Consider the following 72089-nt stretch of genomic DNA (forward strand, 5'->3'; position numbering starts at 1 on the left):
GATTGTTTCTGGTGGTTAAATATCTAATAGATCGGTGAACTTTTTTTAAAAAAATTGAAAATTCATATACTAATTTTTAATTTTAAAAGATTAGCGATCAAATATAGACAAACTTGAAAATTAAGGAATTAAATTTTTAATTCAATGCTAAAAAACAATAATTTTCACTTCTTTTAGTTTTTGCAATATACATATATATATATATTATTATATATAATAATATAGTGAAAAATTCAAACTTTTGACTTTTGAGTTCATTTTTTCCGTAATTTTATTTGAGATATGAGTCTTGTTATAAAATTTAGATAAAAAAAAAATACAAATACATATCTAACATGATCACCCATTTCAATTATCTTAACAAAAGAACCAATTCATCCTCTTTAATTTTTGACCTTGAAAATTGGCTTAAGTATTTAGTATCTTAACTACACAATGATGTAAGAGTTTACCTTACCCTTGAAAAAAAGAGCCATTAAATGAAAAGAAGTATGTACTTTAAAAAATATATATGAAAGATTCTCTCCACTTATATTAGAAGAAGTCTCTCTTTTTCATGATGGTTATGTAATATTGGGTTTCTTTTTGTTGGTTTGATTTTGAAACAAAAGGGGAGAAGTATTTAAAAGTGTTTTGTTTTGTACTAATGATGAGTTTGTTTTAGGGATGAGATGGGATGGGATAGCTTTTCTTTTTCCCTTTTCTTTTATTAATTTTGATACCCCCAATTTATTTATTTTTTGAGAAAACATCCTTTTCTTTTCTTTTCCCCCTTTTATTTTATTAATTTTGATACCCCACTTTATTTATTTATTTATTGAGAAAAACTTGGCATTTCTTTGGATGCATTAATCATAATGCATCCCAAATATAGTCCAATAAAATGGTGTCGAGTGATATTTTTATTTTTTTTAAAAAAAATAATATTTATTTATTTATTATTATTATTATTTTGTAAAAATGTAAGGAGTTTCTAATCATGGCTCTAATTTATTTATTTATTTCTAAAATGGAACAAGCACTAGCATTGTCTAGGCTTGGAAATGTCATATAAAAATATAGAAGGCTTCCTCATTTGGGGTGGAATAAAGAGAGCTAAAACTAAAAGTTATTTGTAGTGGGGAAGAATCATCAATCATCAAAGTGGGTTTTTGACTACTTCAATCAAAAATTCCCTACTAACACTCTCCATCAATGTTTAGTCAAAGTGGGTTTTTTTTTTTTTTTTTCTCTTTCCTTTTTATTTGGCCTTAGAAAACTATAGAGAGTAGAATTGAAAGCCCACAACCTTATAGAATTAGACTTTAAATTTTTTACAACTTTTCTTTTTTACTCATCATGATTTTGAAGTCTCTTAGTTTCTTTTTAAAAGGGATTGCTAACTAACTAGTTGACCCCATTGATCTTCCCCACTTTTTTTAAAAAAAAAAAAAAATAGATAAACACACTCATAATTCATAAAGCAATGCTCTCCCAAGTGGAAGTGGGTACTCAATATTATGATATATTGGACCACACAAGTAGAAGTTGATGACCAAGTATCATGGATAAATTTTGTGTATAAAGTGATAAAACCTTGCAAAATAAACCAAACATATGGTCTTTTTTTTAGTTTATTTTATTTTATTATTGAATAAAACATGAAGGTTAATAATGAAGGTCTTTTAGGGGGTGTTTGGTATGTGATAAAAGTAGAGAGTTGAGTTGAGTTGGTAATTATTGTCCGTCTTTATTGTGCAGAGTTGAGTTGAGTTGGGTTGGAAAATATATTGATTTTTACGGTTAGTTTTGAGGGATAAAAAATGGGAGTTTTAAGGGGTTTTAATAACCCATAGATTTCTTTATGGGCTTAACAAACATGGGTAATAAATACTCACCCAACTCAACTCAACTCATACCCATCTATCAAACACCCCCTTAGTGACAATTTAGTTTTAATATTTGCTTTCTGAAAATTAAGCATATGTTCACTTAATTTCTTACAATATTATACATCTTTTATACGTAAAAAAAGTTGAATTCTTAATTAAATTTGGGGAAAAACTATATATATATATATTAGTTTTCAAAACTTAGCCTGATTTTTGTAGTTTTGAAAATATTGGCAAACAAATATATAACTAAGTAAAAATTTAGAGGTGGAAAAATTGTTTTGTTTATAGGCTTAATTTTTTTTTTAAAAAAAAAAAACTAAAATCATATTATTGGCAAACGAGACCGAAATATTTAGCAAATCATTTTTCTTCTTGTTTGTGGGGTTTTTTTTAAAAAGAAAAAACTTTGCTTTTATCTATAATGAGAAGCTGAATCATGATACATGTAAACTATTTTTTGCAAAATTAAAAAAAACTAGCTTTATTAACCAAACTAAACTAAACCATTTTAGTTTGACTAGTTTAATTTTTGTTTATAGTTGGTTTCACCCATCAATTTTCTAGGTTCAAATTGAGTCATTATTAAAAGTTACATTTTAATATTCAAAAAACTAAAACAGTATAATTTTTTTTTTTTTTTTAAAGTCCTTTAAAGTAAAGCGTTGAATGATGAATGATGTTTCTATCATGGTAAGTACTCCATTGAACAACATGCATTGTGTTTGAATAATTAGGTTTGGTTCTATAGTTTGAAAACCAAAATCAATCAATAATTTCAAAGGTTTCATGAAAAAGAAAGGAAAAAAAAATCAAATCAAACTATTAAAAAAAACAGAAAAAAAAAAAAAAGAAAGCCCACAACCTTATGCCAACTATATTAAGATTTACATTTCCAAATCTAAATGAAGCATAATTGCTTCAAACCTTATGTCTGTTCATCTATCTTTGGTCATATCATAATAATAATAATAATAATAATAATGCATTTTGGTGGTCCATTCCATACCCTCTCTCTGCCTAATTAATTTTGTCCCTTCTTTTACTAATATTACACACATCATAATTTAATTTAATTAATTTCTACAACTTTTATTTTATTTTTAAATTTTTCATAATTTTTGTTCTTTTTCCCTTTTCTTTCATTTGTTACAACACAACACAATGCTTTTCTTTCCACATTAATTGATTTGTTCTCTTTGGCAACTCAAAATAAACATGGCCTCATGCTTTCTTTTCTAATCAAAACCCACCCACAATTAATTATGTAATCACAAATATGAATTCTTAAATCACAAATAAATAAAGAAAAAACCAAATAAAATCCATCCATCCATCAATCAATCCATCAATCAAATTAAATTAATTTGGGGTTGTTGTTACTTTTAAAATAATAGTTAGCCATTATAGTTTTAAAAAATTATATGTAATTTGAAAATGGATTAGTGTTTTAAATTTTTCAATTTTAATACATCTAGATTAACAAGTTACAATGGTAGATAAATGAATTCTAAATTTTTGTGATTTTGCTATAGTGAATAAGAAAAACATGCTATCATTTTCTTTATATAATTTATAGGTTAAAAATATTTTTGTCCTAAATTTTCAAAAAATAATAATTTAAGCATTATTTGGTAACTATTTTGTTTTTTAAAATTAAGTCTATTTCATCCACATTTCTTACAATAATTTGTATCTTTCTTAAGTACAATGGTTGAATTCTTAGCAAAATTTCAAAAATAAAAATTTGAAAGTTACTTTTTTTAGTTATCAAAATTTAACTTAGTTTTTTAAACTATTGGTGAAAAGTAGATAACAAAGGGAAAAAAAAAACCTTGAAGATGGAAGTAGTATCTATAAGCTTAATTTTAAAAAACAAAAACAAAAAACAAAATGGTTACCAAATGGGATCTTAGTTTTTGAACTTTAATGGGTAACAAATTAGTTTTTGTACTTTCAAATTTCTAATAATTTAGACCTAGTTTGGTAACCATTTCGTTTTTTATTTTTTGTTTTTTATTATTATTTTTTTTTGTTATCTATTCTTTATCATCAGTTTAAAAACCAAGCCAAATTTTAGAAAAAAAAAGTAACTTTTAAAAATTCGTTTTTGTTTTTGGAATTTGGCTAAGAATTCAATCATTATACTTAACAAAGATGCAGGTCATTATAAGAAAAATGGAAAAAATAGGCTAATAATTTTTAAATTTAATTAAGAATTCAACCATTGTACTTTAATCTCACAAAATAGATCTTAAATTCTTATAGGGTTAGAAATTAGAATTTTTTTTATCTAAAAGAATAGAATCTTTTTCGAAAAATATTAGACAACAAATTTAATGAATGAACGCGTTTTAAAAAGGATTTTAGTTCATTCATTAACAATCCATTTTACCGAACATAATAAATATTTAAAATTGTACTAATATCATTTTTTTACTGTCTAAAAATAAACCTCAAATCCAACTTTAATAAATCGAGTCATCATAATTTCAAAATCAAGTATACAATTAAAGCAGACATGAATGGAATTCAACTAACATAAATTTATATCATCTTAAAGAAAATTTTAGGGTTAGAAATTTGATTTCCACTTGATTTATATATATATTTGAAGAGGTTGTTAAATGGAATAATTTTCCCAATGATGAGTAGAAGAAACCCAACCCCTTGTCTTAGATTTCAAAGTTTGATTTTTAATTGGTGAAAAATATGCATCAAACATTATACTCTTTGCATTTTATTTTATTGTCCAATAATATTTGGTCACAGATAGAATTTTGTCCCATTATTTAATCATAATTTGTTATATTGACAAACTCTTTAATTCTAAAAATAATATTTTTTTATGTTTTCAGTTTAGCTAGATTTTGAGTTTGAAATTTAAATGCGTTATAAATTTATACCAATTTATTAATATTTTCTTTGAAATGCGACACCATTTAAAATTAAAACATGTATACATTTATAATGTCAACCCATGTTTGTAAATGAATTAAAAATAATAATAATGGTCGAGATTTAACCAAATATTTCAAAATTGAGATTGGTGTTGGGAGAAAAGACTTAATAAGTATCAAAATAGTCTATATGTAACACTTTAATAGTGTCAATGATTTTAATACTCTTGACATTTTAAACATATTGAAGAAAGTATATCTTAATGTTTCCATTTCATCACATTTAGACGCCTTACTCTTAGCACCGGTTCTTTAATATTTTTAAAAAGGTCATGTGTATTAGAATTTGACATTTTAAAATCGTCAAATAATGTAATTTTTCTTGTAGTAAAGATAATAATAGTATAAATAAATCTTTTCCTCCACAGGAAAAGTAGATCAAATCAGTAAATAAACCTAAAATAAAGAAGATAAAGGAAAGACAATACAAAACTAAGAAATATATTTTTCCAAACTTGAGAATACATATAGTCTGTTTGGGGAAAAAATGATATATATGAACTGAATATACTAGCAAACGTATTACACCTCAACTAGAAACAATGCACTTAAGGTATAATATTTAGACTCAAACATATGCCAGATGATGTAATAAGGCTTAGATATGAAAATAATCAAATACTTGAAAGAACCTCAAAACCTATGGAGATTCCAACGTAATTGAGGCACACTTTTGTTAAGTATTGTCCTAAACACAATTATTTGTTTTGCAAGCAGATTAAAGCAATCGTCTCAGCAGGATACAACGACTACCTCCAGTACAACTGCAACCTCAAACTATTCGGATCTGGTAGAACTCTTAGATACTTGCTCTAAACTCAATTTAAGAACAAAGCAAAGAAAGAAAGAAATGAGAGAACTCTTCAATTTGAAATGAGATGCTACGAATGAAGAATCAAGTTGCTATTTATAGGGTAGCAATTTAGTAACTCTCATAAATACAAAATAAAATCAAATAAATACAAAAAATTGAAAATTTAACAAAATTTAACTCAATTGAGTTGTTATTTAACAAAAATCAAACACAACTCATTCAAATTGAAGAAACTACAATTTAACTTTCATACATGTTGAATTTGTATATGAGAGATCATTATAATTTGAAGTTTCAATCCAATTCGAAAATTTCTAAATAATGAATTTAATCTATCCAATTAATTCCATTTTTATGTTTTAAATATTCACCCAACATCATTTTCTTTCATCTTTCACAATATATATCAAACATAGTCTTCTGCAACTATAAGATTCTACTATATGCAAAGAATGGTAATATTGACACTTATCTCATGCTACAAATGACACTTCACAAAGGTAAAATAATGGCTACCTTGACCTATAAGCTCTACGATCATAGTAACGTAGAATTACAAGATGAATAAACCATCAAAACCCAACTAGGAATGGTTTCTGACACAATTTATTCTCACCCTTCATCTCCCAAATTGTGGCATAAGGTCTAGAAAGCTCAATCTAGAAAACCATACGAAACTAATGACCCCTTTAAAAAGTTGCGATGGTGTCGCAACACCATGAACATTTACCTTGATTATTGAGTAAGATGTTGAATAACGCACGTACTGACGTTGAAACATTATGCCCAACATCTCATCTCTACAAATATGGTAGAATCTTTTCTTCTATTTTCGCGGTAGTATGCGACACCCTCTAGTAGCATCCCAATTAGGGTTGGCAACGAGGATGGAGGCATTCTCCATCCCATCCCCGTCTCTGCGAGGAAAATTAATCCCTATCCTCATCCCTATTCCCGCAAATTAAAGTCAGGGATAGGGGAGGATTCCCAATGATCTATCCCAAAATATTGGAAAACACCACTTGAATAAAAAAATCATTACAAAAATTGTATTACTCCTTATTAATCTCACATATTAAAAACAATTTTTTTTTATTAGAAGAAAGTTAATATGTCAAATTTAAAAAATCAAAAAGTAAAAAATTATAAAAATTGTTTTATATTTACATCACAGTAAGTAAGAAATTAAAAAAAATGAAAAATGAAAAATAATTTAAATAAACAGCAATTTTTTTTTTCAAATTTCTTAGAACTTTATATAAATAAAATATATTTAATATATTAGTATGTTATATATTTGTACCTTTATATTTTTTATATTTTTTAAAAGTATATGAAAAAAAACTAAATGGGGCGGAATCGGGGTTGGGGTCGAAGACGAGACGGGATACTCTCCCCATCCCTACCTCGATTTGACCCCTATCCCCAGTCAAACCAGGGATTCCCTACCTCGATTTGAGTGGGGACCCACCCCAGCGAGTTTTTGTGCCAACCTTAATTCCAATACTCATCCTTTCAAGACAATTGAGCCTATAGTTTTTTTTTTTCCCACAAACCCAATATTAAGCATGCTAATGTTATTGATAGATCTGACCAAGAAAATGGGGAAAATTCATCCCACAAAACTACACCCTATGGTCTAATTAAGCATGGGAAGAAAGAAGTTTAGGCGGAGGTGAACCTTCACCATTTGATAATGGGGTAGGCTCTGACCTTTTTAGGCCTAGGGAAGAGGATAATTTAGGTCAAAAGCCTGAACCAACCTCCTTGTCTCCGACATGGGCAAAGGCTGAGCCTTCCCATTTGATGAAAGTGACATGCTAAATGCATGTCTTTGCCCCTGACTTGAGAATTAACTTAATATGACTTGAAAACTCTGATATAGACGTCCTAGATTCAGATTTTTCCTATAAATACATCATTATGACTTCATAAGAAGTAAATTCATTCCCATCTCTAAAAACTCATGCTACAATCAAAAGCCTCTTACTGACTCACATCAACGACGTTGTGACAAATACCACATGGATGCCTAAATTCTCCTTGTTTTGCAAGTCACATCTTTCCTAATTACAAATTCATCGTTGTTGTCACGTGAAAGTCATATGTGCTTTCTCTTGGCTGGATTTCTATTTCAATACTACTAAACACGTATTCAAAAAGTTTGGAAACACGAAATATAACTCTAATTTTCATAGAATTCAATTCGTTGTTCTCAAATTTAAAAGTTTTCATTCTCCAACTAAACTAATCTTTAAAATTCGAGAATATTTTAATTATTTTTCAATAATATTTTGGGATTTTTTTTTAGTCATAGATATAAACTATCAATCCATATCAATAATTTTTTAAAGTAAATCTAAGTAAACGAGTAATATACACAAGTCAATCTTGTATGAAAAAGTGGAGAAAGAAAAAAAAATCTTAGGTATAAAATGAGAGAAAAAAAAATTGATTTAAACTATTGGTTAAAACATATCACCTTTTTCTACTAGAATGGTGAATTTTTGTGTCTGCAAAAGATCCTTCGAAAAAGTGGCTCATTTATGATCAATTTGGAGGTCTAGCATTTATGTCTTTTGTGTACCTTTTCGTCGAAGCACTTTTTTTAATGGATTATATTCCAAAACAGGTGACCTCTATAGTTAGAGAAGATCGTTCTTTGTGTTAATTTATTCTTATTTCTAAATATATATATGTCAAAGGTTAGTCCTATTTTTTTTTTAATTAACTAAAAATAAAGTAAAAGAGAGAGAAAAGCAAAAAAAAAAAAAAAAAAAAAAAAAAAAGTAGATTTTTATAATGATATATGGATAACTATCGAATTCTTATCTAAATGAGCAAGTGGCTGAAAATTTGAGTTAAATGCTTAAAATCAATTTAGTGTGGGGTCTCAATTGAGAAAGAGAAGCTTTAGGCTGTTTGTTTTGTCTTAATGACTCGCCACGTGTTACACTCTGATTGCTTCATCTACTTGCCTTTTTTTTTTTATTACCCTTTTTACCATTTTACCCCATGGAGTCAATTTCAATTTTACCTTTCTTCTTTGATTGGGAAGGAGGAAGACCTACAAATTTTTGTTCAAATTTTTCCAACTTTATCTTCAAATTTTATGTTCTTTTCTTTGTTCTTTTTATTTTTTTTTTATTTTTTTTTCTTTTTGTATTTCCAAGTTAGATCTTTAATCATATTGAAAATCTTGGGTTGATTTTTTTTTTCCTTTTAGATTTTTACTCGATAATCATCTATGTGTTTCACTTTAAGTTTTGTTTTTATTTTATTACGTGAAAAAGTTAAACTCCATTTATCATTGGTTTATTTTGCTTTCTACTTTTTTTTTTTTTTAATAGTTTTAGTTTATAATAGTTAGGTTTCAAAAAATAATGCACGTGTACCTTTTGAAAATGTCTACTTTTAATCTATATTTGATACTAGGTTAAAAAATATTTTTTGCCTCTTAATTTTTTATGGAAATAATAATTTAGTACTTCAAATATAGTAGATTTAGTTTATATACTTTTAAATTTGTAAAAATTTACTCTTTAAACTTTAGTACGTAACAATTTATGCACTTTATAATTTGTAACGATGTAGTCTATATTGTAAAAAATTATTGTAGGATTTAATAAAAAAAATTTTATACAAGTAGATCAATATATTGATCTGAGATTATATCCTTTCTGTAAAGTACAAATAATAAGTTATTGTGTAATAAAAATTAACACTTAAATTTGATAAAATTTTTATGATAGGAACTAAATTGTTACAAATTTTAAAGTATAGGGACTAAATTGATACTCATTAAGGTTCAAATTGATACTCATTAGGGACTAAATTTTAGCAATATGTGAAACCTCTAACACTACAAGAAATCGCATTTCTCCCGATGCCCCAAATCACCAGGAAAGGGTGGAAACTGCATCGGGAGATCCTCCTGACGACAGATTGATTGTCAAGAGTTTGGTCGGAAAAAATCCATCGGAAAAGGATCTCCCGACGCATAAAATAGGGCATCGAGAGTTGTTCTAGAACTCCCAACGCATTGAATAGGGTGTCGGGAGTTCCTAGATCTCCCGACGTCGTATACCATGCGTCGGGAGTTCTAGGACAACTCCCGACGCCCTATTTTATGCGTCGAACTCCCGATGCGCTATTCTATGTGTGGGGAGTTCCTTCATTGGTTGAATATTAACTTTTAAATTTTTTTAATTCATAATTTGTATTTTTTTTAAAATTTGATATGAATAACATGTAAAGCATCATTAACCAACTCAAATAGATTCACATAATAAATAAAACAAAGAAAACGAAGTCCATACTATAACAAATAAATGAAAAGTTACAAGATCTTACAATAAAATAAAGTCGATACTAAATAAAAGAAATTTATTTTCAGAAATACATGAAAGAAATAAAATGAAAACAACGTCAATAAATACAGAAAAGAAAACAACGTCTGAAACACAGTATCTTGAACAACATCCTACAATAAAACAAAAACATTCGAATGTCATAATCTTTAAACATCCACAACACGTTCAAACTTCATAAACAAAAACATTCACAAATGTCATAATCGTCCAACCAAACTTCATAAATAAACAATCTAAACTAAACTCATAAACAAGAACATAAAACTTAAACTTTCTCCCCAAAACAATCTAAACCAAACTTGACCCACCCCCCACAACACATTCGAACTTCATAAACATTCATAAACACACAAAAACTCCAAATTCAACGACAAAACGAACAAAACGAGTATAATCAAACTCTACCCACGCCAACAACATATTCAAACTTCATAAATAAGAATGAACACACATAAAACTCTCATAAACATCATAGTAAATTTGAAATGTATTTTTAATTAATTTTAGTCAATCAAGTCACTAAATCCCTAACCTTAAGAATTAAAAGAAAAAAAAAGACTCAATCCACCAAATTGTACAAATTGTAACATCCATAATCTACAATTCACAATAACATCCATAATATTAATTACATGTAACATCCATATTCCACAATTCACAATAACATCTACAATCCCCAATAATATCTACAATCAGAAATTGTAACGTAATGAAATGGGTCAATATCAATTAGTGCAACAAGAAAGAAAAAAAAAACCATATGCTAGAAACATTATATTTAATTTAAAGAACAACAAATGAGATAGATGTTAAATGACAATAAATCAAAGCAATAGTAATCGGATTTCAAAGACTAATCGAATTTCAAATTCATGAGAAATTTTAAAATGACTTGAATTCACAAAATAAGAGAAAGAAAATGAAAGGGATGTGAGCGAACCTGTTGAAAGCTTGCGAAGGACACCGGAGCGGCGGACGACAAGAAATGGAACGACGACGACAAAGAAATGAACGACAAAAGAAATGGAGAAGAGATGCAAAGAGAAGGGATTTTTAGTTTGGGTTAAATGAAAGGGTTAATAGGGAAGAAGGGGCCTACGATGATGCGAAGGGGGAAGGGGAAGGAGGCGGGGGCGAAGAGGGAAGAGGAAGGAAGGAGGCGACGGAGAAGGGGGGAGGCGCTAAAGTTTTAAAATTTAAGTAATGGAGAAGAATGGGAATGGGGAAGAGGGATCTGGTTTTTACCAGATGGGATCTCCCGACGCCGTTCGACGGACGTTTGGAGATCCAACGATTAAAAGAGGCGTTGGGAGATGTTAGTAACTCAAAACTGCAAATTAGTTTTTGAGTAGGTCTAGTCAATTCCTAGTTTCTAGGAAGTAGTTGAAGTTATTTTTAGTTGTAGTCGAGTTTAAGTTCCTAATCTTGTGGAGTTAGTGGGATTAGTTGCTAACATTGTGGAATCTATTTTTAGACTTAAGATATGTATTTATATGGAGTTTTCTAGAATGAAATGAACACACTTCCCATTTTTCTCATTTCCCTCTCATTAGTTAGAATAATAGTGGTATCATAGCCCTCAATTCTTAAGGGATCCATGAGTGAGAATCAGTGAAATATCTCCGAGAGAAACTGAGTGATACACCTATGAGAGTTGTTAGAGATGGAATTAGGATCAAATAGTCTTTCTTCATTGGCTCCACCTATGTTTGATGGTGAAAACTACCAGACATAGGCTATAAGAATGTAAGCCTACATGAAGGGTTGTGATTATTGGGAAACAATTGAGCAAGACTATGGGATTGCTCCACTTCCTGATAACTCAACAATACATCAAATCAAGACTCACAAGGAGAGGGTCACCAGGAAGGAAAAAGCTTGAGCTTGCCTATATGCAGCCGTGTCTCCTGCCATATTCAACAGAATTATGGCCTTGAAGTCAACAAAGGAGATCTGGGAGTTCCTCAAAAGTGAGTAAGAAGGTGATAAGAGGATAAAGGCATGAAAGTGTTGAACTTGGTGCAAGAATTTGAGAGAATGCAAATGAAGGATTCTGAGTCCATTAAAGAGTACTCAGATAAGTTGATTGGGATTGCTAACAAGGAAAGAGCATTAGGAACCAATTTATCTGACAATAGATTGGTTCACAAGATTCTAGTTTTAGTACCTGAGAGATATGAAGCAACCATTGCTTCCTTAGAAAATACTAAAGACCTCTCAACACTCAATGTGATAGAAGTGGTTAGTGCTTTACAAGCACAAGAACAGAGGAGGTTGATGAGACAAGAAGGAAGCATTGAAGGGGCATTGAAAGCTAGAGTGCAGCAAGGAGAAGGTGGAAGAGAGAAGAAAGGGAAAGGGAAAAAGGGAAGTGGCAACAGTAGCTCAGAGTTTGCTACAAAGGATGCTGGTAGTACATGCAAGCACTGTGGGAAGCAAAATCATCCACATTTTAGATGCTGGAGAAGGCCAAATGAAGTGTAGAAGATGTCACTTATTGGGACACATTGAACGATTTTGTAAGGAAGCAAAAACTCAACAGCAAGGAGGAGCACATGTTGTAGTACAGCAAGAAGAAGATCAACTCTTTGTGGCTACTTGTTTCTCATCAGTCACTCAATGTAATGGCTAGTTGGTTGATAGTGGGTGTACCAATCACATGACAAGTGACAAAGAGGTGTTCAAGGACCTTGACAAGTCATTCAAGTCAAAGGTGAAGATAGGAAACTGTGAGTATCTAGAAGTAAAGGGGAAGTGCACAGTGTCAATAGAGAGTTGTGCTGGAACCAAGTTGATTACTGAAGTGTTGTTTATCCCTGAAATTGATCAAAACTTGTTAAGCGTTGGTCAATTAGTAGAGAAAAGATTCAAAGTGTTGTTTGAAGAAGGAAAGTGCTTCATTTCTGATTCCAATGGGAATGAGTTGTTCAAAATAAAGATACAACACAAGAGCTTCTTGTTGGATCCACTCGAGAAAGAGCAGAAAACTTTCAAGTGTCAAGTGAATGACACTGAGTTATGGCACAAGAGGTTGGGGCATTTTCATCAAAAAAAGGTTGCAGTATCTGTAGAAGAATGAGATGGCAGTAGAAGTACCAGTTCTGGAGGAGTTGAAAACAAACTGCAGAGCTTGTTTAACAGGGAAGCAAACAAGGCTGCCTTTCAAAAAGTCACAATGGAAAGTAACTGAGAAGTTGCAGCTCATCCACACTGACTTGTGTGGACCTCAACCAACTCTCTCACTAAATGGTAGTAGGTATTTCATTATCTTTATTGATGACTATACCAGAATGTGTTGAATATATTTCATGAAGCATAAGTCTAAAGTAGCTGAAGTGTTTCTGAAGTTTAAGAGATGGGTTGAAAATCAAAGTGGCTGTAAGATTCAGGTGGTGAGGACTGATAATGAGGTTGAATATACATCGCAAAGGTTCAATTCCTTCTGTGAAGAAGTTGGGATAGAGCATCAGCTCACTGCTCCATATTCTCCACAACAAAATGGAGTCAGTGAGAGGAAGAACACGAGTATTATCGAAATGACAAGATTCTTATTGCATGAGAATAACTTGCCAAAGGAATTTGGGCTGAAGCAACAAACACAACAATCTTGCTATTAAATAAACTACCTACGAGGGTATTGGAGAAGAAGACACCTTATAAAGCTTGGTTTGGTACTAAACCAAAATTGACAAATTTGAAGGTGTTTGGTTGCTTGCGTTTTTCTTATGTTCCACAGGTGAAGAGAGACAAGTTGAGTGAGAAGGCCGAACCAGGAATCTTTGTAGGCTATAGCATGGTGTCCAAAGCCTACAAGATCTATCAACCTCACATAGAGAAGATGGTGATTAGCAGATATGTTCAGTTTTTGGAGGATGAGAAGTGGGACTGGACAAAAGAAGCAGAGGTGAAGCAACAAGAAGTCTCTCTGAATCCCTAGACTATTGAGGGAGGTGTATGAAAGAAGTAGTATAGCTGCATTAGAGCCTGCAGGATATGAAAAAGCTAAAAGAGATACGAAATAGATGAAAGCAATGAAGGAAGAGTTGAGTATGATAGAGAAAAACAATACATAGGAGTTAGTGGAGAAGCCTGTAGACAGGAAAGTGATTGGAGTTAAATGGGTTTTCAAAACCAAATTGAACCCATATGGCTCTATGAACAAGCCTAAGGCCAGGTTAGTGGTAAGAGGGTATGCACAAGTCTGGGGAATTGATTTTTTTGAGACATTTGCACTAGTTGCAAGAATGGACACAATCAGGTTCCTACTAGCTGTGTCAGCCCAACATGGATGGAAGGTGTATCAGCTAGATGTGAAGTCAACATTCCTAAAAGGAGTGTTAGAAGAAGAGATCTATGTTGAGCAACCAGACGAATTCATCATACCAAAACAAAAGTAGAAGGTCTATTTGTTGAAGAAGACTCTCTATGGGTTGAAGCAAGCTCCTAGGGCATGGTACAACAAGATGGATGATCACTTGCTGAACTTGGGTTTTGTGAAGATTCTAAGTGAATCCACACTCTATGTGAAGAAATCAAGTACTGCTATTGTGATTGTATCTCTCTATGTAGATGATTTGTTAGTGACGGGAAGTGATGATGTTCAGATAGAGATATTCAAGAAAGAAATGATGAAGGTGTTTGAGATGACTGATCTAGGTCCGATGCATTACTTCCTAGGTATGGAAATTCAACAAAGGCAGAATGAAATGCTCCTCTGTCAGAAGAAGTATGTAAGAGAGATATTGAAGATGTTCAATATGGAGGAGTGTAAGAGTGTGAACACTCCAATGATTCAGAAGAAGAAGTTACAAAAGAATAATGGAGAGGAACCTACCGATGAGAATGTGTATAGAAGTTTAGTTGGATGCTTCATGTATCTCACATCTATTAGGCCTGACATTATGTACATTGTAAGTGTCTTATCTAGATTTCTTCACTGTCCAAGCAAGAATAATATGGTTGCTGGAAAAAGGGTTATGAAATATCTAAAAGGCACACTATCTTTTGGGATCAAATTTAGTAAAGTTGAAAATTTTAAGTTGCAAGGCTACTCAGATAGTGATTGGGCTGGGTTATTAGATGATATGAAGAGCACCTCTGGCTATTGTTTCACTTTTGGCTCAGGATGTTTCTCATGGTGTTCAAAAAATCAAGATATAGTGGCTCAGTCAACTGCAGAAGCTGAGTTCATTGCAACGATGACAGCAGTCAACCAAGCTGTTTGGTTGAAGAAATTGATGCATGACTTGTATCTGAAGTAGGAAAAGTGTGTGGAGGTGTTTGCAGATAATCAAGCCACTCTAGCCATTTAATTGAATCCAGTTTTTCATGGAATGACCAAACATTTTAAGGTCAAGTATTATGTTCTGAGAGAGATGCAGAAGAAAGGAGAAGTGCAACTAGTACATTGCAGCTCAAAAGAGCAAATAACTGATATCTTCACTAAGTCTTTTTTAGTGAGTCGTTTCCAAGCTCTTAGGAGCAAGTTAGGTATTTGCAGTATTTGAGTTAGGAGGAGAATGTTAGTAACTCAAAACTGCAAATTAGTTTTTGAGTTGATCTAGTCAATTCCTATTTTCTAGGAAATAGTTGAAGTTATTTTTAGTTGTAGTCAAGTCTAAGTTCCTATTCTTGTGGAGTTAGTGGAATTAGTTGCTAACATTGTGGAATCTATTTTTAGACTTAAGATATGTATTTATATAGAGTTTTCTAGAATGAAATGGACACACTTCCCATTTTTCTTATTTCCCTCTCATTAGTTAGAACAACAGGAGATTCCCTATCTCTCAACACGCTTCTTTAATTGTCGGGAGTTCCTTAGGAACTCTTGACACACTTCTTTACGCCCGACGGGCTTCTTTAATCATCAGGAGTTCCTTGCACTTATTTATGCGTCGGGAGTTCTTTAGCTTGTCTACTAATATATTTTCATAAACCCTACTTTCAAGAATGTTATTAAAAATCTTTAGCTAAATTAACAAATCAGTCATTTAATAGATAATTATTTTATTCAAATTACTAAGAAATCAAAAATAATATATATATATATATATAATATTGGTAAATAAACTTATTCTTAAAAAGAAGAGCATTGTTAATTAACCATTTCGTTTACAATGTTATATTGAAAAATACCAATTTATCCCTCTAAACTTTTAAAAGATATATTAATTAAAATCTTTATAAACTAATAATTATATCAATTCAAATTCATGACTTTGATAGTATATCAATTTACACCATTTTTTAGATTTTATTTGAAAAGTATCGTGTCAAAATTCTAATTATTTCAATTATACTTCTAAATTATATCAAATAATTTGGATTTTTTTTTTACTAGGATTGTATTTGAAAATTATCAATGCATCCAATCTTAACATGGGCAAACTTCTTTAAATGTTGGATTAGCAAAATAGACAATTAAAATTGATACATGAATGATTTAAAAAATATATATATTAATTGAGTCTAAATCCATTCGTTAATGAATGTTTAAGGGTTTAGTTGATAAAATGTTACATCTTATATTATATCTATTCAAATGAAACATAATGGAATTTATAAATTGATATACTCACGAAAATTCAAAATTTAAATTGATACAATTATTTGTTTAGTGTTTTAATTGATATACCACCCAGTTCAATATTTTTCCTACTATATATTACCTAAGAGGGGATATTTATTTTCTTTTATGTTGTTTTTTTTTTTTTCTCTCTTTTCAATGAAGGATGTGATGTTTTTATGGACTGAATTTGTTTTTTTTTGTTTTTTTTTTTTTAAGACAGCAAAATCTTTTTTGAATGGAGAGGAAACTTTGATATAATAATTGGTAATTATTTTTATAGCTAATATGCCATCAATTTCCTAGAGGTTAGGATTTGATGTTAGATACTCCTCAATCCTCATATTGCTAAACAGTAGCCCATCCACTGCCTTTAACTCAAAAATGTCATTTTACATTTCTATGTTTGAGCTCTCAAATTATATATATATATATATATATAAATTATTTTAGTATTTTTGTTAATTTTTTTATTAATTATTTTGTAGAATTTTCATGTGTCTAATTGTTCTACCCATTATGTCTATAGAAATAATATGACTATTTGAAGCCATATAAGTGAAACAAATGGTGGCTACTTTCAAAATAAATCTAAATTTTTGTAAGATGATTGCAGAAAAGTTCATGACAATGACTAAAATACTATTTTATTTAAAATTTAGAAATTATAATACAATGTTTGAAATTTCAAATTAATGATTAAAGAAACTAACAATAAAAAAATATTGGACCAAAACATGATTTAAAATAAAGAACATATTTGAACCAAAAACTGCTTGCTAAAAAGTAAAGTTTTTTTTAAAAAAAAAAAAAAATTTAAATTATCTGAATTATAGCTACTTTTCTTTTGTTCTTTTTAGGTGAATTATAGCTAAAAATAAAATTGGGTAATTATTTTAAATGGTAAAACTACTAAAAATATTTTCAAATATAGCAACAGAAGTCTATCACTCTATAGATAATAACATTTTGCTATATTTATAAATAAATGGACTCATTTTTCTTAAAACAACTCATTAAAATTTCTTAGAGAAATAAAACCCAATTCAATTATTAGACAACTTAGGAAAAATTCTAAAACTCATTGTAGAGTTAACAATTATTACTTTGCAAATAATTTAATTGATGATCATGAAATTACTTTTATTTTCATTGTTAGTTGATTAATTAAAATAAAATATATTAAATAACACTGTTTTTTATGTATGCTTTTTTAATCTAAATTTTAATGTATGTTTGGAACAATTTATTTTCTTACATTTAATTAAATAATTAAACAAAATCTCAACAACAAATATTGCAAAACATGCCCATATTATACGAAAATATATAACTTTTAATTGATTGAAATAGCTTCTTTTTTTTTTTTTTTTTTTTTATCTTTTTAACAACCCTTAAAATAATAGTATAATTAAAAGTGCACATGAACAGTTTTAAAAAAATCTTGATTTTTCTTTTCTTAGTAAAAGAAATGTTAGTTGGTGCCTATATTTTCAAAAACACATTGATCAAATTAAATCGATGCCAAATATTATCTAAAATGCTCTGTTGTCGTTTTTTTGTTTTATGTTTTATTTATTTCTTTTCTTTTTCCTTTTCTTTTTTCATACACAATGATTTGAAAAATAAAAAAACTATGAAAATTTCAAAGGGTAAAAGATATGAACATCTCTCACTAAAAAGGAGAAGAGAAAAAAAAAGGGTTAACATTCCAAGTGTTAGGAAGAGTTTTATGTATATAACATTGTTATAACTTATTCCTTGTTTCATTGAATTAAAATATTTAGAAATTAATATAAAAATAAAATAAACTTGACAATAGTTGATACATACTCTAAAGGTCAGAAGATCAAATTTGTATACTCTATTTGTTATACTAAAATAAATAGCAATAAAAATTATAGAAATGAAATATATATATATATATATATATATATTGACAATGTAAATAAATTAAGTATCTACATTTAAGAGGTGAAAAAAAACAATTGTAGGATATTTTTTTTCTCATCTATTTATTGTATCATAAGTTTTGTTGAATTGACATTTTAATGACGTTACATAATAAATTTTGAAACAGTTAGATGATAAATGTTATAGTTATGACAACCTAATTAGAATAATTTGGTACACCTACTGATTTCTATTACCATTTAATTATACATGAAAAGAAACTTGCACTCCATTTTCAATTCCTTCACATGTAACCAAATCAAGAGGAAACTACTATCAAACTTTACTTCTTTATAGACAAAGTTGGTATATTTTCTATCTTTTTTTTTTTAAAAAAATTATTATTATTACTTTTAAAAAATTGGGTGTTTATAAATAGGAATCCCTTACCTTATCTTCATTAAACACTATTGTAGTGGAAGGAATGAAAAGAACCATGAGTGGTCCCCTAAAAACGAAAAAATCTTTAAAAAGAAAAAAACTAATTGGAAATTAATAATTGGTAAGCAACTTGTCAAAAGACTAGCATCTCAAACCTCTCACCTCTTTGGCTATTCTCCCTTTCCATATTCTTACTTCTTTTCCTCTCCCAATATCCCAAAGTATTCATTAAATTTTATTTGACCCAATGAAGCTTTTTTTTTTCCTTCATATAATTTGTTTTATTATTAGAGAAATCTAAAAATATTCAATGAATTAATTCATGACTTTTAAGATAGGTTAAGTTACAAGTTTAATCACCGAAATTTAAAGTTTATATTCATTTGATTTTTAAATTTCACAAGTGTTTAATATATCTCAAAATTTTTAATTTCGTATCTCAAACGTCTCGACTTTGAATGTTGTATTTAATAGGTCTCGGAAATGCCAACATTTTTATAAAATTAATCGATCTATTATATATAAATTTAAATTGTATGTCTATAGAATTTCAAACTTTTAGTTTCATATTTCGTAGACCTACGAATTTTATAAATTAACTAAAAAATTCTGAAAATAAATTTATAATTTTGAAAATTTAAAGATGGACGTAAATTGCAAAGTTCAAACATAATTCAACCTTTAATCTTTAAGATATTTAGATACTATGCCACTAAAAAAAAAAGTATAAGAATAGAATTGAAATCTCACCCAAAAATACAAAGGATTTTTTAAAAACATTGATTAGTTTAATAATAAAAGCAAATCTAGACTACTTGAATTTAGAAGAAACTAGATCTTTCACTAATCATGAAAGATGGATCAAATCTCAAAAAAAGAATTAATAAAGTGTCAGAAGAATAGAATTTTATCCTAACAAAAAAAAAATGTGTGTATGTATGACACAATAATAAGTTTGAAAAGAGATAATAGTGTAATAGTTATAATAAGATAAAGAATTAAAGATGTCCCAATGATGTAAGTTATAAATATATATATGTAAATGAAGAAAATATTCCTTTGTATCATTTTCATGTATTGAGAAGCTATGGACCATCCAGTTGTATCCATCTAAGGCCATTAAGAAGAAAGTGAAACATTCTTCTTCCCCATAGGGACTTCTTTCCTAAGGGCTAACCACAGTGATGATGATGAAAGTGATCTTCCCCACTCAAATCTAGCCATCCATTTTGCTTACTTTTTAGTTCAATCATGGACCCCACTTCATTATTTCAGGCCCTCATTTTGAGTATACATTCTCATTCAATGCAACACACTATGTTAAATTACCTATTCATTTTCTAAACTTTTAAAAGTTTGTATTTGAATTTTGAGCATCTACTGGATATAAATTTAAAAGTTAAAAAAATGTTCAAACAACTATTAAATAGAAAACTGAAAGTTTAAAGATGGATTAGACATTCTTAGAAAAAAAAATTTAGACATTTTCTAAAATTCATAGACTAAATGACACAAACTTTAGAATTCAAAAACTAGACTTAAATATGCATTATTTTACCCTTGTGTGTTCAATCCATCTACTTATATAATTTTTATTAAATGTGAACTTTCAATTTTGTTGTCTAAATTCTATTATCATCCTCATCCTCCCATAAAAGCTTATAAAATATGTCATTTATATAAAGTAACCAAGTCTGATTTAAAGTAAGAGTTAATATATCCAGTAGAATTAATTATTTTTTTTTTGGATAATATGTAGAGTGAGAGAATCAAATCTTTGATAATATAAATTATATGTCAGAGTTATAGAACCTATGCTTATTTTAACTACTAAGTGGGATTAATGTTAGTACCTAATGACAATAACAACCTTTTTTTTTCTTTAGAAGTGATAGTAACACTTGGGACTAAACCAAACTAAGCAACTTTAAAAGGTATATAAACTAAACTAAGCAGTGGTACTATAAATGTAATTTAACCTACAAAATATTCTCATTTTCACTTTAATCATGCATCCTCATCAATTTCAAATTTTTTGTGTTATTTTTTGTTGGGTGCCTTATACTTAAATTGTATCCCTCCAAGTAGTGGGGTTTAGCTTTGGAAGGAATCCTCAAATAATGTATTCTCCTTTCTTTTGTATTATTTATCAGAGAGGTACTCAACTTTACCTTTTATAACCAAACAACCCTTTACCATTTTGCAGATCCTAAATCCTCAGCTACCTCAATCTTAATAGGCAGAATTTGGGCATTTTAAGTGGTTTTCTTGGTTTCTTTCACTAAAATGGTATGTTATTTAAACCTGATGCCTTCAAAAATGATTCCCTATTAATCAGAGATACATAGATAATGTATTTTTGGTTGAATCTTATTCTGGTGTCTTTAGAATTGGTTTCATTTCATCTCAATATCAACTCCTTTCCTAGTTTTCTTTGACTGTAACTATTAAAATACAATTTAAAAAAAAAATTGTCTATTGATTCTATTAGTATGGATTGGGGGTTGATTTTGGAGGGGTAAGTGGTTATGTAGAAATTTTAACTGTTTTTAGTGTTTGGTAAGATAATTTAAAATAAAAACACTTTTTCAATTTTATTAGTTTCTAAAATATATGTACAGTAGCTTGTAAGATCAATTTCATGTGTTAAGGTGCGTCCGGGGTTATTTTTGGGAGGGGTATTAGTGGTAAACAGATTGAAATTTACTGTTTTAGAAACACATCCATTTCACACCTATTTTTAAATCATTTTGCTTCCGACTTTTAGATTCTCCTCAAACCAGTTACATTTTTTAATTAGTTTTAAATTTTCAATTTTATCCTTTAATTAAGATTTATTTTATGTAATATATATTTCTTTCTCGTCTAATCAAATATATCCCTCCATTTAAAATATATATATATATATATTATATATATATATACCGTATTAATTTTTTTAGAAAAATATAAAACCATTTCCCTTAATATTTAAAAACAAATCTAAAGCAAACAAAATATCTCATGCCAAACAATTATTTAAAATTTTAAATTATTAAAAAAAATACATTATCAAATAGATTTATTTCATTTGTTATATCTAAACTAAATAATTTAGGCACAGTTTGTTTATTTTTTGTTTTTGTTTTTGTTTTTGAAAATTAAACCTACAGACACTACTTCCACTTCTAAATTTCTTTCCTTGTTATCTATTTCTCATCAATAGTTTAAAAAAACAAAGCCAAATTTTGAGAACTAAAAAAAAAAACCTTTCAAAAGTTGTTTTTGTTTTTAAAATTTGATTGGGAATTTTAACTATTGTACTTAAAAAAAGATGCATATGATTGTAGAAATATGGATATAAAAACAAAAACAAAAAACTAAACGATTACCGAGAAGCCTTAATATCTATTTATCAAACATTATAATATACTTTTTTTAGCTTTCAAGTTAATTTATCAAACACCAGTTTACTTTCTTTAACAACTAACTTTTTCTAAAGCACAATTGCCAACAATTATTTTCAAAATTACAATAATTCCAAACTATCTTAATCTAACTAAATAAAAAATCTCCATTTTATCTCTATTATAAATATTTTTTTTTCACATCTAAGATTGAAATTTACCAAACTTATTTTTTAAAACACAACTATTATTAATTATTTAAAAGTCACAACAATTTCAAATTGAACCTTAGCCTATTAGATAATAGTTATGTTTCTAGCTTTTTTGTTTCCAAGTTTCAATGTATATTATGTTTGAGAAATAGAAATGTTCAATAATTATTCTTGTTTTTATTTTTATTTCTTATTTTTCATATAAATTCCATAATTATGTAAAAAAATTATAAACTTCAAAATAATATCCATTTCGTTTTTTGATTTGCATTTTTAAAATTAATGTTTGTCTTCTCTCAATTTTCTAATTATGATTTTTACATTTTTTAAAAAAGTATTCGAATTCTTTTTATCAAATAATATAACATATAAATTTAAGAGAGAAGTAGTTATAAGCTTAATTTTCAAAATCCAAAAAACAAAAAATCAAGTCGATATCAAACGGATCTCAAGTATTTGTTTTTGTTTTCATTTTTATCCAAAACATAATTTTTTTTTTTCATTTTTTACATTAACGTGCAAAATAAATATACCATAACTTTTAGATATCTAATTTTGAAAACTTACTGTATGCAAATAATAATAATACAAATAGTTATCAAACATGAATCGGACCAAAAACAAGGAAAGAAAACATTAACAAAGAGGCCAAAAAATAAAAACCCTCAGTAACACATTTTTTGTCCCAACTAACCTTGTGACAACTCACAAAACTAGGCAGAAAAGGAGTCTCCCAAACTCGATGACCATAAAAATAGTCTTGCGAGTAAGAATGTCCATAACTAACCATAAATCTTAATAAAAATTGAAAAGATTACTAGTTGAGAGTCAATTAACCGAGTCAAATACAAGGTAAAAAAAAAAAAAAAAGGTGAAAAGGAAAATTTTAAATTTCGCATAGAAAAACTCTAGAAATTATTTTAGAGAAGAAAATAAAGTATAAAGGACAGGCAGGGTTACGAAGTAATGTTGGAGAGGAAGTGCGGCATAAGGAGAAAAGAAAGGGGAGGGTGCCCAAATCAATACCCTTAAATAATGCAACCTTGCCTACTTTATTTATAATTCACTTTCCAATGAAAATCTCAAAAGACCAACATACTCTCCACACGTCCCATTCTTCAAAAACCCACGAGCACTCGACTCAGCCACTCCTTTTATTAATTCATTCTTTAAATTATTTTATATACACTTAAATATATATATATATCTTTACTAATACCAATACAGTTAAGATATCAAGGTCCACAGTCCTAAGACTAAGAATTCAAGAAAAATAAATTTAAGATTAAATATTATATGAATAATTCTGGTACAGCTACAGTTTAATTTGTTGAACTGAAAAAAAAAAAAAAAAAAAAAAAAAAAAAAAAAAAAAAAAAAAAAAAAAAAAAAAGAAGAAACTGGAATTATAGTTTAGTAAATCGACTTGTAGGGGGTAAAGATAGAAGAAATAATTGGGACCCATCTAATCGTACCCATGAAATTTCATTTGTAGATTTGCAGTTGATAGGTCGCAGTTAAGACCTACCAAAGTTATGGGCTTATTTGTGAATGGGATCTCTCTCTCTCTCTCAAATTGAGGATAAAATTTGGACCATATAATTCAAAATAAAAAAGAAAAGGAAAAGAAAAAGAAAAAGAAAAAGGTTTGAATTTTAATATTTTCCTTTTACACAAAAATGGATTTGGAAAAAATGGGTTTTCTTTCTCTAAAAAAGACAACTATTAACAAAATAGATCATATAGTGAAAATTCACTAAGCTTAGTTATCAACACGTAGACTTTATTTTTTAGTTATCAATTCTTAAATTCAAATTGAATGACATCATATGAATTAAAAAGTTGAAGGTTAATGCAACTTTATAGTGTGGGATAAAATTTTATATATATACACATATAACATTAGTTGAGGGAAGGGGGGTGGCCTGGAGGACTTGGGGAGATGAGCATATCCATTTTGTCCCTCGAAGAATAAAGGGCAATACAAATAATTAAAAAAACGAGGAAAAGGGGAAAAAAATATTGAGACCTAAAAAGAATGATTCTGCATAGTAGAAAGTTGCAAAAATGCATTACATACAAGGAACCTCATCATTCCAAATTCACTCTTTTAAAAAATGAATGAAAGAAAATAAGAGAAATTAAGAAAATCTAGGATTATTATTAAAAAAAAACAACAATAATAATAATAAGAGTAAGCTTCCCTTCTCTCCCTCTCATACCCACAAATTTCAATGGAATGGAAGATTGAAGATTAAAGAAGCAAAATTCAGTTGCTCGAGGGAATTGAAAAGAAAAATAGGGAAACAAGAAGCCAAACAGCACTCTGATCAAAACTTGTTGAATCCTCTTGATTAAATCATTTTCCCAACCCAATAAAAACTCAAATCTCACTTCTTAAAGATACGAAAATTCCCAATACTTAAATGCCACAACTATTCTCACTCATTCTCTCTCTCTCTCTCTCTGAACTTTATGTATGGAAAAATAATAAATGAGAGCTACTTTAAAGGGCAGAGGATAAAAGGAAGAAATTGGAAGGGAGTTCATAGGGAATTTGTGGTCCAATGTGCCAAAACTTTAGTTTAGGTGATTTTTTTCCCTCTATTCACTTTTCGGGGTTTTTTTATAATTATTTCCCTCTTCCTCTGCATAAATTCTCTTACTGTTTCAAATTAATTAATATCTGAGAATTTTAGAATATCTTTTTGGGTTCTCTTTCTTTCTGCCCATTTAACAATGAAAATGGCATATTACCAATCATCCTTTCCCCCCTATAGGAAACACCCATCATTGCTCCCAACAATCCTTTTCAACCTTAGAAACCTGAGCTTCTAAAAAGATATAGAATTGGGTTTCTAATTCCCATTCTTCCCATTCCTTCCTTTTAATTTCTCAATGCAATTTAAATACCAGCCTTCTTAATAACCTTTTCTCTCCCTCTTCCCCTCTTCTACTTCTACCCCCCCCCCCCCCCCCCCCCCCCCCCTCTCTCTCTCTCTCTCTACTTTTCCTTTTAGTTCCAACAAGGTCACAATGGATCCCTCCTCCACCAACTCTGTCAATGGCTTCTATACTTTTCTGACTCGAGGGATCGATGATCTTGAACGGGTTTACCTTTCAAATAATTTCATGTCAATCCAATTCCTTCAAAGGGTTCTTTCACTACTCCGATCATTTCATTCCCAATTGACACTTCTTGTCCAAAAGCTTCATTTGCCTGTGGGGGAGAAGTGGTTGGATGAGTACATGGATGAGAGTTCTAAGCTGTGGGATGCCTGTCATGTCCTCAAATCAGGCATTTCCGGAATCGAAAATTTCTACTCTGCTGGGTTCAATATCACTTCCTCTCTCGAAGCTCATCGCCATCTGAGTCCCCAACTTTCTCGCCAGGTCCATCTCAGAAATCATAATCCAATCTAAATTTTGCTTGTGTGTTTGTTTTCTCGGTTTTGTTTTGTTTTATTCTGTTCTGTTTTGTTTGGAAGCATTGGGTTCATAATCTAAGAGACTTCGAACTCTTGAAATACAGGTAATTAGGGCAATATCAGGGTGTCGAAGAGAAGCGGTGGGATTGGAAGAGGAGAATCGAGCACTGATGGAAGCAAGAATTCAACCGCTATCTCTGAGGTTCGATGAGAAAGTATCGATCGAATCAAAGCTGAATGGATTCAATGGATTCAGGGGAGTTCTGTACGCAATGAGAAATGTGAGCTCACTCCTCCTAATGATCTTGCTCTACGGGCTGGTTTACTGTTGGCCGGAATCGAATTTCGTAAGAGGAGGGTATGAAGGGTGTCTGTTTTTCGGTTCAGCTTTCATGATATCGACGGCGAGATTGCAGGAGAGAGTCGCCGGAGAGATCAACCAGATGAACGGAAGGCCTGGGATTTTGCTGTACGAGTTTAGGAGGTCGAAGATGGCGATGGAGGAATTAAGGGCGGAATTGGAGAGGAGGGTGGGGATGGGGTCGCAAGGCGTGGTAGAATGGGAAACAGAGATTGGAATTAGAGAAAGAGTTGAGAATTTGAGAGCTTGTTTTGGGGTACTGAGATCTGGAGCTGAGAATATTGTTTGCCAACTTGATGATTTCATTGATGAAATCGTTGAAGGCAGGAAGAAGCTTTTGGACTTTTGTAGCCACAGGTAGACAGAGATGGGAAAATATTGTAGTTGTTATGGTTCAAAGGCCAAAAGAAAAAAAGGGAAAAAATATTAAAAAAAAAAAAGAAAGAAAAAAGAAAAAAGAAAAAAAGAAAAAAGAAAAAAACAAGTAGAAGAATCAATTGATGGAGTTGTTGTACCTTTTAACCCTTCCCTGCTCTTCTCGTTTCCAGATTTTTCTTTAATCCTCTAAAAAGTAAAAACAATCAACAGGTAAATAAAGGGACAAAAAAGAAATCAGATACCCATATATTAATTACTAAAAAGTATTATCAAATACATTCTTAATTTTTTTTTATATTGCAGAAATATCTAATCAAGCATAAGGTCAAGTAATGAGGATATAAAATGAACAGGTAAACAGTAAACAATTTTGCTAGAACAGTATAAATAACATCTTTGATTGTTTATTTGAATTGAAAATTTTGACTAGCTGACAAGTCAAAAAGATAACAGAAAATGGAAAAGAAAAGTCAAATGAGTTGCTTCATCTCAACATGTAATGTAACGCCTAAGTCCAATAAGAGTGACCCATGGAAATACATTATATATATATATATATATATATATTATTACATGTATATATATTACACTCGTATTCGTGCAGAAAAGAAAACGAAAGTTGAGTGAACAGAAGGAATGGAAGAGAAGGAAAGAAGCTTCTTTGTAATTTTCAAAGAGAGAGAGAGAGAGAGAGAGATGGGTCAATATTCCAATACAAGAGGAAGAGGGGGAAACAGAAAAATTTTCATCTTCTTTTTGGGCGTTAGGTTTTCTAGTAGAAGTGATGTCCCTCTCTCTCCAGTTCAGTTCAGGCAGAGAGGTGTCTTTTAAGACTTTTAGTTGGGATAGTAAATATGACTAATCATTTTAGCGGTGAAAGAATGATGAAAAGTGGGGGCTTTGAGGGCTGTAAAAGGCAATGTATACAGTGAGATTCCTGGTTTCTTTTTTTCATTTTTTTTAATATTTTATTTTTCCCCCCAAAAGCAACATCCTTTTCGTAACCCCAAGCTTTTGTCTGATTCGGTTCTCTTTGAAAGCTATGGAGACTGATGATGAAAGTTCCTCTTTCACATCCTTTCTTCCTGACATCTCCTGACTTTCCCTCTCTCTATCTCTACTAATTTTGGCTTCTTCTTTCGCTGATTTTTCTCAACAGGTTTTGAGGGAAACACAAATATAAACATATAACTAAGAATTGGAAAAAGAAAGCTCTAAATTGCTCACTTTGTAAGTTGCAACTGTCTCTCGTGCTTTTTGTCTCTTGCAGGAATTTCATGCATAGCCTAAGTTAAAGGGTTCCAAAAAGAGTAAGCAAATTGTAACGCGGCTGATTCAAAACAGACATAAATAAACAGAAAGTGGGGGAGGAAGGAAATAAACTAACCGGGCTTCGCTGTACAGTATCGTATTGTATTGTAATAGAGGTCAGCCATTCAGAGAACAATTTCTGGCAAACGCCTGATCGCAAACAGCTCCCCTAGCCCTTTAAGCAAAGCACACTTTGCTTTTCAATAATCATCAGAAATAATCATTTTTACTTCCCCCAGAACGAAAAAAGAAGAAAAAGATATTCCTCCTCAGACATTAATAATTAAGAATTTTAGTGTCGATTTTCAGAGCATGTAACCCCAGATGAGACATCCCTATGCTTATGAACATGACTAGTTTGGAAACACTCGATCGTTTTCACTGTGACTTCATAATTACGAGATATAAGCTGTAAAGATGATACAGACCGGCAAATGAATTTAATAGGCCACTGAAATAGTTATTCCTTTTCTTTTTCCCCCTAAATTCCTTCGTGGGGTTATTAATTGAGTTCCTTTCGTGAAAATAAGAAAATCATTCCGTAAAATGAAACAACTTTGTATTGTGTTTAATTACAGCACACAATTGAAAAATGTGAGACCGGAAAATTTCAAGTGCAAGCAAATGAAAAACCCAGGTAAATCATCTTGTTACCATGTTGAGCAACGTGAAGCCAAGCAGCTGTGCATTTGAATCTCTAGAAAATTGGATGTTATATCCTTGCATTTCAACCGGAAAAAATGTCTCCCACACTATTCCTTGACGTTGACCATGTAATTGATATTCAGTAACCATACTCAGTCTCGACTTTATACCAGCAGCAATACAATTAGATTTCGAGGTTGCGAGGTTGTAAAATACCATGTAATTGCTATTCAAGTTGCGAGGTTGTAAAATTTCACCTAACCGCCTCTATGTCATATGGTAGAAATACCTGTATAAAAATAAATGAAACTTCGATGAGCTATGGCCAGTAGGTTATCTTAATAAACAACAGCTACAGTACACGAATAAATCAATTTTAATTAATACCAATAACATGACAAATCTATGGAAAAACTTAAGAAAAAAGTTACCCATGACTACAACTTCTTTCAGCATGGAGTCATGAACAAGGTTGCTATATAGTGTTTGGAAAACGGATTAATTTGAAACGTCAAGAATATTCTACTTGTCCGGTTCTTACTGTTTATTCAATTTTCATATACTTCATTTCACATGCATAGTGTAAAGGATTTTGCCTTTTCCTGATCTTCTGCTATTATTTAAACAACAGCAACTTACCATTGGTTGGTTAGGGAGTTAACTCCGGTTATCTCTGCATAATCAGTCTATTTAAAGACATGTAGAGAAGGCTTGTATATGTGAGTAGATCCAATCATCCAATATACTAATATCTTCTAATCTACCTTCGTTAATACATAGCACAGGATAGGAAACAAGATGTATTGTATTCAGTCAACCCACAAAAACAATACACAACCACATGATATCTTTATCATGATTAGAAGTTTCCAGAAGTAATATAATTGCTTCAAAACACATCTTATCAAAGCAAGTAATTGCTTTGCTGCAATTTAATCACCCAAAAAGCCACAAATGTAACCCCTGGTGATGACAACGTAGAGGAGCAATAGTAAGCATATGATGGCTTTTGATCATGCTGTCCGATCAGTCTACATTTATGAGTAAGCATAAGCATATCCATATCCATGTTTTAACCTCTCTTTCTGCAAAAATTAAGTATATATGCACATACAGTAGAGGTCTGGTGCAGGGGCAATAAAGAAATAAAACGTTTTACGTAATTGTATAAACTCTAAATGTTTTCTTTAAATGAACATAATTTAATTGACATAAAGCATATACTATTAACCTTAAAGTTAAAAGGTTCTAAAACTCTAAAGTTTATATAATTAAAAATTTATAAGGAGACAGTTTATAATTCCATTGAGACGGGAGATTTACATACAAAATTTCGGCCAAACTGCTATATTAGCCCCTTAATTATTGTATTTCCCAATTTTAGTCCCTCCCCTTTAGAAACTTTATTCTTCTTCTAGCTTTTACATCGGTCTCATAATTGCGTGTTATCATGAAATTCCTAAGAGTATTAGATAAACATGACCCATAGATTTCATATCAAAATCAACTGACAATGAGAGAAGTAACATATGTATTTTATAAACACTACGAGGTCTCCTCATCGTTTCAATATGAAATCCAAAAAAAAAAAAAAAAAAAAAAAAAATCTCTGCAGAATTAATGACTTAAAATATGCAACTTTCTAAATCACTCGTGGTATGACATTATAATTTTCAGGAAATTTTCCTGTTTAAGGCAAATAGAAAAAAAATATATTTCAACAATCGGTTAACTAAAATTTTATCAAGATCTCTATCCATAATATTGTCGTAATTTTACTTAGATTCGGACACTTTCTTTATGTTTTCAATTAATTAAATCATAATTGTAGTTATCGCCTAGTACTTTTTTAAAAAAATTAAAAATGGTTCATTCAATTCAATCACTATATTTACACAAGCATAACATTTTGGTTCCCATCGCTGACCATCCAGTCAAATATGAAGAAAAACTGGCACGCACATGTGAAGGTTGGTGTTGTGCCTTGAAATTACTTACAGTTGCCTATATAAACAGAAACTAAACCATTTCCAGTCGGTGTCATGATAACTTTTTTTATGCATATGACTATTTTACTGGCTGACTAATGCAAATAGTTTCTAAAGGGACTATAATGAAACAAATTAAAATATGAGTATCAAACAATTAAAAATAGCTAAGTATGGGGACTAGATTCTAAATCTACTTCCATTATGTTCATTGAAGAGCTTATTGGATAAAAGCTAAACTTGAAGATCAGAGTATCACAGGAAACTGTGTCATGCACGCTCCAACCAACTACCAGGACAAACGCAGTACGTAGAATTGATCAACAAAAACCAAATCTCCAAAGTCACGCGATAAGAATGAAAGAATCTCAACCATAGAACTAAGTTACTAAAGTAGTAAGAAATATGAGATCACAGACATCCATAACAAAGGCCATACAAACCAAAATTTGATCAAGAATAACATAATTATAGTTTTCAGCAATTAATTAATACAACTAAAATTTGTAGTTCTATCCTCAAATCAGTTAAATAGACTACGATCAATTTGCATCTTTAAACGCATAAGGCATAATGTAACCTTAGTGCCTCCATTTCCTATCCTTTGCCATTTCGGGGTTGGTTTACCTATCCTTCTGCTCAGTTAAATTCAACATAACAGCATACTCATAGTTCTAACGTTAAAGCTACTCCATACTTTCAGCAATCAAAATTCAAGAAGCCATTGAAAATTACTGAAAATCTACAACCCACATTCCACCAGCTTCCCATCCCCGCAGCAAAAGAACAACATGATCGCTAACGAAACTTGCAGATTCAGGAAGAGATGAAAATTACCACCAATTTGTAAATAATACAGAGTTTCAGCAGAGTTTCCAGGAGAGCATTCCAGTTCAGTTCCATGGGAGCACGAGCACGAGCACGAGAAATCTCGCCGAAATCAGGGGACGTAAACGGAATAGGGAAGGAGAACGCGGCGTTTCGAAATCTAGAAGGCTTGCTTGAACCTGGGAGTTGGGCTCCGGCCCAATATCAGATTTTTCAACCTCAAGCCCAAACTTTTAGCCCATGAAAATAATGGCAAAACTCCTTGTGTGCTTAGACTCAATTTAGAACTACAGAAAAGCGCTGCAAATAAAAACAGAAAAACAGACGAACCAAATCGAACCAAACCCAGCCGAATCGAATGGTTTGCTTCGGTTGCTTAAATATGTACATGTTAATTTAAAATTTTGGAAATTTGAAATATTCGTTTTGGTATGTTCTATTAGAACACTATCTAAAATTAAACGGAGCGGAAGGTAAATATTTTATTGAATATTTTTAATATTTATTTAATAATAATAATATTATTATTATTTGCAAAGGATTTATTTCCTTTTTTAAGAAATCAATTCCATCTTCCTATGAAATAGGAAGTGGAATATCAATTTCACGTTTTAAGTCTTCTCCTATAATTAGAAAAGAACTGACAAGCAGAACATATTGAGGTTTCCTCCCTCACTTTATTTTGCTACTGTCCTTCTCTTCTTTCAATTTTGAGTGTTGTTTTGAAGAGTATACAAGTGATAAGGATATGTATCTTCGAACTAGAAGCTTTAATCTCTATTTTGATAACTCAATTGTTAATTTAATTATGCTTGATTTAATTCAGTATTTTATATTCCCTTAAATATTTTTCTGTTGAGTTGTATGTCTTAAAACTCGCATTTTGTAATCATATTCTATTATCAATAAAGATGTTATTGATATTTATTCAATAAAATTTGTTGTTAAGTCTGTAAATTGAACTTATAATGACTAAATCCAATAAACTAAAATTCATGACTATTACATGAATATTTGGACTTTATGTGGAAACGTATAGATAGATCGAGTTCGAATAAATAGCCAAAACGGTTTATAGTATATTAATAAGGTTGGGTACCTTATTCTGGTAACACTATTGGATACAACTGATAACTTATAGAAATACAAGTTATTTATACTGCCTTATATAGATATTGCGGGCAAAAGATAGTGAATATGCTTCAATTGTATGAAAATTAGCTTCGAAATACAATAATTATAAATTATCGCAATTACACCCACTAACAACTTTAAGATGGAAGAAAATGAGATTTTACTCTGTTTTGCAGGAAACCAAGTCACCGCTTGCGCTCAAGGCTCAAGAAGAACTGATCAACACATCTCTGTCACATTGCGCCCGTCAATCCATAATGAAGAGACGATTAACGCAATGACGGCACAATGCGATAGTCGATCCAGAGCTGACTTTCAACCGCATGCGGTAATAAAAACAACACCGCATGCGAACTCATGATCGAAAGATGCAGCTGAGCAACACAAAAGCGGAAGATTGAGACAAGTGTACAACTAACGATTGTGCAGAATTGACGGTCTGATTGCATAACAGAAGGAATAATATCCCTCCATCTTCGGAATTTCCATAACAACAAGTGGGGACCACAAGGCCGGAGTCAAAGATCCTCACCTATAAATACCCCATAGATTTTAGAGAAAAGATATGCTGCTGGATATGGGGCTAATTGCTGCTAAAGTGTTGAGAGAAAAGGCTGAGCTGGGTGCTTAACTGAAGAAATCCGGGAAGAAGACGAGACAAGGCCGAGAGGTGAGTCTCAGTTCTATTATGCCGAATACCCGACGAGAAGCTCTATGCTGAGAACCCTACTACCGGTTGAGCAAGCCTAAGAGGGAAGCTCATCCATCCATCTAATCCATCTAATCCGGCAAGCAGATCTCCACACGAATCGGTGCCAAGACGTTGGTGCTTGTTTGTATATGTTCTATATCTTTTCATCATTGTATTCCACTTTCTTTATCTCTTAATTCACACATCATGTATCAAACGCTTAATAGACATATTAAATGTTTCAATTTCTTTCATATTCCATTTTCTGTCTACTTTCATTCCTCCGTGAATTACTTTCTCCATGATGTCTTCTTAATCCCCTGGTAGTTAATATAAATTAAATGAGTATTTAATTTGTGTTAAAGAGATAACTGTGTTTAGCTAAAGCAGGCTAGACGACATCTTCACATGTGAGAGCAGAAGTGAAAATGCTATTTTGATCTATCGAGAGAAGGTTAGAAGAATCCGTTAACTAAAGCGAGTAGTACTTCCAGACAGGGAAGCAAGCTTGCATTCATTATGTCCGTCTCTGATTCACCACAGAAATGTGGGAGTGCGATTGATAACTGAAAGGTGTACACCAAGAGAAAAACGAAACCGTACTTATGGCTTCAACGCAATTAAGAAACTTGTGTTGTTTATATTAGTTATCTTTCTCTTTCTGTTTATACCCGAGACTTCCTGCCGCATTCCATGCTCTTTGCATAATCTTCACAGTCAGCCTAAACCCCAGCATCTTGTATCATGAATCCTATATCTTGTATCATCCAGCTTAGGTTTACTGTACTTATTTTATTATCGCATTATTTTACTGCTTTCCTTTACTTTACCGCAATTTTATATACTTGTACAAAACACTCTTTAAAGATTGAAAAACCTGGTCGCATATACCACAAACATACCACAATAACCTCAAACAGTCCCTGTGTTCGACCTCGAATCACACCGAGAAACTTATGGTGGAATTACATTTGGTTCCAACGTAAGAAAACTTGTGACAACGCAAGGCATACTACAAGAATATTCATAAATAACGCATATCTAGAAGTAGTATCGCATATTTTTTCACATGCTTAAGATATAAAATTTGCGTAACAACAACCCACTTTGTATCTAATACAAATGATGTGATCCCGAATCGTTCATGTGGAGACATGCAGTAGGGGCGTCCTATGTAAAGAGTTTGTATAATATCAGGACCAAGAAATAAATCACTCTTGCTTTATAACGTTGTTTATTATTGAAGACTGACTGTTTCGAATCGATGACTTAGGTAACTCAACCTTAATCCTGAATTGACTATGAACTTCTGTTTATTCGGGATTATCCTTAGATTTTCATAGGTGAAAGTTGGCTCAACAATACCGACTCAATAAACCTCCCATTTTAGGGATAAGACCGGGTAGATAAATGGAGACATAGGGGTGCAAGATAGAATTCACTTCTACCCATCCCTAGGGGTAATAGAGAGACAGTTCTCTTAAGTAGTGATTCTAGGTCTTGAATAAGGAGTCCCACACTCTCATTGGTCCGAGAGGGACTTGATAACGGGCAGAAATGCACGTTATCATAGTGCTAAGTTCTTAAACAATGTTGGATTGCGTTGATGAAAAATGTTAAATTGCGTCCATTAAACATAAATTCTATAATATTGTGGTCGCATGCGTCCAACGCATTAGAACATCTGATCTTTATATTTTTGTGCAGAATATGCATTAACGCATGCGATCATAGGAATTCACTGGTCGAGCGCAACTTCACCGCAAGACTTTGCGTTGATTGTGCTCGCAAACATTCGCCCGAGAAGGATCGCCATAACTTGGTCAGCATAACATGGTAGGTGCATCCGGGTGAAAGGATAATTAAAAGCGATGGGATAGAAAGCTGATGACAGTCGGATCCAAATTAAGTTGACAGCCGATAACGGTCACAAAGAACATTCAGCTTTATCGGTGACAATTATCCGGCGCATCAGTCAAGAATTAAAGTTGTCCCATCTGTACAACCAGGAGAGAGAAGCCGCCTTTCACCATGGATGCTCTATAAATACCAAGTACATTCTTCAGAGAAGGGGTTGATCGGTTGACGAGTTAACCAGTTGCTTCTATTCATAATTTCCTTTCCATTTTAAGGCAAAGCAAGAGAAGAGTGGTGGCGTCGGAGATCGCCCAGGGCAACTCGAGAGAGAACCTTGGGGCGTAAGAGCAGAGAGCGGGCCGACTCTCGCAAAAGCGAGATTATTTTTAGAGCACGAGTAGAAACAGTGTAAACGCCTAGCAACAAGAAATTGCTACCATGCTCTTTATTAAACTTGCATTGTTATTTTGTACTTCATCTTCATATATATTTAATGAAAGTCCTATTTCTACATCTGCTCACTCTCTTAATACGCATGAGTAGCTAAGCTAGTCGAATGGGTTGAGAAGAACTAAGCTAACATGACCTAGGAAGTTTATTGCTTGCGATTGTCTTGTTTTATGTTGTGTAAAATACCCTTTAAAGTTACTCGAGAGAGAGTCTAAAGAAAGAACCTTAATGTCTCGAGAGAGGTAGGTTAGAATCTGGACTCGAAAGAGTAAGATTAGGCTTGCATAAACAAGAGATGGGGACTTAGAAATAAGCTCTGTTGTCAACTTGCATCGCATGCATCCTAGGAATAGGTATGATGATATGTAGTCGCCTTGTTTGTGTATCGTCGCGTAGACAAGAATTAGAAGTTTATGTGTAGGCCTTATAGACACCTTTGCACATGCATCGCATGCGTTCTAGTATTAAAAGTCGTAGCATTCACGCCGAGAGGTGGTTTACTATTGTATGCATGTTGCATGATCGCAAAGCATGAACGCATTTTAGGGAGTGTTAGCCGAACCCTTCTCAACCCATTCACCGCATATTCATCGCATCTCCCGCTTATAAACTCTTTTTAAACTCCCCCGCATTTGTTATTTATTTTTCATCAATGCAAACAACAAACCCAACAATTTATTTATTTAACTGATTACCGCAAGTCTTCATAAAAATCACCAACGCAAACTATTTTCACAAGTCCCTCTGTTCGACCCTGGACTTACCAGGAAACTCAGAGGAATTTACACTTGAATTCCGCTAGGGAAACTTGAGTGCACAACGCAAATCTATCAATGCATATCATCCATATTTCTGCCACATAATTCTAAGCATCAAGACTCGATTTAGTGATTGGATCACAAACCTATTGTTCACTATAGGATCAGTGAGACTTAAGGAGCAAGATGTAATTTCGAGGGTAAAACAGCATTAGACCTAGTCGTTATTACGAACAACCAGTGATGGTTTAACTTACTAATTATGGTTAAATCAAGTGGAAAAAAAATATATCTACAGTGAGGAGAGTGCAACTATCAAGCTATAGTGGTGTATCTCGGTGGTTAACGAATATTGATTAATTTGGATTAAAGAGTTTAACTAATTAATCACAAATCATTGGAACTTATGCTCTGTAGGTCCATAAGGTCCCTCTACTAGATCGTAAAAGATTGAACCTTGGATTAGAATATTGAGCGAATTTGAAGTGTTCAAATCCGAAATTAGGGTTTGCAATTTGAAATGCTCAGATTCAAACATTTAATTTTTTTGAAATTAAATATAATTGGAGAGTTCAAAATGGTATTTAAATATTGATTACATGAATAGAATTCATATTTAAACTAGGTGTTTAAATTATTATTTAATTATTTAAATTAAATCAATTTTAAATTAGGAAATTTAATTTCAGAAATTGATTTTTAATTTAATTTAATTTGAAATTGAAATTAGTGGATTTATCCAAGATTTCAATTTCTTAGTGGAGTTCTCCACATTTCAACACCTAGGCCACTCATTAAGTGCAATTTGAAGTGTCAAATTGTTGAATATTGAGTGCTTGCATGCTAGAGCTTAATAAATGTTTCAATTATCTGATATTGAAGGCTGATGTATTTTGAATTTTGAGGATTTGTCATCATAAAAAGTTTTTGCTTTCAAGCGCTCTAAACCCCACTCAATCCCTCTGAATTATGAGTTTCCACCACTCAATCCAAGGTTGAGAATAGTAGAGAAGATCCTCTTGGTGGTCTACTGGAGATTTGGAGTTCCAATTTCGTGGATATAACAAGGATTAAGTGTATCTTCAAAGGAATAAATAATGAAACCCTCTATTTGTTGAAATTTGTTTTTCAGCATGATTTATCCTCAAATTAAGTATAATTAGAGTGCTTAATGATTATGTTAGCTTTTGCTTTATGTTTCTTTACTCTATCAATTGGTATCAGAGCATGATTTAAGCACCCAATGACGTTAATTTGAGTTTGGTGGGTGAAATTCTAGCATTGCACCCATTTAACGTTAATTTGAGTTTGGTGGATGAAATTCTAGCATTGCATGTTTGGTTGACTGATATGGTTCTAATTCAACTTTGGCATTTTATTCCTCTTTGATTTAGTTGTTAAATTTGTAACTGGCTCTTGATTGATGAGCCTTAATGTATGATAAAGGGTCTATAATTTTCTTAGAATCAATAGAGTTGAAACTAGGTTGTAATTAAGATTGAAGCAAAGAAGCTCAGCTGAAAAAACTGGAGAAGAAGCCACTGCCAGGCAGCGTCGTGATGCTGCCCAAATAGCATTGCAATGCTGTTCTTCATGAAGCTAAGGCATTGCAACGCTGGATTGGAGCGTTGCAATGCTACTCAACCCAGCCCAGACATGCGCGCACACGTGAATTGGTTCGCAAGAGTAGTCTAGTTTGACCAGTTCAGTGGCATGGGGTCTGGTTCAACAATTTTTGGACCAGTTCAGCCTCTTTTGGAGCTCTTAGAGGGCTGGTTTGGGTGGGTTCGAGCCGTCCAAAGGCTTCCTCAAGCTATTTTTTTAATTATTTTTGTATTAAATTAGTTTTTGTTTGCTTAGAATGTCAAAGTTTGTTCATATTAGTGTTATTTAAATATTTTATGCATGTGATGTATGTTATATTTAAATTAAACATGTATGTGCATATTGTATGTCATGTAGATTTTAAATCTCACCATAGAAAAGCATATTTCATGCATGAATATATGTTGTAAATTGGTTAAAATATATATAGTATGCATGATTATGGTTTCATAAGTTTAATATAATTGTTGTAGTAATGTATGGAATGCTTAAGCAAGTGTTATAGCATGTCTATGGTTTTATATGTTGGGTTTTATGTCCTAAAATTCGCAGTTTGTAATGTTAAACATATTCTATCAATAAAGATGTTATTGACGTTTATTCAATAAAATTGTTGTTGAATATATAAATTGCACCTGTAAAGATTAAATCTAATAAACTAAAGATCCATGACTATTATATGGATACTTGAACTTTATATGGAGACATAAAAGTGGATCAAGTTTAGTAAATAGCCAAAATGGTCTATAGTATACAAATAAGGTTATATCTTATTCTGGTAACACTATCAGATGCGGCCCACTCTGTAGTTGTTACAATTTGTTGTAAAGTGCTACAAACGAAGTGATCCTGATTCGTTCATGTATTGACATGAGGAGTGAGGGCATCCTATACAATGAGTTTGCATAAGATAGGACCAATAAATAAGTCACTCTTACTTTATAACGTTGTTTACTGTTTGACTGACTATTTCAAAGCGATGACCTAGGCAACTTAACCTTAATCCTGAGCTAACTTTGAACTTCTGTTTATTCAACATCATTCTTAGTTTACATAGGTGAGGGTTGACTCAACAGCGTCAGCTCAATAAGCCTTCCATTTCAGACGTAAGACCAGGTAGATAGCTGGGGACATAAGGTGCAAGATGAAATTCACTCCTACTCACTAGTGACGAAAATTAGGGTGAACGCAATATGTGATGCATGTCTTAGGTTATGCGTTGATACTCATGCGTCAGAGGTCATGCGTTAGAAAGGAAAATATGCATTGATCTAAAATACAATGACCATGCGTTCCTGTCACAAGTTTTCTTGCACTCGCGCCAAGTATAACGCGAACGCAAGTTTCTCGGGTGATCCGAGGTCGAACTCAGGGACTTGTAGTTAGATTTATGCGGTGATGCGTTCGCGGCGGATGGATAAAAGAATGATGGAGGTTGTAAGCTATAAACTACTCCTACTCCTAACTAACAAACAAAGCAGTTGGAATATGAATGAAAGGTAGAGACACGACAACTATTGACGCATAGTAAATGCATGAAAAAATAGACAAAAAGGTGAGGATGTCTTTACTGCAACACTGAGCTTGACCGCAAGGGCAACCCCAGCCAACGCAAGCTATGCGATCATGCTACACACACTTGTGCCTAATTCTAGGACGCATGTGATGTATATGCGATAGTGCCGAGAAGCCTATTTCTAAGCCTCCATAACCCGCTCATGTGCTCTCACACATAGGCATGATGACCACATACCACCATATCCTACTTCTAGATGCATGCAATATCCTATCCGTAGGGTGCATATGTTGTGTACTAGCAAACAGAGCTTATCTCTAAGTTCCCCATTCTTGCTTATGTGTTCCAATCCGCTCTCTCGAGTCTAAGATTTGGTTTTAGACTACTCTCCCAAGTATGCCTAAATGATGAATGATGCGCTCATAAGACAAGGTAATTGCATAAACCTAGCTGACGTAAGATTATTCCTATCTCTAGTGAACACTTGCTTACATTGCTTAATGCGACCAACCACTTACCCTCCCAGGCAGTTAGTTGTTGCTGACTTTACTCATAGACAAGCATTGCGTCCGCTTATAGACAAGTGTTGCTTCAGCTTCACACTTAAGCAAATAAGGTTTTCGCACAACACTTACACAACGCACACCTCCCGATAGTTTGCTACATGCTTCATATTCCTATGTCGCATGATTAAGTATGCGATACTCTAACAGTCTCACTAAGTGATTCAATGAAAGTAAAGGATATTAAGTAAATGAAGATGGAGATGGAATCGAAGGGAATATAGAAATGCATTGATCACAAAATGTATTAATTTCTTAAGCCAAAATGTAATGCAATACAATATAAGGAAAGAAGAGAAAATGAAAGGACCAGCTTGAAGCAATGTCTTGCTTCCAGCAGATGTTTATCAAGGATGTCGGTGGTGCCATGAATGGGCGGTGGAGCAGACTCTCTCGAGCTCTAACTCCGACGAAGGCTCCGGTCGTCACTCGGAATGGATGAAGGAGATGAAGAACTCTCAAACTTTCCTCTCATGCTTTTGTCTGGATCACAAGGATTCACCCAAAGGTAGAAACTTGGATAAAATGAAATTTTGCTCAGCGGCTTCTATTTATAGAGCTTGATCGTCAACAGCATTAATGGACCTACTCTGATTCTGACATTTACAGCGCGATGGTCCTTTTCTGAATCCCTGCTGCTAATGGCATGGTAGGTGAAATGTCAACATCATCTTTTGATTCTCCCGAGGTATTAATGACAAGAAATTGGAAGTCAATTTTACTCGACAACTAACTTCCCTTGGACGCGTTATGCGATGCATGTTCCTAAGATATGCGTTGATAGCCATGCGTTGATGGTCAAGCGTTGGAATGAAAAATGCGTTAATCGAATGTATGCGATGACCATGCGTCCTGCCACAGTTTTCTTGTGTTCACACCAAGTATACACATGAACGCAAGTTTCTCGGGTAATCCGAGGTCGAACACAGGAACTTGTAGCTATATGTTTGCGGTGATTGTGCATGCGTCGGTTGAATAAAAGAATGGAGGGGATATTGCTACGTTAATCCTACTCCTACTCTTATCTAACAGACAACGCAATGAGAATTATGCATAAAAGGTAGAGATGCAACAAACTTGACATGAAATAAATGTATGAGAAATAGATAAAATGCGAAGATGTTTTCATTGTAACCCTTAAGAGTGACCACAAGGGCAACCCTAGTCAACGCAAACTAATGCGATCATGCAACACTCATACAATAGTAAACCACCTCTCGGTGCGAATGCTACGGTTTCTAATGCTAGAACGCATGCGATGTATGTGCAGAGGTGTCTATAGGGCCTACACATAAGCCTCTAATTCTTGTCTATGCAATGATACACAAACAAGGCGACCACATATCATCATTCCTATTCCTAAGGTGCACGCGATGCAGTGCTGACAAACAGAGCTTATCTCTAAGTCCCTATCTCTTGCTTATGCCGATCTAATCTCGCTCTCCCGAGTCTAGATTCTAACCTAGCTCTCTCGAGTCATTAGGTTCTTTCTTTAGACACTCTCTCGAGTAGCTCTAAAGGGGTGTTGGGCACAACATAAGACAAGACAAACGCATGAACTTGGTTGACGCAAGATTGTTACTATCCCTAGTGAACAACGCATACCTTGCTTAATGCGTCCAACCACTTACCCTCCTGGGCAGTTGATTGTTGTTGACTTCACTCATAGACAAGCAATGCATTAGCCTATAGACAGGCGTTGCAGTAGCTTCACACTAAGCAAATAAGGTTACTCACACACTCGCGTAACGCACACCTCTCGGTGGGTTGCTACATGCTTCATATCCCTAATCCACATGACTAAGTATGCAACACCTACACAATCCCACTAAGTGTTGCAATGAAAGTAAAGATGCTAAGCAAGAAGATGGAGATGGAGTCGAAGGATTAGAGAAATGCATTGAAAACAGATTGTATTGATTCCTTAATTCCAAAATGTTATACAATACAATATGAAAAAAGAAAGGAAAAGGGATGATCGGCTGGAAGCAAATATTTGCTTCCAACGGATGTGCGTCAAGGCTGTCGGTGGTGCTCTGGATGGGCAAAGGAGCTGACTCTCTCGAGATCTAACTCCGGTCGAAGGCTCCGGTCATCACTCAGAATGGATGAAGGAGGTGAAGAACTTTCAGCCGTCTTCTCACGCGTTTGTCTGGATCGTAAGGTTCCGCCATAGGCGATCCTCAGACGAAAACCTTGGATAAAATGAATTTCAGCATATTGGCTTCTATTTATAGAGCTTGGGTCGTCGACAGCATTAATTGGACTGCTCTGAGTCTGACATTCGGCGCATTAGTCCTTTTCTAAACCTCTGCCACTAACGGCGTGGTAGGTGAAATGTCAACATCAGCTTTGGATTTTCTCAAGGTAGATGCGTTGATGCGTTCATTCCACCTACCTTATGTTGATCCCATTAGAATGCGTTGTCGGGTAGCCGTAATCATTCAATGGCCGCATTCGCTTAACACTACAACTCTACATGATGATCGCAATCGCTTGATGAGCACAATTCCCATGCAGTGGATGAAAACGGCTAATTACCGCAACATCCATGCATTGATCGATGCGTTTGCCTTGCGATGGAGTGTTTCTCCGCATGCGGTCCTCTATGCAATGGTCCAGTTTCCACGTTTGCGTTCATTTCCTGCATTGTCTACAAAAATAGAACATTAAACGCATAATTAATGCAAAGTAATGGGTTAGCTGAGATTCAACATGTTGATCAACGCAAACTCTTTTTCTCATGAATTCTTAGCATGATCGACGCATATTCTGCCTAACAACCTTCATAATTCTAAGTAAAGGCCTAAGATGACATGCATATTTGCATGTCATCAGGTATGCATTCATGTTGTATTCCACCAACCTTGCGTTCATCCCTCTATTATGGTTATCATCATGTAGCCGCAATGTCCTTGCGATGACTGCATTTGCTCGATGGCTGCAATTCCTATGCAATGACCGCATTCGCTTGACGATCGCAACTTCTATGCGATGAACGCATGCGACTGATGGCCGCAACATCTATGCATTGAACATATGCGTTCGCCTTTTCGATGGAGAGATTCCTCGTATGTGGTCGTCTTTGCGATAGCCTGGCTTTCGCGTATGCGCCCGCATCCTGCGTTAGCTACAAAGATAGACAATTGAATACATAATAAGAAACTTGGATAAAAATGAAATTCTGCCCCAGCGGCTTCTGATTTTATAGAAACTTGATCGTTCGACCGAACATTAATTGAACCTACTCTGATTCTGACATTCGAAGTGCGATGGTCCTTTCTGAATCCCTGCTGCTAACTGGCGTGGTCGTGAAATGTCAACATTCATTCTTTGTGATTCTCCCGAGGTATGCGTTCATGTATGCTATTGCATCCACCGGAACGGCTTGGCGTTTCATAATGTGTGTCCTGGTATGTTGCCTCTGTTATGGTTATCATCATGTAGCCGCAATGTCCTTGTGATGACCACATTCGATTGATGGTCGCAACTCCTATGCGATGACCGACAATTGCCTTGATATCGTAAGCAAGGAGTTGTGCTTATGCGTTGATCCTGGCGATTTACTTTCGTTTTGGCTTACCCCCACGTGTGTCATGCAGACATCCAACTATGGGTAAGTGCCTTTCAAAACTTAACTCTTATCAACATGGGTTTCCCCATTGCATTGACAGTAGAGTTGTTATTCTCAAAAAAATATTTTCTTTTATATTTATTTTTCTTTTTTTTATCGCAATGTAATGAAGCAATTCTTCGGGATCACTGCCACCCCCAAACTTAGAGGTTAGCAGCATTCTCACCGCAAAGCTAAAAACAAACTCAACAGGAATGTAGTAACAGATGTTTGAGCAAAGGTTTACACATGATAAAACTTAGACTGTCAAAATTTGAAGAAGCTATTAAAAGTAAGGACGGCCTTGCAATTCTTAGTTAGCGGATGTAGTGAATTATACGTACCATCATAGATGCATCGCAAAGGAACACAATCGGACAAGTAGAATTTCAAAAGGATAAAGCATAAAAGATAACAAGAAAAGAACCTTAAGTAGAATAACGCTTGCGCCCATGCCTTGGAATTCATGTGATCGAAGCCATGCATTTAATGATGGGGAGGATTCTTCCATTGTAACTGCGCACCGAGGAGAATTATTGTCGCACCTACAAGGAGCAAATGCACCATACCTAAGGAAGCAACCGCATATCCAAAATAACAAGAAAAATAAACTAAACTAGAAAAGCAAGGTAAAGATAGAGTAGAAGACTTCCCTGGAGAAATTGGACTGTTGTCACTGTAAGGAGTCTCCTATGTAGGAGATTTCTCTCTACTACTTAGGTCAAGGGGCTTACCTTGACCATTGGAACTTCCGACAATTGTTAGGCGCATGCCGGCCGTCATGTGCTTCGAACTACCTTCAGCTCATGCGACTGATTGCCCTTCTATCTTGGGGTCAATACTGGCTTTCAGCGTATCGCCTACACTTTAATACTATTTGCAACTTGGTCGCACAAGCTACAATACTCCCAAGGTAAAAAGGTTGCCTACAGAAACACAAAACTCAACAACCTATTAGCTGCCAAGTCCTCAGCAACGGTGCCAAAAACTTGATGACGAAAATTAGGGTGAACGCAATATGTGATGCATGTCTTAGGTTATGCATTTATACTCATGCGTCGAAGGTCATGCATTAGAAAGGAAAATATGCGTTGATCTCAAATGCAATGACCATGTGTTCCTGTCACAAGTTTTCTTGTGCTCACGCCAAGTATAAAGCGAACGCAAGTTTCTCGGGTGATCCGAGGTTGAACTCAGGGACTTGTAGCTAAATGTATGTGATGATGCATTTGCGGCGGATGAATAAAAGAATGATAGGGGTTGTAAGCTATAAACTACTCCTACTTCTAACTAACAGACAAAGCAGTGGGAATATGAATGAAAGGTAGAGACACAGCAACTGTTGACACGTAGTAAATGCATGAAAAAATAGACAAAAAGGTGAGGATGTCTTTACTGCAAGACTGAGCTTGACCGCAAGGGCAACCCCAGCCAATGCAAGCTATGGGATCATGCTACACACACTTGTGCCTAATTCTAGGACGCATGCGATGTATATGCGATAGTGCTGAGAAGCCTATTTCTAAGCCTCCATAACCCGCTCACGTACTCTCACACGTAAGCGTGATGACCACATACCACCATATCCTACTTCTGAACGCATGCAATTTCCTATCCGTAGGGTGCATACGCTGTGTAATAGTAAACGAAGCTTATCTCTAAGTTCCCCATTCTTTCTTATGCATTCCAATCCACTCTCCCGAGTCTTAGATTTGGTTTTTAGACTACCTTCCCAAGTATGCCTAAATGATGAATGATGCGCTCATAAGATAAGGAAATCGCATAAACCTAGCTGACGTAAGATTATTCCTATCTCTAGTGAACCTTTGCTTACATTGCTTAATGCAACCAACCACTTACACTCCCGGGCAGTTAGTTGTTGCTGACTTTACTCATAGACAAGTATTGTGTCCGCTTATAGACAAGCATTACTTTAGCTTCACATTTAAGCAAATAAGGTTTTCGCACAACACTCACACAATGCACACCTCTTAGTTGTTTGCTACATACTTCATATTCCTATTTCGTATGATTAAGTATGTGATACTCTAACAGTCTCACTAAGTGATGCAATGAAAGTAAATGATATTAAGTAAATGAAGATGGAGATGGAATCGAAGGAAATATAGAAATTCATTGATCACAAAATGTATTAATTTCTTAAGCCAAAATGTAATACAATACAATATAAGGAAAGAAGAGAAAATGAAAGGACCAGCTGGAAGTAATGTCTTGCTTCCAGCAGATGTGTGTCAAGGCTACTGGTGGTGCCATGGATGGGTAGTGGAGCAGACTCTTTTGAGTTCTAGCTCCAGCGAAGGCTCCGGTCGTCACTCGAAATGGATGAAGGAGATGAAAAACTCTCAAGCTTTCCTCTCACGCTTTTGTCTGGATCACGAGGATCCACCCGAAGGCCAAAACTTAGATAAAATGAAATTCTACTCATCGGCTTCTATTTATAGAGGTTGATCGCTACTCTGATTCTGACATTCGAAGTGCGATGGTCCTTTTCTGAATCCCTGCTGCTAACGGCGTGGTCGGTGAAATGTCAACATCATCTTTTGATTCTCCCGAGGTATGCGTTCATGTTGCATTCCACCAACCTTGCGTTCATCCCTCTGTTATGGTTATCATCATGTAGCCGCAATGTCCTTGGTGATGACCACATTCGATTGATGGTCGCAACTCCTATGCGATGACCACATTGCCTTGATGATCGTAACTTCTATGCGATGAACGCATGCGGCTGATGGCCGCAACATCCATGCGTTGAACGTATGCGTTTGCCTTTGCGATGGCGAGATTCCCTGTATACGATCGTCTTTGCGATAGCCCGGCTTTCGCGTATGCGCCCGCATCCTGCGTTAGCTACAAAGATAGACAATTGAACGCATAATAATGCATAATAATGGGTTAGCTGAGATTCTTGATGTCGATCGACGCAAACTCATTTTCTCATGAATTTCTAACATATTCGACGCATATTTCTCTTAATAACCCTCATAATTCTAAATCAAAGGCCTCAGATGACGTGCCTTTCTGCCCATCATCACCCACTTTCAATGATAGTAGATAGGTTGCTCCCTTAAGTGTTGATCCGGGGTCTTGAACAAGGGTCTCACCCTCTCATTGGCCCGAAAGGGATTCGGTTTGATGATTGGACCTATAAATCATGGGCTCCAATGATCCAATATTAATTGGCTAAACTCTTTACATCGAATTAACCCTCATTCGTTAACTACCAGGTCACTCCACTAAAGCCCAGTAGTTTCACTCCTCTCACTGTAGATATATTGTGTCCACTTGATATAACCATGATTCATAAGTTAACCCTTCCCATATTGTTTGTAATAACGGTTGGGTTAAATGGTTGTTTTATCATCGAGATTACCTTTTGTTTCTTAAGTCCCACTGATCCTTTAATGAACAATTGGTTTATGATCTGATCATCAAACTAAGTCCCTCTCGGGCTAATAAGAGGGGGGTCCCTTATTCAAGACCAGAGTCAGTACTTAAGGGAACAACCTCTCTACTATCCCTGAAAACGGGTAGGAGTGAATTCCTTCTTACACCCTATTTCTTAGCTATCTACCCAGTCTTACCCCTGAAATGGGAGGCTTATTGAGCGATGTTCTTGAGCCAACCCTCACCTATACAAATATAAGGGTAATCCTGAATAAACAGGAGTTCATAGTTAGCTCAGGATTAAGGTTAAGTTACCTAGGTCATCGTTATGAAATATATTTGTAGCACTTTACAACTTCTTGTAACAACTATAAAGTGGGTCGCATCCGATAGTGTTGCCAGAATAAGGTATCAAACCTTATTTGTATACTATAGATCATTTTGACTATTTACTCGAACATGATCTACTCTTATGTCTCCACATAAAGTTCAAGTACTCATGTAATAGTCATGGATCTTTTAGTTTATTGGATTTATTTCTGAAACGAAATAAGCAAGTCATATATTCAACAGCAACTTTATTGAATCCACATTTCAATAACAATTTTATTGATTTACAGAATAAGTTTATTGTTTTACAAAACCACGAGTTTTAGGACATAAAATCCAACAGCTGGTAAGGTATAGACCTACAAAGTTAAACTTCAGACTTCCGTAATCTTCTCTGAAGAAGAAATGGTACAAATCTGGCTCCGCAGTAGAAGATAGTTGCCCATCATACGCCTCACCAACTTCACTTGCCTCTATGGGAGGCTCGCTCCGGGCATAAAGGTGCGATAAAGTCCTCGGTGGCTGAGTCTCTCGATATTGGCCTTGCAGGAAATCACTGATTCTCAAGTGCTTGGAGTGGCTCCCAATCTTGAATGGCTTTCACCTTGGACTTATCCATACGTAGCTTGCCTCCCCCCCACATTCAGGCGGGCCAAGCCCTTACCCTGTGTTCTCTCCAAGTGGCAAAAGGGTTTACCCAAAGAGTTGGGGTTGATGCCCTAAATCTCCTAGGGTCCTGTAGTTTGTAAACCTTGTATGAACAAACTCTTATGTGATTAATAATATATGATACTTTATTCATTTTGTCTATAAAATGTAAAACTTGAACCTTACTCTCTCTTTTTAATTATGTTTATTGTTGAGTTTAGTAAAGTAAGGGAGTTAAATATTTAAGTTAGGTTGGAATTGTGGGAATTGGGTAAAGGATAAGTTTTGAAGAAGGAAAATGTTTAAGTATGGGAAACTTGGCTCTCGGGTGCTTTTAAGCTTGTGTTCGTTTTCTTCGTGATGCGAACTTAGGAGTGTATTGTGTGAGGAAATTGGAAAAATCGGGTGGAAATGTGAATGATGCGTTGATGATGCGTTAGTGATGCGTACAGGTACACGTGACACTCCTCTTTATGCGTTCAAGTTTTTCTGAATCGGAGCCAAGTATAAATCTAATTCAGGTTCCTAGTAAGTCCAGGGTTGAACTCAGGGATTTAGATCAAAGCTAATACAGAGCTTGCATTGCAGCTAATGTAGAAGTATCCCAGATGAGCAGCTATTCAAAATCGAAGAATTATCATGGTACGCAGATGTGGTCAATTATCTGGTCTGTGAACAATTTCCTGAAAATTACACAGCCCACCAAAAGAGGCGGCTTATGCACGAATGTAAATCCTATTATTGGGATGAGTCAAATCTTTACAAGAGGGAGTCAGACCAGATCTTGCGTCTATGTATACCAGAGGCTGCTCACCAGTGCATACTATCCCAATGTCATGACTCACCGTATGGTGGACATTTTAGAGGTCAACGTACAGCAACAAAGGTGTTACAAAGTGGGTATTTTTGACCGACTCTATTCAAGGATACAAGAGACTACTTCATGAGATGCGACAGGTGCCAACGCATGGGAAACATTTCATGGAAGAATGTGATGCCAATGAATATTATCTTAGAATTGGAGCTATTCAACGTATGGGACATAGACTTCATGGGACCATTTCCACCATCAAATGGTCACAAGTACATTCTGTTGGCCATCGATTATGTCTCCAAATGGGTAGACGCGGCATTGTGCGTCGCAAGCGATGCGACGATAGTCTCCAAAATCTTGCGAAGAAATATCTTCACTCATTTTGGAACCCTACATGCCATAATAAGTGATGAAGGCTCCCACTTTCTCAATGGTGTCATCAACAAACTGCTGCTCAAGTATAATATCCACCATAAGTTTGCCACCGCATACCATCCACAGACAAACAACCAAGCCAGGTGTCCAATAGGGAAATCAAATTGATCCTAGAGAAGGTGGTGAATCCTTCATGCAAAGATGGTGAATCCTTCATGCAAAGATTGGGCCATAAAGCTGGACGATGCCTTATGGGCCTACAGAACTGCCTATAAAATACCTATAGGCATGTCCCCGTATGCGCTGGTGTTTAGGAAGGCATGCTACTTACCGCTTGAATTGGAGCACAAAGCACTGTGGGCAGTGAAGAAGCTCAATTTTGATTTGAAGACTGCAGGAGAGGCAAGAAAACTTTAGTTGCTCGAGCTAGACGAATGGAGAATTCAAGCATACGAAAATGCCAAGATCTACAAGGAGCGCGCAAAACGTTGGCATGAAAAACGACTATGTGAGAAGAATCTCCAGGTTGGAAAGAAGGTCTTGTTATACAATTCCCACGACTTTTTCCTAGAAAATTAAAGTCACGTTGGTTCGGACCATTTATAATCAAAGAGGTATTCCCGCATGCTGCGGTCGAGTTAAACAATGAAGAATGGACCAATGCATTCAAGGGCAACGGGCAAAGAGTCAAGATATATCACGGAGGAGACTTGCATCGTGAGAAAACCTTTATGGACTTGAGGAATTCCTGACTGAAGAAGAAATGAGCAGTCCCTGCGATAATATGCGACATAAACTCATCAAGGACGCATTTTTTTTAAAGTATCCTTTTGATATATTTCTTTCATGAACTTGCTTTATTTTTTTGTACAAACACTACTCTTTGGAATTTTCAACTCTGTCTTTCATATTTTTTACCCTCGTGATTTTTTTTAGCAATGATTGTAGTAAACGATTGTGGTGGGTCTACATGATAACCGAAAAATGTGAACAGTTTGTTCAGACCATCGCAATCGAGGAATCAACCCGTCGTAAAGAAGGATGTGATCGCAAATGATGTGGGCAACAGAGCAAATTTGGGGGTTGTATCTCTCTTTGACTTTTTTATTCCAAATTTTGCACTCTGATAACGGGCAGAAATGCACGTTATCACACTGCTAAGTTATAAAACAATGCAGGATTGCGATGATAAAAATATACAATATTGCGTCCAAAAGCATCAAGTTCACAATATTGCGGTCGCATGCGTCCATCGCATTAAAATAGCTAACTTGTGTATTTTTGTGGAGAAAATGCGTTGACGCAAGGCAGAAATACGATCCACAGAAATTAACATCCGAGCGCATTAAGAGATTGCATTGATGCAAGGCTACGCGATCAAATTGCGCTCGTGAATATATGCTCAAGAAGGTTGCCACATAGAGCCGGCGCATTATGGTGGGTGCATTTGGGTGAAAAGCATAATAAATCACGATGGGACAGAAAGCTGATGACTGTCGATTCTGAATTAAGTTGATAAACCGTTAACGATCTACTGTAGCAAGTACACTCAACTTTTTGGTGACAAATATTCAGCGCATTAGACACAGAATTAATTCCATCCCATCAATGCAATCATAAGAGAGAAGAAGCCTTTCAGCCCGAAGTTCTATAAATACCAAAGGCCACCTTCAGTGAATGAGTTCAATTAGATAATTTTTCCTTTAGATAAAAGTAGCCTTGTTCATAGTTTTCTTTTACTTAGAAGGTAAAAGCGAGCAAAGAGAGATTATACCAATAGATCGTTCCAGTGAATTTGGAAGAGTGCCAAAAGCGTCAAGATTAGAGAGAGGGCCAACTCTTACATAAATAAGAACATCTTTTGAGCAGAATAGAGATAACAGTGTAAAAGCCTTGGGAAGCAAGGAATTGCTACCAGGCTCTCTATCTTTACCTTCTATTGTCATTTTGTACTTTGAACTTATTTATAGAAATGGAAATTTCATCTTTATATCTGTTCACTCTCTGTACAATACACATGAGTAGCTAAATCTGTCGAATGGGTTGAGAAGCACGTAGCTAGCATAACTAGGGATCTTCATTCTATGCGATTATCTTGTATTATGTATGCGTCATTCGTCCATTAGAGATACTCAGAAGGGTAGTCTAAGGATAGAATCTAGGCTTGGAAAAGTCAGGTTAGAATCTAGACTCAGGAGAATCAGATTAGAAACGCATAATCAAGAGATAGAAGCTTAGGAATAAGCATTGTTTGCTATTAATGCATCGCATGCATCCTAGAGATATGTTATGATTGTATGCGGTCATCTTGTCCTTGTGTGCATCTTGCATCATGATGCTTGTATTTATGAAGTGGAAATATGGATGTTATGCATTGATGGAATTGTGTTGTGCACTCAAGTTTTCCCAGCAGAATCCAAGTGTAAATTCCTCTGAGTTTCTTAGTAAGTCCAAGGTCGAACACAGGGACTTGTGAAAATAGTTTACGTTGGTAATTTTTATGGAGAACTTTGCGGTAACCGGATAAATAAATAAAGTGTTGGGTTTGTTGTTTGCGTTTATGTAAAAGAAATAAACAAATGCGGCGGAGTTGAGAAAAGACAGTTGCGTTGATAGATGCAATGAGTATGCGATGGACGGGTTGAGAAGATCTTTAGCTAGCGTTACTTGGGAATGCGTTAAAACTATGCGATCATGTTACAACCATGCACAACAAATCATTTTCCAATGTAAATGCGATGCTCCCAAATCTAGGACACATGTGTTGAATGCAAAATGTCCATAGAGCTCATCCCTAAGTCTTTACTCTTGTCCTATGCGATGATGAAAAATGCATGAAAACAAGGTGACCACATACAATTATATCCTATCTCTAGGATGCATGCGATGCATTGATAACAAATAGTGCTCATTCCTAAGCACCTATCTCTTGTTTATGCGTTCTAATCTGGCTCTTTCGAGTCTAGATTCTAACCTGACCTTCCCAAGTCTAGATCTTGTCCTTAGACTACCCTTCCGAGTATCTCTAATGGACAAATGAAACATACATAAACAAGATAATCGCAAAGAATGAAGATTCCCTAGTTGTGCTAGCTAAATGTTTCTCAACCCATTCAACTGATTTAGCTACTCATGCGTGAATAACAGAGAGTGAACAAATATAGAGAAGGAAATCTCATTTTCATAAATGAGTTGAGTAAATGACAATGGAAAGTAAAGGTAGAGAGCCTGGTAGCAATTCCTTGCTGACCGAGGCATTTTACACTTAAATCTCTATTCTGATCTAAAGACGTTCCTGCTTCCGTAGGTCGACCCTTTCTCTGTCCTTGGAGCTTTCGACACTCTCCCAAGCTTACCGGAACGATCTACCAGCACAAATTTCTCCCTCGCGTTCGCCTTAAAATGAAAGAAAACTAAGAACAAAGACGTGCGAAGTGATCAACTGGTTAACCCCTTCTCTGAAGAATGCCCTTGGTATTTATAGAGCATCCATGGTGAAAGGCGTCTTCTCTCTCCTAGTTGTATAGATGGGACAACTTTAATTCTTGACTGATGCGCCGAATAATTATCACCAATAAAGCTAAATGTACTTTGTGATCGTTATCGGCTGTCAACTTAATTTGGATTCGACTGTCATCAGCTTTCTGTCCCATCGCTCTTAATTGGCCTTTCATCCAGATGCACCCACCATGTTGCACTGACAAAGTTGTGACGATCCTTCTTGGGCGAATGTTTGCGAGCATGATCAACGCAAAGCCTTACGGTGAAGTTTGCGCTCGACCACTGATTTCCTATGATTGCAATCTTCACATTGCGTTAACGCATATTCTGCATAAAAATACAAAGATCAACTGTTCTAATGCGTTGGACGCATACGACAGCAATATTAAGAAACTGATGCTTAATGGTCGCAAAGTAACATATTTCATCAACACAATCCAACATTATTTAAGAACTTAGCACTATGATAACATGCATTTCAACCCGTTATCACATCATCACATACTTAGGAATAAGCTCTATAGACACTATTGCATTCATCGCATGCATCTTAAAATTAGGAGCCACCGCATTTGCATTGAAAAATGATTTGCTATCGCATGAGTGTAGTATGATCACATAGTTTGAACGCATTCTCGAGAAATGCTAGCTAAAGACCTTCTCAACCCATTCCGCCACATACTCAGTGCATATGTCGCATAATCATTCTTATCTCAAATCTTCCACATACTTTTTATACTTCAAACAACAAACAAACCACACTCTTGATTTATTTATTATTGCAAAGTGATCTAAAAATTAATGCCGCATATTGTTTTCCTTAGTCCCTGAGTTCGATCCTGGGCTTACCAGGAAATTCAGTAGGATTTATACTTGGGTCCTACTGAGAAAACTTGTTTGCACAACGCATTTTCCATCACCACAATCCCTACCATTGTTTTATCGCATAAAATAACGCATCAAGTTTTTGGCGTCGTTGCCGGAGACTACGGAAATACAGTGTGCTAACGGTAATTTTTATATTTTCTTTGCAGCTTTCAATCTCTAGCACATTACAACCCAGAGATTAAAAGAACGTTCCGACGAAGATTGAGAGATAGCCGCCAAAAACAAGAGAAAGATAGCATGGCGAAACAACCTGGAAACGGAGCACCAAATGAAAATAATGTCATGGCGAATCCCATCCTATTGGCGAACGACCGCAATAGGCTCATTCGGGACTATGCGTCGCCCAACCTCTACGATTTCTCCCCAAGAATCATGAGGCCCGCTCTTGATGGATCGAGATTCGAAATGAAACCGGTGATGCTGCAGATGATCCAATCTACTGGACAATTTGGTGATAGGCGAGGTGAGGATCCGCACACCCACCTCTAGAGTTTCATTGAGATCTGCAACACCTTTGTGCTCCCGAATATCTCCACCGAGGAATTCGACTAACTTTGTTTTCGTTTTCGTTGTATGACTAGGCACAAAAATGGGCGTACTCTCTCGAACCGGGGGAGATTACCTCATGGAAGCAAGTCGTAAAGAAGTTTATGAAGAAATACTTCCCTCCAACAGAGAACGCAAGAAGGAGGAAGTTAATTACGAATTTTGAACAAGATGTTGACGAATCGTTTAGCGATGCTTGAGCGAGGCTTAAGAGGCTAGTAAGAGATTGCCCGCATAACGACTTACTAGACTGCTTACAGATGGATATTTTCTACCAAGGATTAACCCCTGCATGGAGGTCTGCTGGACAAAACTTATGAGAAGGCCAAGAATATCCTTGATGGCATTTAAAAAAATCATGAAAACTGGAGAGAAAGCGATCAAAGATTAAGAATTAAAGACAGTGAAGCGAACAATGGGGTCGTCGCATCCCTTCAGAACCAAATGACTGCGATGATGAATTTGATACAAGGCATCGCAATTAATAACACAGGAGCGCAAAAAGGGCAAGTCAACACAATTACCCAAACGACCACAAGTTGTGTCATCTGTGGAGAAGCACACCTGATGGCAGAATGTCTAGGAAATCCGCAGTCTGTATGCTTCATAAAGAACAACACTTATTCCGATGCATACAATCCCAGGTGGAGAAACCACCCTGATTTCGCGGGGAAAAATCAACAACAAAGCTTTTAACCAATGGCGCAAAAAGAAGAGCCACCCGAATTTTTCCCGCGAACCAACGGTCCAACGCATAACCAAGCCAACCGTTCGCAGGCACCACAATCTTCATCCTTAGAGAGCTTGCTGAAGTAGTACATTGAAAATAATGAATTAGTGCTTTAGAATCAAGCAACATCCATCCTAAATCTTGAAATTCAGCTAGGACAGATTGCGGGTGAACTAAAAAACAGACCGCAAGGAGAGTTGCCAAGCTTAACTGAACTCCCTCTCAACTCTGGGGTACAGGAAAGAAACAATGCTTAGCAGTCTCTTTGCTAAGCGGAAAAATGATAGCAAAAGTACGGGAGGAACCCATCATGACCAACTTGAATGCAGTAACAATCGAGGACCTATTTGATTCAGAAGAGCCCGAAAAGATGAACCCAGAAGTTGTGTCCACCTTCAAGCCTCTAGAACACGATAGAAGAAGTCCAACTACCACAATTCCCGCAAAGATTGAAAAAGAAACAGAACAATGAAGAAAAGATCGCAACAGTAGCAGTAACGCAAAATGCTATGATCCCACAAAAAATGTGCGACCCAAGAATCTTCACGATACCATGCTCAATTGGAGGGGTTTACATTGGTCAAGCACTATGCAATCTTGGGGTGAGAATAAACATAATGCCACTATCAATCTTCAAACGATTGAATATGGATAAACTCACGCCCACAACGGAAACTCTCCTACTTGCGGACAGATCCCGAATACATCCCGAGGGAGAGTTGAAAGATGCCTCAATCTCAATTGATAAATTCATCTTACCGGCAGACTTCATCATTTTGGACAATAAAGCGGATGAAGATGCACCCATCATATTGGGACGACCATTCCTCTCGACTGGTCGCGCTAAAATTGATGTGCGCAAGGGGGAAATAGTAATGAACGTTAACAAAGAAAAGCTCCAGATTAAGGCATTCAAGATCCTAGAGGATCGAGAAAAGAAGAAAAAATCGTCGTGGATGTAATGAGTCCAACCTGAAATAAGTAGTCTCTGCGTTACTATGTGATGACATGCAGAAATACACGTCATCTTAGACCTTTTATTTAGAATTATAAGAGCTGTTAAGCAGAATATGCGGCAATTATGTTAGGAATTCATGAGAAAATGAGTTTGCGTCATTCAGCATTAAAAATCTCGGCTAACCCACAATTATGCGTTATTATGCATTGAATTTTCTATCTTCATAGCTAACGCAGGAATTGGACATAGACACGAAAGTCGGGCTATCGCATAGACAATCGCATGCGGAGAAATTCTCCATTGCAAATGCGAATGCATACAATCAACGCATGGATGTCGTGGTAATCAACCGCATGCGTCCATCGCATAGGAGTTGCGATCGTCAAGCGATTGCAGTCATCGTGTAGAAGTTGCGATAACAAGGCGATTGCGGTCATTTCAAGATTGCAGCTACACGATGATAACCATAATAGCAGGATCACTGCAAGGTTGGTAGAATGGAAGCATCAACGCATATCTCGGGAAAATCAAAAGATAATGTTGACATTTCATCTACCGCGTCGTTAGCAGCCGAGATTCAGAAAAGAACCAACGCGCCACGAATGTCAAAATCAGAGCAGGTCCATTTATGTTGTCGGCGATCAAGCTCTATAAATACAAGCCGCTGAGCAGAATTTCATTTTATCCAAGTTTCGACCTTTGGGTGAATCCTTGTGATCCAGATGAATGCGTTAGAAGAAAGCTTGAGAGTTCTTCATCTCCTTCATCTATTTCGAGTGACGATCGGAGCCTTCACTGGAGTTAGATCTCGAGAAAGTCAGCTCCACCACCCTTCCGTGGCACCACCGACAGCCTTGACACACATCCGCTGGAAGCAAGACATTGCTTCCAGCTGGTCCTTTCATTTTCTTTTCTTTTCTTATATTGTATTGTATTACATTTTGGATTAAGAAATTAATACATTCCATTTCCATCTTTCTTCGCTTAGCACCTTTAACATTCATTGCATCACTTAGTGAGATTGTGAGAGTATCTCATACTTAGTCATGCGGATTAGAGATATGAAACATGTAGCAAACCACTGGAAGGTGTGCGTTGTGCGAGTGTGTGAGAAAACCTTATTTTCTTAGTGTGAAGTTGTAGCAACGCCTGTCTATAGGCAGATGCAATGCTTGTCTATGAGTAAAGTCAGCAACAATCAACTGCCTGGGAGGGTAAGTGGTTGTCGCATTAAGCAATGTAAGCCAGTGTTCATTAGAGATAGGAATAATTTTACGTCAGCCAAGTTTATGTGGTTACCTTGTCTTATGAGCGCATCATTCATCATTTAGACATACTTGAGAGAGTAATCTAAAAACCAAATCTAAGACTCGAGAGAGCAGATTGGAATGCATAAGCAAGAATGGGGAACTTAGGAATAAGCTCCGTTTGCTATTACACAGCGTATGCACCCTACGGATATTGCATGCGTCCAAGAAGTAGGATATGGTGGCGGTATGCGGTCATCCCGACTTTTCGCATACACATCGCATACGTCCTAGATTTAGGCATAAGTGTGTGTAGCATGATCGCATAGCTTGCGTTGGCTAAGGTTACCCTTGCGGTCAATCTTAAAGGTTGCGCTGAAGACATCCTCACATTTTATCTATTTTCCATCCATTTACTACGCGTCAACAGTTGTTGTGTCTCTACCTCTTATTCATACTTCTCATTGCGTTGTCTGTTAGTTAGGAGTAGGAGTAATGTTAGCTAATACCCTCCATCATTCTTTTATTCAACCGCCGCAAACACATTACCGTATAGCATTTAGTTACAAGTCCCTGAGTTCGACCTCGGATCACCCGAGAAACTTGCATTCGGGTTATCTTGGCGAGAGCGCAAGAAAACTTGTGACGAGAACGCATGGTCATCGCATATATTAGTTAACGCATAGTTTCCTTCCAAAGCATGACCACCGACGCATGAAAATCAACGCATACCTTAAGACATGCATCACATAATTGCGTCCCTCTAATTTTAGTCATCAAGTCTTTGACGGTCAATTTTCGTCACCAAGTTTTTGGTGTCATTGCCGGGGACTTGGTAGCTAATTGTTTGTTAAGTTTTGTGTCTCTGCAAGCAACCTTTTTATCTTGGGAGTATTGCAGCTTGTGCGACCAAGTTGCAACCAATATTGAAGTGTAGGCGATGCGCCGAAGGCCAGTATTGACCCCAAGATAGGAGGGCAATCAGTCGCATGAGCTGAAGATAATTCTAAGCACATGACGACTGTATGCGCCCATCAATTGCCGGAAGTTCTAATGGTCAGGGTAAGCTCCTTGACCCAAGCAGTTGAGAGCAATCTCCAGCATGGAAGACTCCTTGCGGTGACAAAACTCCAATTTCTCCAGGGACGTCTTCTACTCTATTTTTACCTTGCCTTTCTAGTTAGTTTATTTTTTTTCTTGTTATTTTGGATAAGCGACTGCTTCCTTAGTTGTGGTGCATTTGTTCCTTGTAGGTGCGAAAAATAAAAGTGGAGGGCGGAGGTAATGATAGGACTCCATTATGTGGCAATATCAAAAAAGAAAGAATAAAAGAGAAAAGGGGAAGTCTTCAGTTGAATTGGTTAAGAGTTATTGTCAAGGTTGTTGGGAGAAGTTGAGGTTTAAAAAGAAAGAAGAAACCGGAAGGGAGGGCAGGGAAGTCTGAATATCATTAGTGAGGAAAGGAGCTCTCGAGAGTGGGAGTTCGGAAGTCTCTATCATGAAGAAGTCATCGTAGTGTGCCGCTCATCATCTACTTCTACTAGGCGATCGTGTAGCATTTGGTAGGCGATCGTATAGCAATTGGTAGGTGATTGTATAGAAACTGGTAGGCGATCGTGTAATAGTTTCTAAGCGATCGTGTAAGAGTTTGTGAACAATCGCAGAGGATTGTGTAAGCGATCGTTTAGTAATACTGAGCGATCGTGTAGAACTTGTAAACGATCGAGTAACAACTATAAGCAACCGTTTAGTCCTGTTTGACTCTTATCGTTTAATAAAGAGTTTGTTCAGTGTTTATTGCTATTCCGGAAGATTATACCAATCTGTGACATTAATAAAGAATTTCAAGAATCAGTTTCCTAACACTAGCATACCTGATGCATTGGCCAAAAGGGTTGAAAACATGGTCATTACACGTAAGATCATGAACTCATTGTAAGAATTGTTTGAACGTCAATTCTTACTTTTTGAGCAAAAAGGGATGGATGAAAAAGAAACCAGTAATGTCAGTTTCCAAGATAATCTCCAGTCTTGCTTGAATGTCAAGGAACTAATAGAGAAAGCAATTGTTGCTAACTCTGATGAAGTTCATCGACGAGAATTGTTCTCTGAAATGGAACTTGGAGCTTATTTAGGTTCTGACACTAATCCCACTACTCTCCAAAAGAGGAAGAAGTCTAACGACAGTAAATGTTATTTATTTGTCTTGGAAATGTGTTTGGATTAGAGAATGAATGTATTCTGCTTGGATTACTTGATTCAGGTGCAACTACCACGTAAGTCTTCCTACCAAGGATTTAGTTCCTAGAAACCGTTGGAAAAGAAAAGTTCACTCTTCGAGTTGGTACTTGTGAGGTCGTTTCAGCTATTGTTGTAGGCAGGTGATAACTTGTAGAATACAAGTTATTTATGTTGTTTTATTTAGATTATGCATGAAAAATTGCGTCGACAGTATAGAAATTGGCTTCGAAATACGAAAATCATAAAGTGTCGTGAACCCACCCACTAAATCCCATTGCAATGGCGAAAATGGAATCCCAAGTCTTTGTTTTGAGGTCACCGCATGCATTAATTGCTGGGACAAAAATGAAATTCATCCACACAGCATTGGCATCCGATCAAGAACGAAAAAGATCAACGCAATTGCAGCGGCATTGGCGACGTCAGATCATGGATTCAAGCGATCAATGCATCTCCACTGCATGCGGTGATCAACAAGAGATCAAAATAATTGCAACGATGTGAAGAGCAACGCATTCGCATAGACTTCTGACAAGTGTACAGCTTTTCTGTTGTACGATTCTAACAAATTGATCATGGACCAGAGCGGACTTTTCTATTACGCCATGGCAGGAATTATCAGAATTACAAAGTGGGACCACTAATACAGAGAGCCAAGGTCTATAAATAGCTTCCTCGAATTCAATGTAAAAGAGGCTGGTCTAAAGAGACAATACAGAGAAAATTCGGGAGAACGACGAGACAAGGCTAAAAGGTGAGTCTCTAAGCAAGAAATTCTTTCCATTCCCGAAGAAGAAGCTTTGTGTAAGAGGTCACTTCTACCTCGAAAGCAAGCCTGAGAGGAAATCTTTCCACTCCATTTCATCTACACGCCGGCAAGCACAACGTCTCCGATCAAGATCATCAAGACATTGACACTCTTTTTGTATTATTTTCTATTCTTTCATTCATCTACTGTGTTGATCTTTCTTTAATCTTTCATTCAAAATCATGTATCAAACGTTGATCTTTAGATTTAAATATCATTATCGTAATCATTATCATCTCTTTGCTCTTTTCCACACATTTATCATCCATTTTCTCCATCATGTGTCATTAATACCCTAGGTAAAGGGGAGGGATTAAGCGAGTGAGTTAATCCTTGTTAAGGGAATCGGCTGAGTTTAGCTAAAGCATGCTCGACAACATCTTCACCTATGAGAGCAGAAGTTAAGATGTCATTCCGCCTATCGAGAGAGGGTTGGAAGAATGCGTTAACTAAAGCGAGAAGTATTTCCAGAGATGGAAACAACCTTGTGTTCATTATATTCATCTTTGTTTCACCCTAGACAGATGGGAACGTGGCCGATCACTGAAAGGTGTAAGCCAAGGGAAAGTGGAACCTTAGTTGCGTCCTTAACGAGATTGACGAACTTGCGATGTCCTTTCCCTCAACTCATTCTTTTTCTGATTCATTCACAAGACTTGCCACCGCATTCATTAGATTCTTTTGCACAACTTCACAACCAGTCCTCACCTTGTATCATTAGTAGTTTAGTCATTTACTTATCACCGCAATTTACTTTCTCGCACTTTATTTACCATCACAATTTATTTTCATCACAATTTACTTTTCTGCACAAACCCATTCATTATTCTTTATTTTAAAATGGTCACTTATACCACATTAAGATCGCAATAACAACAACAATTCCCATGTTCGACCTCAAGTCAATCTGAGAAATTTGCATTGGAATCATACTTGGTTCCAGCGCAAGAAAACTTGTGACACGTACTACACGAATGCATACTACGAAGCATTTAAGCATCATCGCATACATTTAGAACGTAGTATCGCACATGTCTTTATCGCAAAGCAACTTGAGTCTTCGCACATAACAATTCATTCGTTTTTATAAGACATAGATAAAGATTATAAATTTATTATTACAATTTTTTGGCGCCGTTGTCAGGGACAAGAACTTGAATCATTCATTCATCAGTAGTGCATAAGCGATATAACAAGAAGATAACATTATTTTTATATTCAATAGCAGGCTGAAGTTATTTTTGGACAAGAAACGTTATATGTTACTGGATAATGTTTTTGTAATTCCTCATATCAAGAGGAACTTAATCTCGGTTTCTTGTCTGATTGAACAAGGTTATATCGTCTGCTTTTTTTAGAGTAAAGTGTTTATTTTAGAGAATGGTATGGAGATTGGTTTTGGTTCAATGAAAAATAACTTATATGTACTAAGGTCGTTGGTCATAAAAACCTTGCTTAATATTGAAATGTTCAAAGCAGCGACAACTACAAAAATACCAAAGGTTTCTCCTAAGGAAAACGTCCATCTTTGGCATCTAAGGTTAGGTCACATCAACCTCAATAGGGTTGAGAAGTTGGTGAAATGTGGACTTCTAAAAAGTTTAGAAGAAAACTCCTTGTCGGTATGTGAATCGTGCTTTGATGATAAGATGACCAAACGACCTTTTACTGGAAAAGGTTATAGAGCCAACGAAACCTTGGAGCTTATACATTCAGACCTCTATGGTCCGATGAGTGTTAGAGCTCGAGGTGGGTATGAATATTTCATCTCTTTCATAGATGATTATTCAAGATATGGGTATCTATACCTAATGCAACATAAGTCTGACGCCCTTGACAAGTTCAAGGAGTATAAGGCTGAAGTTGAAAACTTGTCAGGTAAGAAGATAAAAATGCTACAATCTGATTGTGGTGGAGAGTATATGGACCTCGAATTCCAGAACTATATGATAGAACATGGAATCACATCCTAACTCTCGGCCCCAGGTACACCTCAGTTGAATGGTGTGTCATAAAGGAGAAACAGAACCACGTGCTTTCGACCCACATGCTTGTGGCTAACCCTAAAAAGTTTGAACCGCGTTCTAAAGTTTGTCTCTTTGTAGGCTACCCCAAGGAAGCGAAGGATGGATACTTCTATGATCCAAGTGAGAATAAAGTGTTTGTGTCGACAAATGCTATCTTCTTGAAAGAAGACCACATCAGGGATCATAAACCACAAAGCAAGCTTGTTTTACATGAGATTTCTAATGAGACTACTGAGAGTTCAACAAGATTTGTTGAATAGATCGATAGATCAATAAGAGTTGTTAATGTCGGTTCATCTAGTCAACAATCTCAAGAGTTGAGACTACCTCGATGTAGTGGAAGGGTTGCGAACCCACCGGAACACTACATAGGTTTGACTGAAGCCCAAAACATCATGTATGTTGATGGAGTTGAGGATTCATTGTCTTATAAGCAAGCAATGAAGGATGTTGACAAAGATGAGTGGATTAAAGCCATGAATCAGAAAATGGAGTCTATGTACTTCAATTCTATTTGGGAACTTGTACATCAGCCTGATGAGGTAAAACTTATAGGGTATAAGTGGATCTACAAGAGAAAACGAGGTGTAGATGGAAATGTGCAAACCTTTAAGGCTAGAGTCGTGGCAAAGGGTTATACCCAGGTCGAGGGAGCGGACTATGAGGAAACTTTCTCACCTATTGTCATGTTGAAGTCTATCAAGATTCTCCTGACCATAGCCACATTTTATGATTATGAGATTTGGCAAATGGATGTCAAGACTGCCTTTCTGAATGGTAATCTTGAGGAGATTGATAACGCTTGGAATGAAGATGTGTACTATGCATGCATGATAATATGCTACAAGCTCATGTTTCCATAAACTTGTAACGTTATTTTTATATCTTACAGCATATGAACAAATATGAATATGAATGAATGAACAAGTATATGTGTAAAAAAACATAAACTTGGTGACAAAGATGGAATGTTATGCTGTGTCATTACTCATGCACACTTTATGTGATACTACTTCTAAATATGCGTTGTTAACTATATGCTTGTAGTATGCTATAGAGTAATGTGTGTCACAAGTTTCCTTGCCTAAAACCAAGTATAATTCCAACCCAAGTTTCTCAGAATAATCCGAGCTCGAACACAGGGATTGTTTTCGTTAATGTGTTACTTTTGTGATACATGCGACCAGATTTACAATTAATAAAAGATTTGGTTTGTATATGAATTTAAATTGCGATAAACATAAATTGCGTTGATAAAATAAAAATGCGTTAAAAAGGTCAATCCTAAACTAACATGATACAAGATACAAGATACATGATACTGAGTTCGAGACTGACTGTGAAGTTTATACAAAGGATCGTGGTATGCGATGGCAAGTCTTTGTGGATGAATCAGAAATAAGAAGAATAAATAGTAAAAATATCGCAAGTTTGTTAATTGCATTAAAGATATAACTAAGGTTCCGCTTTCCCTTGGCGTACACCTCTCGGTGATCGGCCACGTTCCCATATCTTTATGGTGAAACAGGGATGAACATGATGAATGCAAGGTTGCTTCCATCTCTGGAAGTACTTCTCGCTTTAGTTAATGCATTCTTCCAACCCTCTCTCGATAGGCGGAATAACATCTTCATTTCTGCTCTCACAGGTGAAGATGTCATCTAGCATGCTTTAGCTAAACACAATTATTTCCTTAATACAGATTAATTTACTTGCTTAATTCTTATTAATTATCCAGGGAATTAAGAAAACATCATGGAGAAAGTGAATCATGGATGAACGAAAATAGACAGAGAGATGATAATGGAAATGATCATAACAATTAATACTAAGATTAAGCGTCTGATACATGGTGTGAATAATATAGTAAAGAAGATGAGTACAAGTGATGAAAAAGAGATAGAAACAAATACAGAAGAGTGTCAACGTCTTGACACAGTTCTGGACGGAGGTTTTACTTGCCAACGTGTGGAATGGATGAAGAGGAGAGCTACCCTCTCAGACTTGCTCTTCTGGTAGAAGTGACCTTTGTACAGAGCTTCAACGGCGGGGATTGAAAGGATTCCCTGCCCGGGGACTTACCTCTCAGCCTTGTCTCTTGATTCTTCCTGAATCTTCTCTAGATCGCTTCAAACCAGTCTCTCTCTCAGATCAGTATACATGTTTCTATGTATTCCAATACTCAAGTATCAAGTCTCAAGTATTCCTGTATTCTTGTATATCTTTCAATGGAATTGCATAAGCTATTTATAGGCGAAGCTTTGACTCTTTGCAGTATGGTCCCCACTTTATTGTTAAGGCAGTTCCTGAAATGGTGGAGTGAATATTCCTTCTGTTACGCAATCAATCTCGTCAGAAATGCACAACTGACAGTTGTACACGTGTCTAAATCCTCCGCAATTGCGTTGCTCTTTAGTACTTTGATTGTTTGCCCACATGCGGTGTTGTTTTTTTATTACCACATGCGGTTGAAATTACGTTGATTGTAAAGCTCTTGATCAGTTGTCGCATGCACCATCATTGCGTTGATCGTCTCTCATTCTTGATTGACGGGCGCAATGCAACGTAGATGCGTTGTTCAGTTTATCTTTGAGCCATGAACACATGCAGTGACTTGATTTCCTGCAAAACAGACTTGAAACATTCTATTCTACCATTGCAATGGTGTTAGTGGGTGTATTGATGAAAATTTATAATTCTCGCATTTCTTAGCCAATTTTCATACTATCGATGCAACTTTTCTTTCTTTTAGCCGCAATATCTTAATAAAACAGTATAAATAACTTGTATTTCTACAAGTTATCAGAGACCATCTACATGGCTCAACCAGAGGGGTTTATTGTTCCAGATTAAAAGTAAAGAGTTTGCAAGCTTAAGAGTTCCATTTATGGGCTGAAACAAGCATCTAGATTGTGGAACATTAGATTTGATAGTGCGATCAAATCGCTTTGATCAAAATGTTGATGAGCCTTGTGTTTACAAGAAAATCTTCAACAGCTCAGTAGCTTTCCTCGTGCTGTATATGGATGATATCCTACTCATTGAGAATGATGTAGGTTTTCTGACTGACATTAAATTATGGCTAGCCGCCCAATTCCAAATGAAAGATTTGGGAGAGGCGCTGTATGTTCTAAGGATCTAGATCATTCAGGATCGTAAGAACAAGAGGTTGGTCTTGTCTGAAGCATCGTACATTGAAAGATGTTGATCAGGTACTCGATGTAGAATTTCAAGAGGGGTTTATTACCCTTCAGGCATGGAATTATTTTGTCTAAGGAGCAATGTCCTAAGACATCTCAAGAGGTTGAGGAAATGAGATGGATTCCCTATGCTTCGACTGTTGGAAGCCATATGTATGCAATGTTATGTACTAGACCTAACATTTTGAAGGAAATCAAACACGAGGATTTCCATGAGCAACGAAAGAGATCATTCCAAATTCCATTCGAGTGAACACAATCAATTACAGTCTAAGAACAGAAACTAACAGGTCATGCAAAACTAGAAATTACAGCATGCTTATAAGAGTATCAAGGGATAGAGTATGCATACCTTTGAAGAAACATTCTTCATGAATCCCTCGATCTCCAAGTGCCCAAGAACTGCAACACTTGAATGCAATGATCGGAACAACACGATCACTAGCACGAATACAACGAACGTGGCCTCCACGAAACCAATCGAGTCACACTCAATTCATGAAGTGAGTGAGGACATCACTACATTGGTTACCTTGGTATTCTTGGTGTGACAATCCAGGAGATCTTGGCTTGAAGAAGAGGCTGGCAGACAACGATTGTGTAGACGATCGAGGAAGTGGGAGACGGAAAGTTGTCTATCATATAGACGATGTGCTCGATCGTTTAATTTATGGAAACCAATCGTATAGACTTAACCACTCGATCGTTTAACTATGATCAGTTGATGAACTATCGATAGTCAAAGCTCCACAATCGATTAGTCTCTGTTAACTATTGCTTAGTGAAACTCTTTCACTTGATAGCTTATCCGTGAGTTTTTTCCGAAAGTGGCAACTCTTCAATTTTAGGAAAACAATTTTCCTTTTATCTTACGGTTACCATAAAACCACTAATAACCTTCCACTCAATTGGTTAGTAGAGAAAAAGAATTAATTATCATATAATTAACATATTATAAATAAATATGATAACCAACTTACCATATTATATTTATAACCTATAGTTTTAATATTCATCTCATGAAACATACAAACCGTAGTTCTTTTTCTATTTTATGGTACTTAATCTAAATCATTTACATTAATCCTCCACTTGATGTATCTCATACATCACACCAATTATATCATAAATAATTGAATTTTCTCTTATTAATTTGAACACTTCAAACTAACCTCAAGAACTGATTCTCAACTTGAATCCATTGAGCTACCAAGGGGATCTTATGGACCTATAGCTTGAAGCTCCAATAGTACGTGAATAATTGACTAAACTCTTTAGTCACAGGATCCACCATCCGTTAACTGACGGGCACTCCACTAAAGACCAACAGCTGCACTCTTCTCACTACAAATATATTTTTGTGTCCATATCAACCAATCAATAGTGCAATAACCCTTCACAAATCGCTCATAAGTACAGCTAGAGCAATTTACCGTTTTGCCCCTATAGTTACATCTAACTCCTTAAGTACCACTAATTCTTCTAATGAACAATAAGTCATAATCCTACTATGACTAGGTCCTCTCTTCCAAAGAGAGGATGTGGCCACTATATTCAAGACCCGGAATTAGCTTTTAAGGGAGCAATCTATCTACTTACCCCTACTTTGTGGAAGGAGTGAATTCCATCTTGTGTAACTAAGTTCCCAGCTTCTCAATCAGAAAAATCCCCAAAAAGGTAGGCTTGTTGAGTTTGCAATCTGGCCACTCTCACCCATACTAATCAAAGGACTGCCCTCATAAGCAGAAGTTCCCAAAACACTCAAGATTAAGATCATGTCACCTATGGTCGTTTAAGTGAGATGTAAGTCTCAATTATTAACGGCGTTATATAAAGAGACAAATCATCTCATGGTACGGTCTTATACAAACTCTTTGTATAGGACACCCCTGCTCACGTGTCTCCAAATGAAATGGCCAGGATCAGACCATCTGTAGTAGTTCACAACACTTGTAAACCTCTACAAAGCGAGTCGTATCCGTAGTGTCACCAGGATAAGGTATCCCTCCTTTATCCTTATACTATAGACCTTTTAGGTTATTACTTAAGGCATGATCCACTTGTATATCTCATATACATGCTTAAGTTTACATACAATAATCACGGATCTTTGTTTATTGGATATGAGTAAATGTAAAGAAAATAACTCTTATTTTATGAATAAAAATGTGTACAAAATTTACAAACTATGAGACTCCGGGAGAATTAGGACACCAATCCCAACACATTTACTATGAAGTAGGGATTGTCAGTCGATATTAGTCTAATCCAGGATTAGATCACTAGTCGACAATCAAAATGATTCTCAAGTATCTTCAGAGAACAAGAGACTATATGCTCGTGTATAGAGATAAGGATTAGATCCTTATAAGAAATACAGACTCTTGACTTTCAGACTGATAGAGATTCTCGAAAATCGACAAAGGGCCAGTGTTCACTCCGAATGGAAGGGTTGCATTTTGGCGAAGCATCAAGCAAGGATGCATCGCGGACTCCACTATGGAAGCCGAATACGTAGCCACTTGTGAAGCTGCTAAAGAGGTTGTTTGGCTTGGGAAGTTCCTTACACATTTGGAACTTGTTCCAAATATGTCTTTGTCGATCACTCTCTATTGTGATAATAGGGAGGCTGTGGAAAATTCTAAGGAACCTCGGAGTCACCGAAGAAGCAAGCATATTGAACGGAAGTATCATTTGATCAGGGAGATTGTGCATCGTGGTGATGTGATAGTCACGAAGATCGCGTTGGAGCACAATGTTGCTAATCCGTTTACAAAGGCTCTCACGGCTAAAGTGTTCGAGGGTCATCTGGAGAGTCTGGGTCTACTAGACATGCAACACCTTGTCTAGGGCAAGTGGAAGATGATACTAGGGTATAGAGTATGCCATAGTTTATTGTATGTTGTACTATTTTTATGTATTGTACGTTAATCTCTCAAGGCATTAGGACAAGTGGGAGGTTGTTGGGATTGGTGTCCTAATTCTCCCGGTAATCTCATAGTTTGTAAACATTTTGTACACACATTGTTATTAATAAAATAAGTGTTATTTTATTTGCATTTACTCATATCTAATAAACTAAGATCTGTGGTTATTTCATGTAACTTAAGCATGTATGTGAGACATACAAGTGGATCATGCCTTAAGTAATAACCTAAATGGTCTGTAGCATAAGGATAAAGGAGGGATACCTTATCCTGGTGACACTATGAACTCGGCCTGCTTTGTAAATATTTACAAGTGTTGTAAAGTGCTACAATCATGACCATTCATGTGGAGACATGCGAGCGAGGGTATCCTATACAAAGAGTTTGTATAAGATCGGTCCTCGAGATGATTAGTCTCTTTATATAATGTCATTGATAATTGAGACTTACATTTCAGTAAAATGACCATAGGTGATATGACCTTAATCCTGAATGAGTTGGGAACTCCTGCCTATGAAAACAGTCCTTTGATTAATATGGGTGAGAGTGGTCATATTGTCAACTCAACAAGCCTACCTTTTTGGGGATTCATCTCATTAGGGAGCTCGAAACTCAGCTACACAAGACGAAATTCTCTCCTTCGCCCAAGCAGGACAAGTAGATAAATTTCTCCCTTAAGGGTTGATTTCGGGTCTTGAACATAGTGGCCACACCCTCTCTTTAGAAGAGAGGACTCATTCATAGTAGGGCTATGACTTATTGTTCATTAGAGGATTCAGTGGTACTTAAGGAGTTAGATGTAACTATAGGGACAAAATGGTAAATTGGCCCAGCTGTACTTACGAGTGATTTGTGATGGGTTATCGTACTGTTGATTGGTCATGTGGACACAAAAATATATTTGTAGTGTGAAGAGTGTAGCTGTCAGTCTTTAGTGGAGTGACCAACAGTTAACAGATGATGAATCTCGTGACTAAAGATTTTAGTCAGTTAATCACGTACCGTCGAAGCTTCAAGCTACAGGTCCATGAGGTCCCCTTGGTAACTCATTGAGTTCAACTTGAGAATCAAATTTTGGGTTAGTTTGATGTGTTCAAATTAACAAGAAGAAATTCAATTATATGTGATATAATTGGTGTGATGTATTAAATACATTAATTGGAGGAAGTAATATAAATATGATTTATATTAAGTACTATAAAATAGAAAAAGAACTATGGTTTATATGTTTCATATGATGAAATATTAAAACTATAGGTTATAAATATAATATGATAAGTTGGTTATCATATTTATTTAATATAATTATATGATAATTAATTCTTTTTCTCTAACAATCATTTTGAGTATGAGGTTACTTGAAGTTTTATGGTAACCATGAGATAAAAAAAAAATTGTTTTCCAAAATTAGAAGTTGATTCATTAGAGAAATTCTCACAGAAAAGGCTATCAAGTAAATATAGTTTTTACTAAGCGATAGCCATTGAGAGCATACACGATCGCTTAGAGTTGACTATACGATAGTTACTCGTTGATCGTTGTTACACGATCGAGTAGAGAAGTCTATGTGAATGGCTTCCGTTTACTAAACGATCGAGTACATCGTCTATGCGATAGACAGTGTTCATATCTCCCACTTACTCGATTGTCTACTCGATCATATACCTCCTATCTTCCTCAATCCATGATCATACAGAGCCCATAATCTTGAATTCTCACACCGAGAATACAAGATAACACTTGTGATGGTGTTCTACATCCGTTCTTGAATTGAGTTGGACTCGATTGGGTTTAAGGAGCATTCAAACATTTGTGGAGGCTGTGTCCGTGTTCGTGCTATTAGTTGTTCCGGTCGTTGCGTTTGTGTGCATTATTGGAGCATTGGACACTGATCGAAGGATACTTGAAGAATGGTTCTTCAAAGGTACGCATACTCTATCCCTTGAATCCTATTGTAGCATGTTGTAATTTCTGTTTATGCATAATCTATATGTTTTTGGTAAGACTGTGATTGTTTGTGTTCATTCGAATGGAATTTGGAATGATCAACTTTCGCTGCTCATGGAGATCTCTGTGTTTATGATTTCCTTCAATTAGTATCAGAGTTAGGTTGTTCTTATATTCAAAATTCCATTACTGTATTGAACTTCTTTTACAGTCGTGGTGGGTTTTAAGTTTGTTCTACAATGCGTTTAAGAGTTAAATGTGTTTATGGATGTGTTGATGGTTGTTTACGAGATGATTGCCTCTGTTTAAAGCTTTCATTAAGTTTACAAAGTGTTAATTTGTAAGGACCCCTGCGTTTTTTGGTATAATTAACAAGCAATCGAGTCTGTATTTAAGCATTTGAAGTTTTTTGAGTCATTCGTGATGAAGTTTCGAAGCATGGAGATGTAATTCTCATCGAGGAAGAAGACCAAAGGTTGGTTGAAGGTTGGTTGCTCCACTTCCACTACTCATGGAGATCTTTGTGTTTGTGATTTCCTTCATGAATTCCATCTTGTTGGACTATGTCCCTAACTATTTATTCAGTCTTATCTCAAAATGGGAGGCTTGTTGAGCATTATTGTTGAACTACTCTCACCTATGTAGATCAAAGGATAATCCCAAAGAAACAAGAGTTTATAGTTAACTCGGGATTAAGATCGAGTTATCCTAGGTCATCGAATTGAAATAGTCAGTTTTAACAGTGAACGGTCGTTAAAAAGAAAAAGTGACTATTTCGTGGTCCGATTTTATGTAAAACTCTTTTGCATTTGATACCCCTACTCGCATGTCTCCACATGAACGATTTTAGGGTCACGTCATTTGTATCATTATACCAAGTAGGCCACATCCATAGTGTCCCCAGGACGAGATACCCAATCTCATCCATATACTTATAGACCCTTTTGGTTGTAAACTATAGCTTGATCCTCTTTTATGTCTCTACATAAAGTTACAATATTCATACTATAGTCATGGATTCATTTATTGGATTTTTATTACATAATGCAATTTCAATAACACTTTTATTGAATAAATGCTTCAATAATACTTTCATTGATAAATAGAATATATTTCTATGATTAAGAACTAGGAGTTTTAGGACATTTCCAACACTATAGTATGGAGGAGCATAAAGTAAAGTTGTATTGTTGACTCCATCATGGAAGCTGAGTATGTAGCTACTTGTGAAGCAGCCAAAGAAGCAATATGGTTCAGAAAATTCCTGACTGATTTGGATGTTGTTCCAAATATGCACATGTCGAGCACCCTGTATTGTGATAAGAGTGGAGCAGTTTTTGACTCAAAGGAACCTAGAATCCATAAACGAGGAAAGAACATTGAGGGAACATACCATCTCATCAGGGAGATTGTAAGACCCTAACATTAAATCTAAAGTGGGAAGTTAAATAGAGAAGAAAAATCCTAAGTAAGGATATTGGAACAAAGGGAGGAAAACATCAAAATTATCCGAAAAGGGTGACCAAAATCCAAACGCCTATGAAGGGCTTAAAACATGTGGATGCAAGAAGGCATGGAGGATGGAGGCAAGAAAACTTGAAAAAAATGACTAAAGGTTGCATACAACCAACGCAAAGGCATACATGAGCCATGCGGACACGAGCAACAAGCATGCGTCGAGTGAAGCATGCTAGGCGCGTCGGCCAGGCCTCAAGGCCAAACGCACAGGCCATGCACCAAGCGCGCAACCCATGCGTCGAGGCCAAACGCACAGGCCATGCGTCAAGGCCAAGCGCACAGGCTATGTGCCAAGCGCGCAGCCCATACGTTGATGGTGTATGCCGAGCGCCTGCCTA

At 35.3% G+C, this 72089-nt stretch overlaps 3 protein-coding genes and 1 long non-coding RNA gene across 6 annotated transcripts; 3 read left to right on the forward strand and 1 right to left on the reverse strand.

Annotated features, from left to right (window-relative positions):
• Positions 1-12019: 12019 nt before the first annotated feature.
• Positions 12020-12502, forward strand: LOC120076114. Its single transcript, XM_039029892.1, has one exon. It carries the CDS (start codon positions 12020-12022, stop codon positions 12500-12502), a length of 483 nt encoding a protein of 160 aa, XP_038885820.1.
• A 1979-nt stretch (positions 12503-14481) lies between these two features.
• LOC120076115 (uncharacterized mitochondrial protein AtMg00810-like) lies at positions 14482-15279 on the forward strand. The gene has a single exon (XM_039029893.1). The coding sequence runs from the start codon at positions 14482-14484 to the stop codon at positions 15277-15279; it is 798 nt and encodes a 265-aa protein (XP_038885821.1).
• Positions 15280-24524: 9245 nt separating this feature from the next.
• On the forward strand, positions 24525-26945 carry LOC120076707. Its single transcript, XM_039030606.1, has 2 exons — positions 24525-25908; positions 26048-26945. Exons 1-2 carry the CDS (start codon positions 25552-25554, stop codon positions 26663-26665), a joined length of 975 nt encoding a protein of 324 aa, XP_038886534.1. The 5' UTR covers positions 24525-25551; the 3' UTR covers positions 26666-26945.
• LOC120076708 lies at positions 26731-31590 on the reverse strand. Of its 3 annotated transcripts, none has more exons than XR_005481620.1 (5): positions 31464-31590; positions 28648-28927; positions 28070-28168; positions 27910-27968; positions 26731-26868 (listed from the first exon to the last, which is right to left on the reverse strand). It is a non-coding gene; the product is annotated as an uncharacterized LOC120076708 (long non-coding RNA). The 3 variants fall into 3 exon arrangements; XR_005481621.1 differs by having other exon boundaries at positions 28070-28184; XR_005481622.1 differs by having other exon boundaries at positions 28070-28189.
• Between the last annotated feature and the right edge of the window lie 40499 nt (positions 31591-72089).

Source organism: Benincasa hispida, chromosome 4 (genome assembly GCF_009727055.1).
Source record: "Benincasa hispida cultivar B227 chromosome 4, ASM972705v1, whole genome shotgun sequence".
Classification (NCBI taxonomy): domain Eukaryota; kingdom Viridiplantae; phylum Streptophyta; class Magnoliopsida; order Cucurbitales; family Cucurbitaceae; genus Benincasa; species Benincasa hispida.

What these genes read in the sequence shown, in the direction of transcription:
- LOC120076114 (XM_039029892.1), top strand. Translation starts at nt 12,020, where the DNA reads ATGAAAGTGTTGAACTTGGTGCAAGAATTTGAGAGAATGCAAATGAAG.
- LOC120076115 (XM_039029893.1), top strand. Translation starts at nt 14,482, where the DNA reads ATGGATGATCACTTGCTGAACTTGGGTTTTGTGAAGATTCTAAGTGAA.
- LOC120076707 (XM_039030606.1), top strand. Translation starts at nt 25,552, where the DNA reads ATGGATCCCTCCTCCACCAACTCTGTCAATGGCTTCTATACTTTTCTG. An exon ending in GTCCCCAACTTTCTCGCCAG is followed by an intron (nt 25,909 to 26,047) that starts GTCCATCTCAGA and finishes CTTGAAATACAG; the next exon opens with GTAATTAGGGCAATATCAGG.